Source organism: Solanum dulcamara, chromosome 11 (genome assembly GCF_947179165.1).
Source record: "Solanum dulcamara chromosome 11, daSolDulc1.2, whole genome shotgun sequence".
Taxonomy (NCBI): Eukaryota; Viridiplantae; Streptophyta; class Magnoliopsida; order Solanales; family Solanaceae; genus Solanum; species Solanum dulcamara.
The window spans coordinates 45,456,872-45,528,121 of NC_077247.1; the positions used below are offsets into that span (position 1 = coordinate 45,456,872).

Here is a 71,250-nt window from a genome sequence, read left to right on the forward strand (position 1 = left end):
AGGAAGCACCACAACTAAAGTTTGATACTATAATAAATAATGAAAATAAATTAGACACAAAAATTTTACGTGAAAACCTCTCAAACAGATAGAGGAAAAAAACCACGGGGTAGAAAGATTGTACTATGATAATATGAGAGTACACTGCTCTCAAATATAAGGAGAAAACAACAATAAACATTTCTCTCTTATAAAAGGAATAATTACTAAAGAGGACATTCAAGACTATAATATTTATTTTGGTGTATAACTCTCTTTGTATTCTTACTCTCTCTTTTTTTGAATGAATCAAATAAGGGCAAGAGACTCTCTATTTATAGGAGAATGAAAACACGTAAAAGGAAGGAGTATACCCGTTTTCATCTTTTAAATATGCGTAGAATGGCAGCCGACAACAATTTCAAAAGATGTTGCCACCTACCCTACCTACCTTTTACTTTTCTCCTACTTTTCTTGCAAGTACACTATTGGATTAATTAATAATATAAGTAGGAAGTTAAATATAATTGAGGTTTTGGTATAAGAAATATAAGATCCAAAATGACACGAAGACAATTTATTTTTTTTGAATGAATTGTTATTTTTTTTTTTCTCTTTTGAATGAATCTTTTATTTTATTTTGTGTATGGTTAATAACCGACTTATCGAATCAAACCAAATCGAAATTGATAACAACCAAATCAATGAATATATATTTTATTTGGTTTACTTTAATTTTAATAATTTATAAATCAATTAATTTAATTTAATTTTAATTTTAATTAATAATCGATCCAAACCTGAACCACTAGAAATTCCTTGTTGAAGACCAACAATTGCAATGATCTATCCCGATGAAATTTGAAAGCCACCGATCTTACATTACCCAGTTGCAATAAGTGCCAAAAAGTACGTATGCATATCGCATAGTGAAGTTACAAAGCTACAGTGACAGTAGTCAAGTTTGACGTCTATTCTGAAAAGTAACTATCATAACTTCCAACATTAATTTAGACATGCCTTCTTATTTGCATACTTAATCAGATTATATTGCACTTTTACTTCTCAGACTAATACCATAATACGTTTTTGTTGAAGACCAACTGGCCAAATTATTTTTGATATAATTATAGACGAAAGTCCTTACTGCATAATCGTACATAGTAGAAAATTATCCAAATAAAACCTACCATTAATTAATCTTGAAAGTGTTTCTAGTTTTACTTGAACAACATTGGGACATGACATCCACCTAAGATAATAAATGGCAGTACAAGTTTCTGATAAAAACTTAAAAACTTTTTAATAAAAATGTTTTAAATGACAACTCATAATTGTTACTCTCCTCTGTCGATATTAACTTGTCCACTATATTAAAAATAAATATTCAATAATATTTTTTCAATTTATGAAATCAAGAGATAATTTTACACTTAGTTCCTAATTTATCTTCATCATTAATTATAATCAATTTTCTATTATATTTTTCAAGACATTATATTTATTATATTTAAAATGTAATATGATAAAATTATTTTTTTATTTATGATTTTTTAAAAAGTGTATAAAATTAAAAATGGATAAATATTGTTGGACGGTGGGAGTACATATTTTCATGGCATGTGATTTATCTCTGTATTGTGATTTGTTTGTGCCAAGGAGATTTGTTAGCACATGGCTTTGAATTTTGATTGAAAATAATATTACTTTCCGTTTTGGTCTATTCTAAAAAAAAAAAAAAGAATTTTAGACCCCTTTCCTTCTTTTTTTATGGCTACATTTTAATTTTAGTTTTTCACGTAATATTTTTAAGGGCACAAGATTAAAGAATATTTTGATCTATTTGACATAACTTTTATTTGAAATCACAAAATTAAAAGATATTTTTTATTTTTTTAAACTCTGTGTCAAGTCAATAGGTCTTTTTTTAGGAAAATTTACATAAATGTACTATATTAAGAAAATATTTACCATTTATAGCAATAATATTTTTTTCACTGAACACTTATAATATAATTATAATACAATTTTAATACATATTAGCGATAATAGTTTATAAAACTCATATATTATAAGTTTTATTCATGGATAATATATTTATCACATACTTTAATACACTTATAATACATTGTGTCAATTTCTTACCAAACAAGTATAATATATTTTAAAACACTTATAATACATTTATATTGCCTGCATAATTCAATTTTAATACATAGTAGATATATCGTAATATTATTATATATTACTATAAATGATAATAAATAAAAAGTATCGCTAAAATCAATAATTATTTATTAAAAATATTTTTCCTAGTAATGTTTCCTTATTTTTATACGGAGTGAGTATAACTGCATAACCAACCTCAAATAATGCAGATTTCAAGCAAGAGAAAGGCCCATCCTAGTCGTTCAAATAATCAAGGCCCACATATAAAAAGATGATTATAACCTTCGTTAAAAAGCTTTTTTCTTACAGTTTTAGACCATGTTTGGAATGATTTTTTTTCCACTCGATTTTCGATACCTCAATTGAAATCCGACTATATTTGAATTCACGCCGAGTAGGGCTTCAATATTAGATTTCTCATTAAGAATTTTTTCATACCCACGACTTAAACATGAGACCTATGATTAAGAAAGGAGCAACCCTATTCACTATTACCATAAATTAGCGCTAAATGCAGCAATCGATAGTCATAATTAAGTACTGAAAAGACGCTACACCATTGCTAAATTACAAGGAAATAGGGAAAATTGAATAAGTCCACTAGAAAGTGAAATAGTGAAGATTTTGAGCTTTTGCCAAATGCCAATCAGTTCAAACGTTGAAATCTCCTACTATGAAATCAAATTAAATTCAGTGAATCGAATTCAATTATTATATCAATCTTGCATATATTGTTTTTGGTTTACACTTTCTTGAAATTTACATGAAAGGGCATTTGTTTTAATTAAAATTTAAATGTCTGGCCAAAAAAAGAGAAAGATGACAATATCCCTGTTGGTTATGCCCCCTACATCAACTTACTAAAAACCAATTTTAATTAAGTTAGACTTGGATTATTAGTTCATTAGGTGGTCCACCATAATTTGGCATGCGCATCCTACATTTTTTAATTTGTGTTAAAAAGGAAATTATTTATCTCCTCTCTTAGTTTCCCATATATAGGTCCAATAGTTTTTTTTATTTTTATCATTCCTCTCCTTCAAACTTTAGCACTTTTTTTCCTTCTAATGGCAAGTGGGATGAAATTATGGTTTATGTTATTGACTACTATATTGGTAGTCTTGATGAACTTTATAAGTCCATTTTTAGTAATGGTAAAGAGTGAACCACAAGTGCCTTGTTTGTTCATTATGGGAGATTCTTTATTTGATAATGGAAATAACAATAATCTTTTAACTACTGAAAAGGCTAATTATCCACCTTATGGAATTGATTTTCCTCATGGTCCTACTGGTAGATTCACCAATGGAAAAAATTCAGCAGATTTCCTTTGTCCTAATCTTCTTCTTCTTCCTTTATTATTCTTTTTTTGGTATCTTAATTTTATATTTATTTCATGATCAAATTCGCGCTTAGTTTAGTTTATTACTATCTTATGATTTTAACAAAAAAAGTAGTTACGTTCTTACCAACGATAATAAATATGTGCATATTAATTAGTAATATAATGGGTGCTAACTATGAAAATATAATATGGTGAAAAATAGACAATTTTATATTATCCTTCAATTTGAATCAATCATTACATTGTTAACATTACCTATATAAAAACATTGCTCCTGTATGGTACGTAAGACATAGTTAATGAATATCTAAGTATATTGCACGATAACTACTGACATTATTTTCGTAGTAATAATTAATTAACCAAATTAAGCAACGATATTTTAGTAACGGTACAAATGTACCGTACTTTCATTAAATATTTATAAATTGTTTACAATGTGGTGGAGATATCCTACTGAATATATATTTCCTATATTTGCAGCTGAATTATTGGGTTTCGATAAGTATATTGAGCCATTTGCAACTGTGAAAGGTGTTTAATGAGTCAGGAATACATTTGGTAAAATACAAGTCTACAACATATATCCCTTGTCTATTTTTCACGCATATATATTATATATATAACCATTTGATATAACAATATTAAGAACTTACTGTCTCAATTCATTCAGATTCGCTCCATATAGGACCATTAAAGGGAAATGGTGCCACTTGCTACTATGAGTTTCTTTACAGGGCTCATCAGAGATCTCTGCTTAATTATGTAGGATAATAAGACTATACGCACATGTCAAGTCAAGATTTTTTTTTTGTCAAGCATGGTCTAACAATATTCTAAATTTTATTCTCGTTTAAGTTTTTGAAGCACGTTTGACGTTGAAGTTAGAAAAAAAAGAAGTCTAATTTCGAAGTAAAAGTTGGATTTGTTTTGTTGTTGTGCAAATAGTAGGGTTTCGACTTTCGACCACAATTTCAACTTACAAAAAAGGTACTAGTTTATTTAAATTTTGTCTCAATTTCATAAACAGATATCAACCTGAAAATCGAAATTTCTTTACTTTCACATCATGTCTGCAAACAAACACATCATCGGGGTCGTCTCGATCATAAGACCACTAAAGCAACTGTTTGGGACTCCAAGTTTTTTAGGGCCTCCAATTTTTTCTAAAGAATATATATATATAGTATTAGTTTACTTTATTTAATGTAGAGGTCATTGTAATAATTGAGAAATTGAATAGTATTTAATTAATTATAACATCTTTTTTTACATGGCTACCTATTTTGTTAACTTATTTATATTTTGGTGATTATCATGAATCCACATTACAATTCTTACATTTATCTTTTTTATTCCCCAATCAATTTTTATTATCTCATTATTGAATATCCTAACGTCTACCAAACGGTCAAACATTTTGCATTATGTAAAATCTATTGTTTTGTATTTATAAAAATATCAAATTTATTTTTTGATGTATTGTATAAATTTTAAGCACTGCAACAAATTCTTACTAGTATCATTAAATAAACTTTTAAAATTTTAGCCAAATTCTATTATTCTAACTTTATATTATATTTCTCCATTGAATACTTTCATTGTTAACATTCTTATTTCATGAGGTCTACATACATCCTTCCTTCTTGAGACTTCACTTGTAGGATTATATTAAGTATGTTATAGTAATTCAATTCACATATGACAACTAAAAAAAGAGGCGTCTTTATAAAATTTGGCTTTAAACCCCAAATTTATTGAGACAACACTGCACATCATAAAATATTAATTTTGATCTTTACGTCGCCAAACACCCTATATACACCTATAGGTAGTTTGGCAAAATAGTGACCAAAAATTAATTCTTTCTGATAGACTAGGCAAAGCTAAACAACTATCGTGTCTATTATGTGACCATTATTTAAGACATGAATGGAATATCTTTGAGTTGATTGATGTTGATTATTTCTAGTGGTGCATAATTTTAAGTCTTTGGCAATTTCGATACCACCAAAAACAATGTCGTAAATTGCTTAATTTTCCTACAACTATATGCATACACACAATAGTAAAGCTAGGATTTTCATTAAGGAAATTCAAAATATATAGAAGTAAACACACGAAAAAACTAACAAATTTCAACGTCTATTATAGATACGTTAATTAACTTTGACCTTATATATACCGTGTAACTTTCATACGAAGGGAGCTTTGAACCCCCTCGCGCCCCTAGCTTTGTCAATTCATACAAGTATCTAGATTGATGGACAAAATCAGTTAGACCTACCAACATCATACTGTTATTGGCAAAACATACATAACCAATTTAACCACCTCCTCTGTTTTACTACAATTTAGACACTCTCAACTTTAAAAATTACAATAACTTATACTTCCTCCGATTTCATTTTACGTGATGTTTGTATTAAAAAAAAATAGAATCAGATCTAACATTTTGCTACGTCCAGACTCCAAAATAGAATAAGTGTGTCACATAAACTAACACAGGAAATAGCAGCACTCTACTTGAAAAAAGGTGGTGGAGAAAGCGACGAGAAATGTAGCTGCAGCCCATAAAAATGCACCATAGGCAATAACATGAGCCCGGTTGTGGCGTGCAGCTAGATAAGTTGCGATAGGATAGAACGCGGACTGGACCATGGACCGGAAGAGGGTGAGCGAACCTAAACCGGTTGGGTCCGTGTGGAGTGCATCTCCAACTTCTTTATTCAAGCCTTGTAGGTTTGATTTTGTAATTTGTTACCAAAGATAAAATATATATGACATTTTTATATAAAGGATGAACCAAAATAATTAAAAAAAAATCCATAAATTATACATATGTTGGGAGGAAATAATCTCGTATACAAAAATAATTTTACAAGTGCATACTATTCACTACCTGAGGAGCAAATTCAAAGTTAGCGTTTGGCCCCAAATTTCTAAATATTCTTGACAAGTTATTTTTGGGTGAACTTTTGGTAAAGTTCCACCATGTGTTTGGCTACAAATTTTTCCAAGAATATTTGACTGTTTCAAAAAATATTATTTTGTACCATAAATTTTAAAAATTATTAAAAATATCCATAAGTTCAATTCATATTATCATTTTATAGTGAACATGTTATGTTAAAAAAAACTTATTACATAATTGATAACAATCAATAATACCAAATAATTATATGGGCAAGAGCAATACATTAATATCTCATTAAAAATAAATCGCCAATCTAATAACTCAAATTATTCTTTTTTGGAGGAGGTAGTAACAAACTATTCTTTTATAATAGATAGATATACTATTAAATGGTGTTGGTTGACCATGTTAATGGAGTAAGTTGGTAGATAAATATTAGTTGGAATTAATAAATGAGAGGTGTTTTTATAAATATAAAAGTTTGGGATAATTTTTAAATTTTTAAAAATTCTCAAATATTAGAACTTGGCCCAAATATTTAGTTTTTTGTAGAACTTGAGAACTTGGATATTTGTCAAGTAATGACAAGGTATATGACCAAATACTAGTTCTCAAATTTTTTTTAAAATTTTCCCAAAAATACTTGTGGCCAAACGACACCAAAGTTGGTTCTAAAGGCCCAAAAATTCGAGGATTGCTAATCCAAAAGCCCAATCCTTTCTAATTTCATTATCCAACCACACCTAGAGCTGTCAAAATGGGTTGGCCCAACCCAATCCTAAAGTACTAGCTAGTTATATGGGTTAGGACGGATTGACCCTTTTAACCAAATGGTCTATAAAATAGCAGCTCAATCCATTCCTAAGCGGGCTACTGGTTGGGATGAGTTTGCCCTTCAATCAAAGGATGGACAACATTGACCTCGTAGAAAGACTATCGAACATTGATGAATACAACATCAATACGTCAAAAATTCACATGTTTATGAGTTGCACAGACTTTAATGTAATACTTACAAAATAACAGAATAGGCAAAATACAACAGTCAACATTCATAGAATTCATCAGAACAATATACATTAAATGATCATTTTTTTCATAAACTTGAGAAGAAAGGAAAAACGGAAAATTAGGCATAAACACAAAAATAAAAGATGTCAAAGATTCATAGTTATATTACTTTCAATTGCCTAGTTGCTGAAGATTTGACAAAATAAAACACTACTTAAAATAATATAATATATATTTTTAAAATTCACGATCCACATGTTGGCCTCTAAGGCTCGTGGGTTGAACCATGAGGCTGACGGGCCAAATGAGGCTGGACTAAAAAGTCTCGTTCCTAAATGGACTAAAAAAATTTAGCCCAATCCAACTTAATTCAAGGGTTGGATTGGGTCGGCCTCATGGGTCAAACCCATTTTGACAGCTCTAATCACACTTATCAACACTCTTTATAAGTTTTAGTACACATAGCACTAAGGGGTCGCTTGGTTTGAATACAAGTTATGATGGGATAAGTTATGTTGATATTAGTTATGATGGGATAAATTATACTGAGGTGATTTTTTATTGGTTGATTGGTTTGTTGTATTCAAATAATATGCATGACATAATTTCTAAGAATAAGTTGTTTGTTTACAAAAATACCTTTCATTTCAATTAGTTTTTTACACTTTCTTTGCAAGCTTTAGTTATTCACTCTTAAAAATAATTTTTCATCTCATTAAACTTAATTAAATTTTTGTGTGCATTTTCATAATTATGCCGTATGTTTTTAAAGATAAAACATCCATATTATTTAGATTAAAAATAAATCATTCATTTTAAGTTTGTTAAAGTAAAAGAGATTTTATCGTTGATGTCACTTCATTTAAGCACATATCACTCATATATTATAACGTATTAAAATTATCTTTATTTTAATTGATATATAAGATACAAAATTTTCAAGTGATTACAAGACTATTTAATTAAAAATATGTAATTTAATAGTGGAGTGAATATTTTAAGAGAAATCAAAATATAAATAAACATAAGGATCAATTAAATAAATTCAATATATAATATATTCATAAATAAAAAATATATTTATATTGTGTAATTTTTTAATGAAAAATATATAATCATAAAATAACGAGTAGTGAAGATTGTGAATGTTGTTATAAATGGTATTAAATATTATTTTAATATAAATGTATATAAAAGTGATGTATAAAACAAGTTATTCAGGAATTAGTATTTCATCCACAAGTAGGAATAACTTATCCCAATAATAATTATTAATCCTGAGATAAGTTATCCTACACTTTATAACCAAATAAGCTATTGAGGGATGTTAAAAATTTATCCCAGAATTATGTTACCTTATCCACCACACCAAATGACCCCTAAGGGTTCATTTGATTGGGAAATAAGTTGTTTTGAAATTAATTATTTTAGAATTATTATTCCGCTCTCAATATAGAATAAAAATAACATTATAATTTTAAAATAACTAATAACGATATAAATTATTCTACAATTTTATCTCAATCAAACATAAAAATAACCTCATTTGAAAATTAATTTCAAAATTATTTATTCCTTATTCCTTATTCCTTATTCCTAATACTAAACTAACCTAAAAGTTATTTTGGGATTGGGTGATGGAAATTTGATATATGCTTTATTAGTTTGATAAATGATACAAAGTACTTTATGTGTAACAAATGACAAAAAAAACTTTATTACGTGTCTTAGACTGATGATATTGATTGTCTGGAATCTTTTTTTTATGTCATAAGTTAGGTGACCCAATTCTTATATTTTCGAGTCCACAAATTTACGTCCATTAACTTATGAGATAAAAAAAGAAATTTCATTCAAAATAAAATAAAATTCGGTAAATGACTTTAAAATACAAGTAGAATCACAATTCCCTATCATTTTCTCCACCTTTGACTCTTTTGGGAGCGTTGAGTTAAAAATTTTCCAAAGGCGTTTGGCGAAAATTATGAACATTTGAAAAGAAGTAAATTTTGTTTTTATGCTGAAAAATGATATTTAAAAATTAAAATTGTGCTTTATCATGAATACAACTTATAGTTATTTTTAAATTTTTTATGAGTAATTTAGAGTGAAAAAAAGGTAAAAATAGTTGTTCATGTTTTTCAAATTGGTGATTAAATTCCCAAATTTTATGGTCAAAACTTATTTTTTGAAATTCAACTATTGAAAAAAATAAAAATAAAAATCATAGCAAAAAATGTTCCAATTTCCGAATGTTAGTTATGCCTGTCGCATCACCAACAACATATTCGGTGAAATCTCATGAAATGAGGTTTAGGAAAGTTAAAATATACGCAAATCTTACTACTGACTCATACAAATAGAAAAATTGTTTTCGAAATAATTTGATTAACTCAGACTTGATTGAAGTACAGTACTTGTTGTTTGTGGATCACAATTTGACATAGATCTTTCGCTCTCCCAAATATAGCCTCCCCATAGTCGTAATTTTATCTTTCCTACCCTTCTAACTTTGTTGACTTCAACAATTTGGATCATTACATTCTATTATTTTCTCTTTAATGGCTAGTACTGACATCATTGTATGGTTTGTGATGATGATGTCTACAATATTGCTAGTTTTTCTGAATTCAAAACCATTGTTGGTAAAAGGTGAACAAAAGGTGCCCTGTTTGTTCATATTGGGAGATTCTTTATTTGATAATGGAAATAACAATAATCTCCTCACTGCTGCGAAGGCTAATTATCCACCTTATGGAATTGATTTTCCTCATGGTCCTACTGGTAGATTCACCAATGGCCGGAATGTAGCAGACTTTATCGGTCCTAACTTCTTCTTCTTTATTCTCTCCTTTTCTAATGTGGTCCTTTAATTTGATGTTTCTTTCCTTCAGGGTTTGTTTGGTACCAAGTTTCATGTCTTTTTTAAGGAAAATAAGCGAGTTGTGTTTACTTATTTTCTTATGTTCAGCATAGAAATTATTCTAAATGTGTTTGAATATAATCTAGACAAATACTATGACAGGTAAAAATATCTCATGGTGAATATGGGGGCTATGGGGTGGGTGAAGATGATGTGTGTTGAAAAGGTGGGGCGACACAATTAATATGAAATGTCAGAACTTGTTCTCCCTACTTTTATTAGACAAATCATGTTTTTTAGAACTATTTTTGACCAATCGAGAGAATACTGGGTTCCAAACACTCTTTGCTAAAAAATTATATTTTTTATATATGGTTAAAATATTTTTTACGTATATATATATTTAGTAGATGTCGAACTCCCTTCGACGTGTTCGTGTGTCTACTTCTTCAAATTTTGAATACCTTAGTCAAAATCCTGACTCCACCACTGCTTCTAGCTACAACTTTTATTGAATATCTAAGCATATCCCATGAAAAATTGGGGATTTTCTTAGTAATACTTTAACTAAAACAACTCTTTAGTGATGTACAAGTAGCATAGATTTCTAAACTACTAGTTATAATTTGGTGGATCCTAACAGAATGTTTATCCTATATTTACAGCTGAACTATTGGGTTTCGATAAGTATATTGAGCCATTTGCTACTGTGAAGGGTGTGGATATGTTTAAGGGGGTGAACTATGCATCTGGTGCAGCTGGAATTCTTGACGAAACAGGAATTCATGTGGTAATTGTACAATTCATCATGTCCCTTGTCTAGGAAGAACAATTTTTTATTTTGTATTAAGATTAACGACAATAAAAAGACTTGTACCGTTCTTATCGTTCAGGGAGACAGAATCAGCTTGAATACGCAATTGCTAAATCACAACGTGACAATTTCCCACATGTCTACTCTGCTTGGAAATAACATCTTAGCTATGGAGTACCTAAGCAAATGTATATACATTGTTCAAATGGGCAACAATGATTATATCAATAACTATTTGCTGCCTCAGTTGTACCCATCAAGCCATTTGTACAAACCAGAACAGTTTGCTACAATCCTAATTCAGCAATACTCAGAACAATTAAAGGTACAAATGGAGTTTCCATTAATCGATACCTCAAATTTAGTTTCCTTGTTTACAGATTACTAACTTACTCCACAGACTTTGTACCTTTACGGAGCAAGAAAAGTTGTTGTATTCGGTCTAGGAGATATAGGCTGTGTTCCAACAGAATTGGATTCGTATGGGACAGATGACTCTGTGTGTGTCAACTCTATAGATAGTGCAGTCCAAAAATTCTCGGACAAGATTAAACCAATGATCGATGATCTCAACAGTAATTTGCCCAACGCAAATTTCATATACATAAATTCAACAAGCATTGCAGTACCATATCCTTCATCTATCGGTATGTTAAAACATGTAACGTTAGTGGTGTCATTTATGGTGAATCATCATCGTGTTTGTTTCCCCCCCTTATATTTTGCTAAATTTTGATTGCAGGTATAACAAATCTACGTGAACCATGCTGCGAAATTTCGGCCATTATAGGTGAAGGGCAGTGCAAACATGGAGGAGGTGCATGCAGTGATAGATCAGCACATTATTTTTGGGATGGTTTTCACCCCTCAGAAGCTCCAAATAAGGTCACTGCTGAAAGAGCTTACACTGCTCTTCTATCCACTGATGCCTATCCTTTTGACATTAGTCAGTTGGCTCAGCTCTAAATAATATAGACTTTAGAGTTGCAGGCCATTATAACTTATGCCAGTCTTTAAATAAACGCTATTCTGCTACCTCATTTTGTATAATGTAATTGATCTATGTCAAATATGAGTCAAATTCTTGAATTAGAGCTAAAACTTGAATGCTTTGAACATAACTTGTGAATTCTATATATTGTTAGCAGTAAAAATTGTCTTGGATGAAAGATACCTCATACCATTATATAATTATTGATGAAGGGCACTAGTTCCAAGATTTCGCAACCTTACGCCAGTTCTTCATGTTTATGGCATATTTGTCTGTTTTTTAAGATGACTAGTTTTTGGACGAAAAAATCTTGAGCTAAAACACGGACAACAACAACAGGCTGCTGGAGATCGAAGGTTTACAAGTGGAAGTCCAGTACAATGTGCTGAAGTTTCAAAAAATTCCTGGAGTTTCAAATATAGTTCAAACACTGGTTAAATATCTGGAGTTTTTGGCCGTTTAATACTTCTTCGAACTTAGCACACTTTCGTTGAGTTTCAACTCTAATTTACAAATGAAATTCTACGACTGTGTCCTGGGGCTTAAATAATCGTTGCTATAAAAATCAATCTTACAAAAGTAAAACATGGAACAAATTAAACAACATGAAGTTTTCAAATGTGCAGTTCAAACTCAGGATCATAAATGTTCAAGTTCCATGTAGCTGATTCTCAAGAAGAGCATGAATTCATCATGAAAGATGAAAGAATTTATCAAACAATTTGGATCCTTTAATGGATTTTATTGACGTGGATGATATTAAAGAAGATACGTTCACCACAAATATATGAAATTAACAATCAACTCATATGAATTTTTTGCTATAAGAATGTCAATTGGTGAATTTTCAACTTAATAGATTTCCTAATACACATACATGTCTATGGTCGGAACTCATACCTAATAATGTATTATGTCTGTTGTAAAATACTATGTACTATATGAAGCTGAATGCGAATAATGCAATAATTTGAAGAAGGTGAAGAGATCAAAATTAGCACAAAAAAAGAGCAACATAATTGAGCAGAAAAGCAGTTATGAACTTAATATAACAAGTTTAATTCTTCATAGTTCACTGCCAGAGAAGGAAGTACACCAAGCAAAAAAATACATGTCCACTTAATTAACATACAATATTCAAGAGTCTTAGCTCATGCAACAAGTAATTAATAATATGGTATACATACTTAAGTTGATCTTCAGTAACAATAATCTTCAAGCTTAACAGTAGTCTTCTCTTGTGGATTATATGAAGATCACATCAGAAAGAAGACCCTCTCTCAAGCATATTAGCTGTTCAAAGGAAGAGAAAAAAAAAGATACCTAATTAGTACTGTTTCATTTTATGTCTTAGTTGGATTGAGCACGATGTTTATGAAAAAAACAAAGATGGATCAGAATTAACTCACACTAGTTGAAGAGGGGGTTGGTCTTGTCTAGTGTAATGGTTGTTGGTTTGCAAGCCATTAACTTGTAGATAGTCTCGAGTATCGAATTGCTGAGGTGGAGGCACAAGCTCATGATAGCTTGATGAACTCCCTGGCATCAAGTTCATTTGCTGATGCTGATGCTGATGCTGAACTCTCTCAGTTTCAGCAATCTGTTTCAGTTTACTTGCAAAGAAAAACCAATGAGTTTCTGCAGAATAAGTTAGTATTTAAACAAATTGATTGACTATTGAGTACAAGTCCGTAAATAAATGACTATGAGTAGTTCAGGTGCGATTTAAGCTAACTACAGTAGTATTAAATAGAGAAAGAAATAGACCTTTGCTCTCAGGTACTGATTGTTGTTGTGTAAATCAACTTCCTGCTGGTGTTCGTTATGTTACAGTTTTGGCATGAAAATAGCAAGCATTATGACCGAAAATGGATCGAGTAACTTGAAATGGAAAGAACCTAACTAGATAAAAGATTGTACTATGACTTACCCTCTTCTGCATATACTCAATTTCAGCAAACAACAGCTCATTCTGTAATTTGAGAGTCAAATGATTTTTTTGTCAGAACAACGATGTGATTAAACAATAACAACAACAATAACAATGCCTCAGTCCCAAACAAGTGGGGTTTCACTATATGAATCTCATTTGTTTATTTAATCTCGTTTCATATCATCATCAACAACAACAACAACAACAACCCAGTGAAATCCCACAACATGGGGTCTGGGGAGGGTAGAATGTACGCAGACCTTACTCCTACCAAGGTAGGACGGCTGTTTCCTGGAGACCCTCGGCTCAGTAAAAGCATAAATGCATAAAAAATGTTAGATAAGAATAGAAAATTAAAAGCTTTATGAGAAAAACAACAAATAAATAACAAATAGATAACAAATAAATACAAATAAATAAAGACTAATAACAAATAACGATTAAATAAATAATGAAAGCGTCACAGGTAAAATTGAGTAATCAAAGCATAGAAAGTAATAAATAATAACAGAAATAACAGAAATCAGAAGTCAAAGCGCAAGAGATCGTAATGCACTACTACACCTATGAATAGAGAAGAATAACGAGACTATGAACTAGACTTCTACCCTAATGTGGGTCCTCCACACCCTCCTATCTAAGGTCATGTCCTCCGTAAGCTGTAACTGCGCCATGTCCTGTCTAATCACCTCTCCCCAATACTTCTTCGGCCTACCCCTACCTCTTCTGTAACCATCCATGGCCAGCCTCTCACACCTCCGCACTGGCGCATCTGTGTCTCTCCTCTTCACATGTCCATACCATCTCAGTCGTATTTCCCGCATCTTGTCTTCCACCGAGGCCACTCCTACCTTGTCCCGAATAGCCTCATTTCTAATCCTGTCGCTCCTGGTGTGCCCACACATCCATCTCAGCATTCTCATCTCAGCAACTTTCATCTTTTGAATGTGAGAAGTCTTAACTGGCCAACACTCCGCCCCATACAGCATAGCCGGTCTAACCACCACTTTGTAGAACTTGCCCTTAAGTTTTGGTGGCACATTCTTGTCACATAGCACTCCGGAAGCGAGCCTCCATTTCATCCACCCTACCCCAATACGATGTGTGACATCATCGTCAATCTCCCCGCTGCCTTGCATGATAGACCCAAGATACTTGCAACTACTTCTCTTTTGGATGGCCTGAGCACCAAGCCTAACTTCAACGTCAACCTCCTGAGGTGTCTCACTGAACTTGCACTCTAAGTACTCTGTCTTTGTCCTACTCAACTTAAACCCTTTAGACTCCAAGGTATGTCTCCAATCCTCCAGCTTAGCGTTAACTCCGCGGCGAGTCTCATCGATCAGGACTATGTCATCCGCGAAAAGCATACACCATGGTACCGCACCTTGAATTTGTCGCGTCAATCCATCTATCACCAAGGCAAATAAAAAAGGACTAAGAGCTGATCCTTGATGCAACCCCATCACCACTGGGAAGTGCTCTGAGTCCCCTCCTACTGTCCTTACCCTGGTTTTGGCTCCCTCGTACATGTCCTTGATCACCCTAATGTATGCCATAGGTACACCTTTAGCCTTCAAACATGTCCATAGTATTTCTCTTGGGACTTTATCATAAGCCTTTTCTAGGTCGATGAATACCATATGCAAGTCCCTCTTCCTCTCCCTATGCTGCTCCACCAGTCTCCTCATAAGATGGATGGCTTCTGTAGTTGAGCGTCCCGGCATAAATCCAAACTGGTTCTCTGAAATAGACACGTCTCTCCTCACCCTCATCTCTACCACTCTTTCCCACAGTTTCATAGTATGGCTTAGTAGCTTAATACCTCTATAGTTGTTGCAACTCTGGATATCCCCTTTGTTTTTGTATAGAGGGATCATTATGCTCGACCTCCATTCTTCGGGCATCGTTGCCGTTTTAAAGATGACATTAAATAACCTAGTCAACCACTCCAAACCTACCGAACTCGTGCTCTTCCAAAATTCCCCAGGAATCTCGTCAGGTCCGGTTGCTCTTCCCCAGCGCATCCTACGAACGACACTCTTAACCTCCTCGACCTTAATACTCCTACAATACCCAAAATCGCAACGCCTCTCTGTATGTTCTAAATCTCCTAACACAAAGTCTCTGTCCCCTTCCTCATTCAAGAGTTTATGGAAATAGGACTGCCATCTCTGTTTAATGAGGGTCTCGTCTACCAATACTTTTCCATGCTCGTCCTTAATGCACTTCACTTGGTCCACATCGCGTGCCCTTCTCTCCCGCGCCCTGGCTAGCCTGAACAATTTTCTATCCCCACCTTTCTCTTCTAGTTCAGCATAAAGGCGTTCAAAAGCTGTTGTTTTTGCCGTCGAAACCGCCGACTTCGCCTCCTTTCTCGCTATTTTATAAAGTTCCCTATTCGTCCACTTCTCCACCTCGTTTCATATCATCATCGTACTAAATAGATGTTAGGATATTGAAAATTTCATAAGAAAATTAAACAGTGTTGTAACTAATTAAGTACCTTTTTGGATCGGATTTTGCTAATCCCTTTTTCAATTCTTGTTTCCAGATTCTTCAGTTCTTTGAGGTTCAGTGCAGCAAGAGATTGACCCAGCATGTGCCTGAACCAATGCAGTTAAGGTTAAACTGAAAACAATATATATAGTACTAATAAAACACATGGAATTGGAATAGGAAAAGATAAAGAACACGAAAAGCTTCACCTGTTCTGGTTCTGCAGATTTCCAATTTGTGCGCGCAGTTTGGAGGCTTCTTGCTGGTAATACTGAGATTGATTGAACAACATTTTTACAGTAACCATAAGAGCCAACTTGTAACTTGTAATGTATGTAACATATAATTGTTACAAAAAAACCTATGTATGTGCAATGACGAAAATACGATTTTTCATTACTCCCTCCATTCCACTTTGCTTGACATTAATTTCTTATTAGTTACTTCTTAAAAAAAGGGCACATTTCATTATTTCTTTACCAAGAAGCTTCTATAGTCACATAAAAATGCTATTTAATGTGTAAAATCACAAGTTTCAAAAAAATTATAATTATACAAATCTTATTAAATATTTAAGATCATATATTCCAAAAGTCTTCACATCTTTTTCTTTATGTCAAATTAAACTACGACAAACAAAGTGAAACGGAGAAAAGCGTTTTACATTATCTTCTACATTATTTTCCAAATATCAGAATGTAACATTGAACTTTCATAATAATGCAAGAATATTGCCAAATGATCCATATTCAAGGTGGCACATCTTTAAGCTAAGGAGTAATCAAGCAGGCAGCTCATGATGTAATGATTCTTTCAATAACTTTGGCAATTTTAGCAGAAAAATTAGGAATAAGTTTCGTGGAAATTATTTTCAACTAGTGTTTGTAATAATTGGGCAAGAATTGTAAATCTATGCATCCCTAATTTCATTTCTTCTACTCCCCTGGTCCTTATTAACGTGACACGGTTGGAATTTCAAGAGTGGATCAAGTTTGTTGTTTTTATTGAAATTTCTTTATATGCCTTTTAAGTATTGTAATTTTATGGTACTTCTTACATAGTTTTCAAACATATAAATTTCATTTCAAAGAATCTGAAGCTTTTATGTCCAAATTCACGATCAAAGTTTATAAGTTTGAATCTTGAAACACCAATTCTGTCACATAAATTGAGACAGAAAGAGTACTATTTAATGACTTTTCATGTTTCATAGTAGTATAATAATATTAGTCCTTTATTACAAAAGAAGAAGAAGAATATTTCCAACAATATATCCAGAGTAATTCCACGATGAAAAAGAAGAAAATAAAATTATACCTGAGCATTGGCCTCGGATACTGAACCAGTGTTTGAGGAATCTGAGCATGCTTTCTTGTACCTCTCGATTGTTTCTTTCACACTGGACCATGTATTATATATAAATATATGTTAGATTGATAGCTTTCTTTTCAATCATAAAAAAACTAGACTATTGACAGACATAATCACATACTATTTCCAATATCGTTACATGCAAATATATAAATACAAGTTACTACGTACTACTCTATATGACTATAAAATTAGATGGTCATAATTAAGACGTCCATAAGATCACTAAATCCTTCATGTCTATCAAATCAAAATCAAGATTTAAGAGAGCACAGAGAAAAGGCCCTAAAATGAAAGACAGGAAAATCTGGATTTTTCAGTACTACTAAGAAATAAGGATAAAACAACAACATATTCAGTGAAATTCCATTCAGTGGGATCTGAGGAAGGTAGAGCGTATGCAAATCTTACCACTACCTCGAGGAGGTAGAGAGGTTGTTTCTGATGACTCTCGACTCAAGTGCCTCGAACCCAAGTAATAGAAGAAGAAGAAACAATGAATAAAGAATAGCAATTAATAATAAAGACAAATGTAAAGTCAACAAGAAAGAGACAATAATAACAACAAAATAGTGTGATAATAGAAACATAATAAACAACAAAGTATGCTAATCCTCTACTAACCTTCTACCCTAATACGCGTCCTCCACTTAAGAAATAAGGATACATCTTTAAGTAATTCCTTTTTATATTGTTGAGATTAAGGAAGACTTCTTACAAATATTATCACAAGAAGTGCATTTTCGGGGCTCAAATTCAAGACTTTTAAAGTTAATGAAAGAGGAATTCCAAGCATCTCATCATACCTTTTTGGTAGTTGAATCCGACTATAAACAAACAAAAAAAAAATATGTCAAGAATACACAAACTATGTGTTCTTAACGCCTACTAAATTTGAATTCTAAACTCAAAATTCGAAGGGCAAAAAACTACCCAAAGAGAAAAAATATATATAGAACTTGGCACATTTTTGCACAAAGCAATTGAAAATGTTTCAAAATTGAAAAATTACTCTTTGTTTGGACTTTAAGGGAGGAAAGTAATTTTTCTCTTCATTTAGGGAAGATAGAGAATGAGATAAGTATGTGTAACACAATCTTGCCATCTTATAATTTCATTTTGAAACATTACAATATAATTACTCCATTTTCTTTCTTCGTAACTTCTAGTACTGCTTTTGTTATCCTTGAAATGTTAACAAAGAGTAAATCTTATATCTTTTTCCCATTCACTTGTTTTTGTATAAATATCAATTATTTTGTTAACACATGAGTCATGACCAACCAAGGAACTGTACGTTGCTAATGAAATTTCAATTTCCAACTTATTCTTCACTTTGCTTAAGTTTGTTCCGTTTTTCCACTAAAAAGATTGTAGTGGGATGGTAAACACTTATTCGTTCTAAATCTGAGATTTCAATTTTGACCAGTCCTATGAATATACTTGTCTTTGGTAAGAGAGTGTTTTTCTTGCTAAAGTGGAATTTCCCACACAAATTTGAATATATTGACCTCAAAATAGATACTGAACACCAGGTTATAACCCTCCTAAAAAATTAGAAAAAATGTCCTATTTACTTCTCTTTGGCGAATGATGGTAAGTCTAGATAGTTAACTATTTGAATATTCACCTTGTTATTATACTCCCTTTTCCATTGAAAATAAATTTTAAAATAGAAAACAAACAATTCTCTTTTGTTCAAAAGGTAATGAAAATCCAAATACTTTCTTATTTATTTCTTGCTAATTTAGGCCAACACGCAAAGCTGAAGAAAAAAAAAAGTGTTGGTTTGAGTCAGAAACTCAATGTGTCCACTCAAACATGACATTTGATATAATATTTTCTAGTATGTATTATTATTAGACCTAAGACTGAAACAAAATAAATAAAACCAAACACTGAGGAATGACTCACATTTCCTAGTCTGTTACTACCTTAATTTCGTCGAGCTACTGATTGGCTGCTCTCTGCCAAACTGGCACAATTTCCTACAACATGATTGGTCCAATCTTTTAACGGCTCAGATTAATGCCACGTCATAAATACAATTTATTCCTTGGGTAATACCCATCCACTCTAGTAATTTTACCCACCTAGGGTTTTGTTTCAATCTTTTTTCCCACACTGTTGTAAGGTAAAGTGAATAGTATGATAGAGTCTTGTCTGCCTCATATCTTATTTGATCACATCACAACCGTCCATTTTTTTCAGCAGCCAATGTCATGCAACAAAGAAAACCCAGAGACTTCAGAATTCTCTCATTGGCTCACAATAAAAACTTGTACGGACCCTATCTCTCATCCCTATGATAAATAAATACTCTCTTCGTATTAATTTATTTGTCTGATTTAACTTGACATGAAATTTAAAAATTTACAACAAAACATTTGAATTTAGTGGTCTAAAGACATGCTATTTAATCTTGTGATTTTAAATATATCAGGTGGAAAAGTCGATTGCCAAAAAAGGAAGAAGAATTTTTTTTTGAAACGGACTAAAAACAAGACAAACAAATGGTAACTCCTTTTGTTTTGAAAAAAAGATGTTATGTAAATATATCTATGCACAAGATCCTCTTGGAGTATTTGATAACATAGCTAATAAGTATACCCTAGTTTTGAGTAAAAAAAAATTTGATTGGTTTAGAACTTCTCTTTTCTTACAACTTCTGTTTCTTTGCTGTTTAAGTTCAAACATCTTCAGAAGCTTTGTGAAAGCATTAAACTGAGATATCTCAAAGAAAAAATAAATAAGGGTAGTCTTTTTTTTTATATATATATAAAAAAAATTGTGTGTGTGTTTTCACCATTAGAGTTGGAAATTAAGAGAGAGTTCAAAGAAGGGGAAAAAAACCTTTCTTTTAATTTGCTATAATGTGTCTTTTCTCAGCAGATTTGTCAACAAGTGTAAAATCTTGTATGACGTGACCAAAGATTCTTGTAACTGAGACAAAACTTATACCAACCACCCTCACACTTAACAAATTTTTGGTTCTTTAAAAAAAATTACTAAAAGGTAGAGTGTTGATGACCCCATTGCCTAAATGGTGTAAAACATTTCAACAAATAGCAAGTGAAGAAGAATGTCAACTTTTGTCTATAATTGAAATCTTTTGAACTCTGATTGGTTAATTTTTTCTACCATATCTGATATTTTGATTATCAGAAAGGCAAATATAAATTAGAGATTTTGAAGAGAGGAAAAAAATAGCCATAATATTTCTAGGAAAAAAAATAAACCCTAATTAGGGCAAGTTTGACTCAAGACTAAAAAGAGTACATCCATCACTGGTATTAGTAGTGAATGAAGTACAAAACCCTAATCTTGGTTTTGATTGGTTGTTAAAGAATACATGTCATATTAGTCTTATCACAAAACAAGAATTAAGGAATTTTAAAGATATGGCCAATTAGAATTTGACACCTTTCTTGCTTCATCTTTGATGAGAGAGAGAAAGTGGAGAGAGAGAGAGAGAGAGAGAGAGAGAGAGAGAGCAATGGAGGAAGAAAGTATATGCTGATCTAAGAGTTCTGATGAGAGTACTTTCTCAAATTTCCACTTATTTTCTTACAACAAACAGATCTATACATCTTACATGTCTATCAACAAAAATGGGATCATATAAAGAGAAACTACCACAAAATAGAGCAAAATTGTAACAAAAACAAACAAAACCATTAACACAAAAAAGAAAGGAAAGTCAATCTTTACTCAAAAGTCTAAAGAAACTTAACAACTATATATATTATGAAGTTGAGTTCAGATCTCCCTCTCAAGCATTATGTATCATCATAAGATGTATAAAGATTCAAACTTTCCTAAAATAAATAAAATTCCCTTTTAAGAAAGACCAAAAAAAATTGAAAAACATGAGGACCCTTCTTCAGCTTCAAAGATAATTAAAAACGTGACAAAATCAAAAAAAAATGTACTATACTACTACTCAATTATAAAGATTAGAACTTTATGAAATTTAATTACAATATTTAATTTGTTTTATTATTTGTAATAAATAATAAAATATATATGTACCTGTTGTTGGCATACTCATAGAGTTTGCCTCTGCTTGAGAAGACAATCAAAGCAACCTCAGCATCACAGAGCACAGACAATTCATATGCCTTTTTCAGCAAACCACTTCTCCTCTTGCAGAAAGTAACTTGTCGATTCGTCGTGTTTTCGATCCGTTTGATCTCAATCTTTCCCCTTCCTAGTTTCCTTTGTGGTGAGATCTCTCTTGTTAGATCACTTTGGAAGTCCATTCCTTCACCTACATCACACACATAAAAAATATGGTCACAAAAAGACACAAACTTGATCAAGATTTGAACTTTTTACTCTTCAATACAAAGAAATGAACTAATCATAGACAAAAAGGTGAAGAATTTTGATTTAAATCCCAAACCCCATATGATTTTTAGTTACATTAATTCAAGAAGTGGTTTTAAATTGATAGATAAAACAAAGGGAATTAAGTCTTGAGGTAATTTTTAGACATGGGGTATATTTATTTTGAGCTTATGACTAACCTGGAAAGGAAAAAGTTGGAAGATGAAAATAGAGAGTAGACAAAAGATTTTAGTTCTTCCTTGCAAATTAATAATATGCAGAGGATATAGAGATGCAGAAAATGGAAGAGACTTTGCACTAAGGGATAGGTATTTATAAAGTAAAGGAGTGTTTACTTTTATTTATTAAGTATGTTACTACTATTACTTATCTAACTAGGATTTTTCATTGTCTGTTTATTCCTATGCTAATTTTATATTAGATACTGAAAAATTTATTTTATTTTTTCTATTTGTTGGTTTGTGTTGAACAAGTACTATATAGCAGGATAGGGAATTATCTAATGAGAGATGATCACTCTTTTCTTGGCCATTCATTTTTCTTGATCTCTGGTTTAAGTTTCTAATTTAGGTCATTAGTTTGTAAACATTTCTATTTGATTCATAAGACAATTTTGGGAGAAGGAGGGTGAGGGGTTGGGGGGTGGGTAGGTTGGGTTGGGTTGGGTTGGGTGGGGGAAGAAGTGGACAGAGTAGAAAATGACCCTTGAAAGTGACAGTGATGTTTGATGTGTGATGAGAACATTAGACTAGGTTACACTCAAGCTTAAATGCTTGCCAAAATTTGGATTAGACCTTTTTAAAAACCTCAATAAGCAAGATTTGGACCAAAAGAGGCCAAAATGTTTTCCAAATCTTTTAATTCTTGATTTCTATATGTGAACTCCTCCTTTCCTTGCTTTTACCATCCAACTCTCATTTTCGAAGACGGATCCCAAATTTAAAGTTGATAAGTTCAATATGAGTCTTAGCAGTAAACTCGTAATACCTCTAAAAATATGAGTTCAGAATCTAATATTTGTTGAAGTTTTATAATTTCACATTTATATTTGTATTTCGCGTTAGAAATATTGGGTTTGATTGAACTTGTAGCTCAAAAGCTACATCCGGCCCTCTCCCCCACCATCACCACTTTCCTTCTACATGATGACTTTCCTACCCCCTAAATGTACATATTATTACTTTGTGATCTTTTTTTTTTCCTTCTCTCCCATATAAACTCAGACTCTAACTAGATCATTGAGAGGGGATAAAGAAAAGAAAATGACTAGATCAGTGAAACAAGCTATGACAAAAGAGAAGGTGACTGCCATGTGACATCCAGTGCTCCAGTTTCTTTTCCATTGAAACTCTTCTATGAAACAACCACTTATACCAAGTTACCATCATGTCAAAAAGTTACTTGTTTCTTTGGTAACAAGGCCAATAAATTTGTCTATATGGCCTGTTGTGTGCTCAATGACAAATACAAACAAATTTACTTTCATCCTTTTCTACCTTTCCATTTTCTTGTCTATTTTACTTCCTTTTTTTTAGGCTGATCATGATTTCTTCATCTAATTTAATTTTTCCACTACTTAGCCTTTGACCTTATACCCTTAGGATATGATTCAACATTAAAATGAGCTAAGTCCTTTTGCTCTAGACATTGGCCTAAATTCTTGTTCTTGTGCTATTATTTATGCTTTTTTCACATAGGAATTGTCATTCTTCTATGCCAATCATGAGACATGTCTACCATTGCAATGACAATACATTGTTTGGCAAGAAAATACATGAGTTTACAAGATCCAAAGATATACATATGTATATTGAAAGAGAAAAAGACTAGGAATTATATGTACTATATTTTAAAAATCATGTCTATTCCATTAGTGTTTTTGTGCTAACTAATTAAAGTGAAGAAAATACATTGGTGGAACCCTAGAAATAATTAACTACATGACACAGAGAGGATATTAATATGGTTGGAAATGAATGATATTTACAAAGGTGCCGTAACTTTTTTGATGTGTCATGTCCACTTGTTGTAGCATGTGTACAACTTCCACTTAGAAATAAAGGAAGGCAGAGTGGGGGTCGTCATTGAATAAAAACACTTCAATACTTACAAACAGATTAGATCCATCCACAATTAAATTTAAGAGGTTATAAATTTTGCTTCTATGCTACATTAACATGATGAAGTGCTTCTGATAGGGACGTGCAACAATCTTGTCAATTTTCTCCAAGTCTTGAGGGGGCTATAAGGCCCATTTTGTTTTTAGCAAGATAAGATGTCGAATTATTAAGATATTGTCTCTATATTTGATTATTGTATTATTAAAATTATTTGTTTTAATATCTGGATATACATTATTTACTTTTATTTTAAAAAAATAAAGTTGTTGGCCGATGTTCCTAGTGATCAAATACATTGATCATAAGAATGTCCAAAGCATCATACATTCGAGAAATATGCTATAAATTCACAATTCAAATCACGGAGAATACTCAAAGAGCAAATCAAGGGAGGAACATAATTGTACTCACAAACATTCATCAATAAAATCTCTATTTCATCATATTTTATGTGTAAGGGTGGTTTATTTTCCATCACTTTAAAATTTATTACAAACAAATTGGCACGCCTAGTGGGATCAAATTTGTTCTTCATCTCTTCTCTCACAAATCAGATCCACAAATTTGGAGCCACAAAACAACAAAATGTAAGTTCCATTTTTATGGATACTTCAAGTCTCTTCTTTGAGTTTTATCAAGCTTACACTCCGACAAGCCTTGAATTAAGTGGCAGACTTTGAAATTTTGTGGAACAATACAAGGAGAAAATCTCTATTAAGAGGCTACCCTACCCTAAACCATAGCCGCTACTAAAAATTGGGTCAAAAACTACGGACAAGTCATTTTTTAAAAGAAAATCAATGGACTTTGCATCGTTAATTTTGCAGTCATCGGTGACCTTGTCCATCAATTTTAGTCAATTTTTCAAAAATATATATACAAAAATGTAGCTTCTTGGAATCAAACCTCGGTATTTTTTTATGAGTATGGACAAATCTACGAATCGAACACACATGGTTTTTGATAAAATATTTCATCATTTTTATTCATACTCTTCAACTGCATTTTTGCACTTCAAAAACCGACTTTGTCCGTCACTTTTTGTAAAAAAAAAAAAAACAAGGGTCTGCGTCAGTTTTTTTTCAAAAAAATAATTTTAGAAAATAACCGAGGCTCTATCCATTGGTTTTCTATTAACTGTTTTTTTTAAAAGAAAAACCCAAAGCGACGGACATAGTCGGTTTTCCCTCGATTTTTTAGACCGACCCTGTCCACCGATTTTTTCATTAATTTTAGTAATGAGCTAGTGCCAATATAAAGGGCTTAACATATTTCCTTGAAAACTCATCTTTAATTAATATCTCGTAAATTTTTGGGTATTCATATAGAGATCAAGATCTTGAAATTTCAGAAACTCCTGGGATATTCATAAATAGATCAAGTCATCAAATACTATTTGTTAGAATATATGGTAATATATTCTGACAGATTTGTAACAAATTGTATATATTTAGTTTTCATATATAGATAGTTAGTTTCCTTGTATTAGACGTTTGTATTAGGTGTATATATACTTACAAATCTGTCAGAATATATTACCATATATTCTAACACTATCTTTCTCAAAGTTGGTGCCTAACGTTTCTTGCAATCAAATACATCACAAGAAGGTCCAAATCATACTACATTTAAGAAATACTTTAATAACAACACTCGGAAAAAAAATCAAAGAGAAAAATCAAGAAAGGAACATTAGTGTACTCATAAATATTCATCAATAAAATTCTTGTTTTATCATATTTTATTTGTGATTGCAATTTATTTTCCATCAATTTAAAATTTATTGCAAACAATATCATTTTTTAAAGCATACTAAAAAAGGAATGAGTAACGTCACATAAAAGAATTAATAAATAAAGATTTTTTTAAAAAAATAATTAAATAGTATACCAATTAAACATTAGAATTTTTTTTAGAACTTTGTACTAGATTTGAATGATTCAAACTTTTTAAAAGCAAATAAACGGACCAAGATATGTATAATTGAGAGTTAGATTCTTATTAAGTTGAAACAAATGGGGTTAAATTTCTTATTAAGTTGAAATAAATCGGGTTAAGTGTCAAATTGAAAAAGTTAAGGAGTCGACTTGACTATATACTGCCCGTAAAAATTAATTAGTTAGTAAAAATAGTTGAGATAACTGATTGTCTCATGAGGTGAAATCTATTATAGGATCATTTTATTAAAGAAATAACTTTTAAAAATGTTGAATCTTATTATTCAAAAAATAAGAACAATAGAACTTATTATTAATGAATTGCAGGACTAAAAGATAAAATGAAAAGAAGAAACGAGTCAATCATGGCTATAGAATTAGATACAAATATTAATACTTTCTTTTCTATTATTTCTGAGTTTTCAATTTATCACCAAACATTTCAAAAAAATAAGTACTCTAACGCGTTCAATTTTTGTATAACTCCTCTTTTAATCAATCATTAACAATTTGGAAATTGTGCCCATGAAAACATGACCACCGCAACTTGTTCATGTCTCGAGTTAATAATCCGTCTATTTATTTACTTAGTCTATTTGACTGACATAATTCAGTCTCACCCAAGTATTGGGCTGAATATGTAGCCCAATTGACCAATAAGAACTTAAGAATATATTTTTAATTATTGTATTTAAAATATATTGTACATTTCCAAAAGAAAAAAAAGTTGAGAGTATTATTATTTTTTTGTTAATTTAACAAATTTAAAAATAAAAAATATCAAAATTAAAATTTGGTAAGAGTTAGGCTGGTCGATTGAACCATAACTGATTATTTTGTCCATTTTACCAGCCTAAGTAGCTTTTATACTAATCAATAACCCGCTCAAATGTAGCTTTAACACGCCTATTTGATACCCTTAATCGTGATTTATAAAATATCACGGTAACAATGGAAAATTGAAACATGCATAAAAAATAGCAATTACTAGCTGAATCAATGTCCTATATATGTTCATTTCTTTAGTTAGGCCTCGTTTACGCACAATGTTTTAGATGTTATTCCTCGTATATTAAGATTAATAAATTCAAAATTATAAAGATAAAAATAATATTAAAAAAAATTTGAGTCCACAGAATTCACTGTGTATCCTTAAGGAATTTAATCCCCTCACTGTACCCGAGGTTATGGATTATTTCCTCCCAAGATAAAACGGATAAACTATTAAAGAAGTAGCGGTACCTCAAACTTCAATAATTTCAGCGAACTCAAAAGCCTGCAACAAAATCACACAAAGACTCAACTTTGTTTGTAAGAAAATATATGCAGAAGAGGAAGAAATTCAGTGTTTAAAAATGAGAGGAAAATCCTCTATTTATAGACAACAAAGGGTAGTGTGAACAGATGCTTATTGTGGCTTATCACAAAAGTCACAACCCTTCACAAAAGTCAAAACCTTTCAGAAAAGTCGCAGCTCTTCAAAAAAGTCACAACTTTTTTTTTTTGGAAAAAGGCACAATCTTTCGGAACGGTCACAACCCTTTGGAAAAGTCACAACCTTTCGAAAAGGTCACAACCTTTCATTTCTCATTCACACCTTTAAAACCCAACATTAGCAAATTCAAATTGTAACTTTTTCTACATCAATGATTAAGGGAGCTCAGTTTAATAATAAAAACAAATGTTCTAGCAATTATCGTACAAATAACATGTTGAGCTTGGCATGCCACTTACAAATAGTTCACAGAAGAAGTTCACACTCTGTGAGCCATTTTCACGAATCATGATGTTACCCATTTTTTTTGTCCTTAAAAAAATCTTAAGACTGTTGGATCTGATAGTCAAAGAAGTATGAATGTGTTTTATAATCTTCTTTTACGCAAACATTTTGGTCATGAAGTATTTTTAAAAAGTAAATAATGAAGGTACTTACATAAACCTTATGATGTCATTTTTCTTTTTTATATTCAAGGCATCAAAAACTGATTAGTTTGTAGGGAATTTCTTTCTTTTCTAGGTATATATAACCTTATGCTTTCAAGGGATTTTGATTCATTTTTCCTAGAGATGGAATCAAAGTTTTATAGAGATGAAATCTAATATTCCTTCGGTTCACTTTTACTTATCCATTATTTCAAAAATATATTTTTATTTTTATTAGTCACTTTTCATATATCAAAAATAAACAATTATTTTTTTTCCTGTTTTATCCTTAACATTAATTACTTAATAAGGGATAGTGTGGTAAAATAGTCATGTCAATCATTGTTTTTTTTAATGAATGTGTCAAGTTCATATATAACAAGTAAAAGTGAACGAAGAGAGTAATAGAAAATAAATGAGGAGGTTAGGGCTTGTGGAAGTTAAACAGAATCCTTAAATGTCAAAACTTCTAAAGGGAAATGCAAACAAATCTTCACCATATCTTAGGATGAGGACCACATTGATGCATGCAATCAAGTGGGGACAAACTTTAATTTGAAAGTAACTTTCAAATTCTACATGCTACATTAGCAGCATATTTGGTTCTTGTTCTTTCTCCAAGTGCCAAAAGGAAAAAGAAAAAAAAAATGTGCTCAAATTATATATTATAGTCCATGGTTATTGAAATACAACTTTAATTCTATTGGGACTGTGTGTAATATGCCAAATCCCATGTGGAATACATGTGAATTTACGAATATTATTTGTGTTGCTTGGAAAGTGTATTCTTTGTTATATTGGAGTTATTTCCTTCTTCGTAAAGAAAAAGTCTTGATTAGGATGGTTACTTGTTGCCTAAATTCTTATGCTCAAGTTCATATTGCCACTATATATGAGAGGTCATCTAATTTCCTAGTTTTAGTGATGTATTCTTCTAAAATCTCGAATAGAGGTGTTGACAATTAACATCTAAAGGGATGGTTTGTACTAAATTTAGGTAAAGCTAGATTGAATTAATAAATGAGTCGATATCCAATTTCGTTGAAATCAGGAAATTACATTCACATGTTCTGCAGTACCCCCGTGAATACTCCTCCGGTATGAAAAGTTTGATCTCCCACCATTCACGACATTTCTTGCTTCTCGCAAGAACGGCTTTTATAAATCTCTTCACTAATTACCTAGTAACTTTTCAAAATGAATTTTCAGTGACCTTAATTAAAATGACTAGTCTTGAACTTTTGATCCCATTTATCTCATAAACAACACTTTTAAGTAACTTTTTTTGACTCTGAAGAGCATGTGGGGCAAAACTAGTTAAACTTGAAGTTTTACTCATAAGGCAGACGAGGTAAAAAAATTCAAGATATCTTACTTTTAAGGCCATTTTTGTAGATCACCACTCAAAAGTTAGTTGGTCTGGATCAAAATTAGCTAGCAAATAACGAGTCATATCCCCACTCATCAATTTATCAAGTTTTTATTTCTTTATTTAATCTGATTTATTTAATTACCCAATAACATTAATTTTATTTTTTTTAATAATATATATATATATATATATATATCAAACAAAAAAGCTCTTTTATTTAGATTAAAAAAAATAATGAATCAATTTAGACTGCATATATAGGTCATCATCTCAAATTTAAGAAGAAAAATAAATTTTAGCGAATCATAATGGACTGAGCTTATGAATAAGCCGATCATTAAATTGTTCAAGTTTAGGCATATTCGACGGGTCATAATTTTACTATCGTACTATAGGTTTAGGGTAGCTACTCACTCATGGAATACATGAGAGGATGCTGCTACTCTCTCATGGATAATGTGTATCAACTCCAGCTTCATCCCAACATTTTGCCTATTTTATTTAGCTAGCGTCTAGTCAAAATTTGAAATAAAAAAAAAAGAGTTTTTGAAGTTTGTTGAAATATTTTTAATTGGAATTCAAATTTGTTTTAGGACATGAATTTTAATTGAAAAATTATAAGTTGAAGTGAAATTTCACTCAAAATTAGCTTGGAACTTTGAAAGTTTTTTGAAGACAAATTTGCATAAATAGACCAAATTTCATGGACAAATAATGTATGGCCAAACGGGAGCATTGTTTAAGAAAGGGAAACACTCAATTGCACATATATCAAAATCACTTATATATGTGGCCTGTGGGAATGATTAATGGTTAGACAAATCTTATCTTAAACGTTCTTATATAAAGAAAAAGAAAAATCATATACTTCACCAGATAACTTTAAGTTCATACTAGTACGTAATTCATTTTATATACTCAAAAATTGGTAGAGCGTTATTAATGATATAGCAAGCTCAGGCACTTTATTCATATTTAATAAAAATTCTGACTTCATCACTGAATGATATATCCAGTATGTTGGTGAAATCAAAGCTTATATATTTTTATTTTGCCTTGTGTGTTGAAAGTATGAATAATTATGTTCAATTATGTCTGGATTATCAGATTGATTGCTTGAACTTTCTCATTAATTATTATGATAGGTAAAAATACACTTGCTCTCTTCTCCAAACTCTTGTACAAACAGCCAATATTGTTCATTATGACGAATGGGACCACAAAACAACATGAGTTTTTTAGGGAAATTTCAGTTCATTTTTTTGCAAAAGAGTATAGTCCTCGTCCAATTATTGCTTCACAGGTCTATCAAATTATAACTTACACCAACTTTTGGCCGTGAACTTCATTTCTGTCCCTTTCCTAATTCTTTAATGTGTTTAAAAAAATGAACGTTGTGCCTAACTAAATGAGAAAAATTACTTAAATATATAATTTATTTATTATATTTTATAAAATTTTCTATCATTTAAAAAAATTATAAAAAATCCCCTTATTCTCAGATACATCACTTTACGCGATATATCGATATATCAAGACGTCGAATACATCACTTTCACTTTATGCGATGTATCGATCGGATACATCACTTTACGCGATGTATCGATCGGATACATCACTTTACGCGATGTATCAGGGCGTTTTGGAATGTATCCGAATTCCACCAAATTTAAGGAATTTTTGTAATTTGAAAAAATTAGCTCTTAACACTGTGGATTTATGTAATCCCTCCAAAAATTAACTAAATAATGCTTAGACCATATAAAAATAAAATAGCTTATTCATTTAATCAATGTGTGACACGCCTGGGGTTCAGAATCTGGAATGTAAATAATCTTAACATGAAAGGGCATTGATAAGCTAAAGAACATAGATAAGTAAAAAAAAAATGAACTTTGAGCCTAACTTATCCGTAAAAGTTACCCGTGAGAGGAGCATTTCTCAATTCTATCAACTAGTGTGGGATAATATAACACTCTCTTACAATTTGGACCCCAAAAAAATTCCTCTTTGGAAGAGCCATATTCAACAGATTGAACCAGCAAAAACTTTAGGTCATGTTAATCTAAGTACCTTATTGAGTAACATATCAATTTTCTACTTACGAAACGAAGAACTAAATACATCAAATACTTATCATGAAAGTAACTCCAAACCAAACCCATGAAATACTTTTCTATTTTATTGCTTCTCAGCTATATGAGAAATTTGACTAAAATGGTATCTTGTACAAAGCCTTACTTAAAAGTTACACTATATGGATGTGTGTATTTATATCAAATGTTTCTTAATTAAGGTTGTGCTCGGTACGGTGGAAAATATTTTTATTTCAATTTTCACATGTTTGATTGATCAAAATTCTTAGAGAACATTTTAAAAAAAGATAAATTAGAAAAATGATGCTACTAGAAATAAAGTTTTTTCTCACCGCGAGATGCGAATCAGTGAGAAATTTATGCTATAGAATATGATTTTCTCACTCATTTCTGATCAAACTAGTTCACTAAAAAAATGCGGAAATAGATTCTCACTGAAATAGTGAGAAGCTTCCTAATTTTTCCATCTAATATATTTATTATTTTTTTCTTTTCACACCGATTCAATCAAAATATCAGCGAAAATTGTCACTAAACATTTTTCAATTGGAAATTCAGCAGGAAAATAGTGATTTTTTTAGTAGTGTGACTTCCTTAGTGGAAGTACGGAGAACAAGCTCCACCATTCAACGTACCTCATCTTCACCACCAACATCATAGCCCCATCCCTACCTCTCATAGTTTTTGTCTAACTATATACAAAAGGATTTAGAGAGTAATATATTTTGCTTATGTACCGAACACAAGAAAATAAATATAATATACCTAATAATTTTTCTGAAAAATATTTTTGTCCGTACAAAACACACCCTAAGCAACTCCTTACACTAGTTGAGATAATACTTAAGGCTAAGATAAAATACTAGAGAGGCAAAATACCATAAAATTAGAGTAAATTTGGGAGCATATAGTAAGAATATGTAGATATTCATTGTGTTTCTATATTGGGAAAGCATTTGTAATGGGAATGTGGTCCTACAAGATAAAAACTTAACTAATTTAGCTAACAATATGTATGGTGTTTTCAATAGAGTTTTTGTAGTCAATATTATGTGCTGGCTTTGCTCAGTGTCCCCACATAGGCTGTGTAGAGTCTGGATTTCATAAAGATACCTTGACCTAAATCTTTGGGAAGTAAGAGAGATGCTTTAACCTAAATCTTTGGGAAAGTTTTGAGGGACATTACCTTTTTTTCCCCTTTCTTTGTGAAGAATCGCAATGGCGGAGGTACGATTTTTACAAAGGGATTCACCATTTGCGGTATATATATAAAAATAAAAATTGAATTTATATATACAATATAATTTTCCATTAAAGGGTTCTTTTGCCCCTCAAGTACGTAGAACCTCTCTCCAACACATGTTACGTGCACCTGAACTATTTCATCAAGTACCTAGCACCTCCCCTCCAGCACATTTCGATTAATTCTATCCACTAAGGCTTAGGTAGATGAAAATAATTAATCTCCTATTATTTCTCTTTTTGTCTCTGTTGAATTTTGACCATGGTCTCTATGTTTTATACCAACAACAACAACAACAACAACAACCCAGTAAAATTTCACATCGTGGGGTCTGGGGAGGGTAGAGTGTACGCAGACCTTACTCCTACCAAGATAGGACGGTTGTTTCCGGGAGACCCTCAGCTCAATAAAAACATAATAAAAGGTCAGATACGGTTTAGAAATTCAAAGATCTATGAGATAATAGATAACGAAAGCGTCATAAATAAAATAGAGTATAAAAGTATTATATAATAACATAAATAACAAAAATAGTAGAAATCAGAGCGTAAGTGATCGTAACGCACTACTACGCCTACGAATAGGGAAGAATAACGGGACTATGAACTAGCCTTCTACCCTAATGTGGGTCATCCACGCCCTCCTATCTAAGGTCATGTCCTCTGTAAGTTGTAACTGCGTCATGTCCTGTCTAATCACCTCTCCCCAATACTTCTTCGGTCTACCCCTACCTCTTCTATAATCATCCATGATCAGCCTCTCACATCTCCGCACTGAGGCACTTGTGTCTCTCCTCTTCACATGCCCAAACCATTTCAATCGCATTTTCCGCATCTTGTCTTCCATCGAGGTCACTCCCACCTTGTCCCGAATAACCTCATTTCTAATCCTATCGCTCCTGGTATACCAAAGAGAGGAAAATATAATCTTATGGGATTCCTTCAATTTTCAAGTCAATATGCTATTTAGATGCTTCCACAAAACAAAGAGAGAAGAAAACATAGCATTTGCACCATGAATATTGATCTAATATAATGTTCATAGACAATATAGATCTCAATAGAAAGAGGCAAAGGAAAAAAGGATGACCATTTTGTTTTGGACATGTAGAGATTTAAAGCTAAAAAAAGTGATACAACTTCCTACAAACTGAAATCTTTGGCAGAAATCTGTGAAGGAAACATATGCACGCTTGAACAAAGGAAATATCCACAATTTGCTAGATGCTGATGTTTGACCTAGATGATCCATTCCTACTTAAACTTGAACTTTCTTTCTTCCACATGGCCTCGAAATTCTGGAAACATTTCAATGGTCTAACCTGCATAGGGAAACATATACAAGATGAAAAGAGAGATCTATGCTTAACTCAGAATGATCATATATATAGGAGCATTGAAGTAGCAACAAAACTATATTTCCCAAAACACAATACAGGCCATCGCTGAGACTCAGGCACCTTTAAGCCTAGCCAAAATTGTATACCATCTCTGACTATGTGGATGAGACAAGTACTAAGGAAAGAAAGAAGAAAAAAGAAAGGGAAAATTTTTGAAAACACTGGCTTGTCCTCTAGTACTAGGTATGAAAATCAGCAGAAAACCAGAAAGAGACTCTATCAATCTGAACATCCGCACATTTTTTTTCCTGTCAATTTTATGCAATTATTATTTACTACCTTGTTGAAGCATGGAAAGGTGAACGGAATGTATAAGAACTACTTATGCAATCACAGATGCTCAGGTGATTTAGGTAACACATCTCTACTTCACTAGGCTTGGAAAATAGTTTTAACTCATTGACCTCCAATATGAGAAGTCCAGAATACATATCACCAAGCACTATTTATAAGTGCATAGAGATGGTGGAAAGGAGCTCAATGACTGAAATGTTTACCTTCCAACGCCTTTTGTGGCCAAATTTGTTGTAAATGGCCTCGAGCCTTGGAATAATTTTCTTAAAAGTTGGACGCATGGCCGGCTTCTCATTCCAACATTCTTCAATCAGCCTGGCAAACCAAAATCAACTCTTATTAAATCAGCAGTAATATCAACAATACAGTGATGATTTTGTAACCATAAAAAGTTAAAAACTGTACTGTGGAAAATAAAGTAATTGATTCACAGTAAACCAGTTCATTATTGAATATCTGAAGAAGTATCAAATATAGACCCACAGTTGTAAACCTAGAAAACTGTAGAATAAGTAGAATCAAAGAGAGTTACAAATTGACTTCTGGATCCACTTCCTTTTCTTTAGTTTTACACCTAAACTGTTCTGTTCATAAATTGCAGGGGAATGTCTATTGTCATTTATATATCCTCCATAAAGTTGCACACAAGGAAAGGATGGTTATTGAACTGTAGAACATCGATATACGGAACTTCGCTGCAATAAATATTCTAATTATCACATAAAAAGCTGCCATGGGCACTTAAAAAGAAATTTTAACAAATGAAGGGTTATAACTTATTTGTCAGAACACAGGGAACTAGATGTGATTTAACATACACTTTCCTTAATGGTCCTTATAAACTAATCGTTCCACACTTCTTACTTGGCGTAGCTTGTTAAATGGGTCATGAGTGGGAGCTTAGTTTCCATCTGGGTATGCGACCAAGTAGAACACAAGGCAAACTCATAGGTGAAAGCTTCGTTTTCTATAAGCAGCCTTTGAGGCACTTAGAATAGGAACTAGATTGATTTGAAATGAAATCACGTTCGAGAAAGGATCTTAGAGTGTCTAGGGATGAGCCAGGAAGGTCTTTTGATGCCGTATTGGTGGGATAAGTGACATGCGACTATAACATCTGCCGACAAAGAGAAGACAATATACCAAACTTGTAGCAGTCAAGCTTGGTCCTCCGAGCAGCAACTCTGCCGGTATACACCCCACACATATCCATCTCTTTCTCCCATTTTACTTTTTGTCTCTACCTATCTCCGTTTAATTTCTTATTCTTTCTTCTGTAAGCATATTTATGGTTAAATGAAGAAGCATGTCCACAAAGTGTACTTTTCTTGTTATTCTTACTCTTTTCACACATGTAAATTGTGATAGTTATTGTAGACAGTACTTAGAGCTAGACCAGTCATAAATAAAATGTTCTCGAATTTTACTTGATATCTTAATCGTCATAATTTTCTTAAATAACAATGAGAACAGAGAATTTCCAGTGCATTTGCAAGTATTAGACTATGGAATTTCACAAAGAAACTGATAGAGAACTTACTCCCTCAGGCCATGGGCATAAAACTTTGCTGGAGCTTTAAAAGGAGGGCGCTCCTTAGCAGCATAGTATTTAGGTACTTCATTTTCTCTCTTTGCTTCGAAAGGGGAGCAGCCTTCAATCATCTAAAGTACACGACAGCACAATTATCAAATCCCAACTCATTTGTGGAAACAAAAATAGAAAATATGCACATCCTTGGCTTATGGAAGTTCATAAAGCACAATTTAGAAGTTTTTGCGGTTTCTAGCATCATAGAGCAGATCAACACAAGTATAGAACAATCAATTTATGTTGCAGTACTGATTTATCTAGATGGTAGAAAATAAAACTTGCAGTCACCACTGCATAAGGTAATCGTTCTGCTGTCAGTTTCCTCATCAGATAGTTAACACTGTCTACAAATAACAACCAATTGCATAATGACAATCAATTTACAATTCTCCTTTAGGATAGCAAGAGTTCTATTAAAGACATTGTTTTATAAAAGGAAAACTAAAGATAGTGCCCGACATTTCATCACAACAAATCTTCTCTTGATTGTATTGCATGAAAAGCATGTTATAAAGAAACTATATTAAGGATTATACAAGATCAGAGTCATGTAGCTAGATCAATCATCTCAGTGCCACAACTTTCAAGTAGATAGATACACACATATTCATGGCTATGAAGAAATTAAAAGGCAATCAAGTTCAAAGTCAGAAAAAGGATCTTCATTGATTTATAGTACATGCAAAACCTACGGTTTTATGCACATTTATATTTTTATACATATAATCCACAATGAGTGAACTAAAAAGCTGTCATTACTTAAGTTCAAAAAATTCAAACGGACAAAGAAAATGTTACCTCTTGCAAAATTAAAGCAAAGGAAAAGACATCAACTTTGGTATCATATTCCTCATTTTTGAAAACCTCTGGAGCTACATATCGGCCTATTTATTTCCAACAAAACAAAAAGCAAAAAGGAAACATGTTAAGAGATTTCCAAATATTAATCAGCAACATCAATCAACAGAAATGGATCAGTAGAAGCAATTGTGCCACCATGCAATGCTGAACAATTTTTTAAAAAATTAGACCGGCAGGAATTTTACATCCAAATAAGCAGCAACAACAGTGTCACAAATTCTGTCGAGGCTGTGTCAAATGTCAGCATGGTTCTTCATTGGAAAAGAATCGTTGTGATACCTAAAAGAAAGGAGTACTCACAAGATGTGTTATCACATGTCAGAGGCTTATCTTCTTTGACCCTGTTGGTAACTTTCAATAGCTTGCTAACTCCAAAATCAGCAACTTTCAGGTGTCCCGTATCATCCCGCAAAATATTTCTGTTATGTCATGTGAAAATATTAAAACATTAAGATAAAGGAACTCAATTTTGAAAGAGGGGAACTTCGAAGATTGAGGCTTGTCAACAAAACTTGGATGGGAATTGGCATACATAAACGGAATCAAAGAAAACCTAAGAAAAGAGGAGAACTTACGAAGGCTCTAGGTCACGATGAATAATCGCTTCCGGTCTAATTTCATGTAGATAGTTCATTCCCCTGCAACAATATAAAACACAACAGTGGTTAAAATTCTACTTATGCACATTATGATTCAGGGATAACATGAATCATTCAAAGCTTCTACTCCATACGATAGGAACAGTATATTTGATGATTATTTTAGTAAATAACAAGGACGAGCTGATACAAAGAAAATAAACATAATCAAATGTTTCACATGCCAAGCAGCTGTGGAAATTGAAGTGAAATTTGGAAATATAAATTTTAATAGAATTAGAAATTAACTTTTGGAGAGATCCTTAATGCTCCAATCCAATTTGTTTGAGCTGTATTGACTATCTCAGAGCTCAAGAGAATGATTCCAATGATTTATGATATATTAAATAGTACGACGACTTGAAATGGGTATAAAGATATCACATTATATTTGAAATAATATAGAATACTACAGGGCATAATTTTTGGCTTGGAAGCAGGTCAAACAAAGTGGGAAGTAGAGAGCAATATCAGATTATGTTTATTAACTTACAATATTGACTGATGGAAAAAGCAACCAGTGTTGCATCTTCTCGATATGCTTTTCTCCTTTTCATTTACTAAATATATCCTATTTGATATTCCTAGGGTCAGCTTAAAGTGATATGCAGGACATTACAATACTAGGTCAGCAGATAACCTCGCGATTGAAGAAAAAGTGGCATGTCCATTAACAAGTATGATCTTCTATTTTCGTTTCTTCTTTTTATTAATATTACCAGTGGATATGCAAACACCAGATGGGATCTTTAAGAAATACAATAGATGTTAATCAAAAGATTCATAACAAACTACTAGATGAATTAAGCAATAAATTTTCTCAGAAGTATAATCAACAGCAGACTGATTACTTGCTCTGCCTCCCAAAGAGGGTAATTTTTAGAATTTAACACCAAGAGATATGCAAGTTGCTATGGATTTAAATGTTACTCCACAAAGTTCCCCAGGTTGCAGACATTTTTACAAGTGTCGGTCATGTGATTTTTTTTTTGTTCATGTTATTACGTAGTGAGTTTATAGCATTAGCTAATAGCGTAGAGTGGCTTGTGAACCTTGCGATGTCCATTGCAAATCTGATAGCTTTTGTTGGTCTAAGAGGTCCTTCACTCTTCAAATATGCATGGAGATCACCCTGAAAATATATAGCCATGAAAAAGACATTGAGTATCATAGGTGTTGCTTTTGCTAGAAAAGAACAAAATAGAGAAAGGAATCAACTAAGACACATGTGTTGAATAACTAAAATGTTCATGGTCTAGTGAAATGTTGTGAAACATAACCATACACACCACAATAATTATAGATAAACCAAAAACAAGAGAGTAAATTTGGGACTACCTTTGGTAAGTATTCTGTCACTATCATCATCGGGCTACTTTGTGTTACAGCACCAAGAAATTGGACAACATTTGGATGTCTAATCTTCTGGAGCAGTGCAAGCTCGTCTCTGAATGCCGTCCTACAAATATCCGAATATGTAATAAATAAGTGAGATATGACAAGAGCTAAACAATGTGAAGAAGAAGCTGTTATGGCTTTTCTGTTCTCATTAGAAGATTCCACAGCAGTATTGGTATCTTATACTCACACTTTATCCTCATCAGCAATCTCATCATCTCCAAACCTTTTCACAGCAACTTGTATTCCACGCCATGAGGCAATATGAAAGGTTCCCTACAATATTTCAGGAATCATCAGAAAGATACAGAAGCAAAAGCTTGTAGATCGGAGCAATATACTAGAGGAATAGGAAAAGCACTTTGTGGATATTCCCAGCTTTTTCCAAACGTACCACCCTAATATTAGGATTTCTTATGACAGAAACACCAAAGAAGATGACTTATCCTTACCATCTGAACAGCTTTCATTAGATCAAGAAAAGATGTGATTAATTAGGCTACATGTGGTATCCTTTAGTGATCCCTTAATTTTTTAAAAACTTTTTCTCTATTTTAATTTATTTTTGAGTGCTGATGTCCAGACCAGCACCTCAACTAGTCCACTGGGGTCTCCTACAACAACAAAGCAAATGGGCTCGCACTGAGCATTTATAGTGGAAATTTGAACGTTAGGATATCTAAGTTTTTCTCCTATGCCTCAACTATAAGCCATCTCCTTGGGATCTTACCTCTAAACATTTATATTTATTCTCATTCCATTAACCAGCTCTTCAAAAGATCTACCAAACCTTGGAGGTACATGGGACCTGAGTTGCTCGGTGAAAGAAACTAATACCTCCTTTCTTGAACTAAATGAGTATGACACTATGACATGTGGTGATACCATGACATGTCAATGCAAAACTCTAACAACTAACAAGTATCCATACTTGTTACTGCCAAAATCATACCAGATTAGCTTCTTTTTTGTGTGTGGATAAAGTACCATACCAGATTAAGTAAAAGCAAAGATATCACTTTTTTTAAAAATAGTTCAACAGAATAAAATTAAAACAAAAATAAGAGACAGGAAAAAGAAAAGTATTTAGATGTTTAGACTCTGTGGGAAAGAGGCATGAACCCCCTAAGTAACATACACGAGATTCTGTAGTCACCAAAAAATCAAAACAATTACCTTGGCCAATTCAATGCTGTTCGTGAAATCAAGTTCTTTAGCATCAATCTCATATTCTGGAACTTCACGTGAATTATTGACATGCATGGGAGCCATCTGGATGAGAATTTTATTTTTCCAAAACAAAATTTAGACAGCAATAAAGCCAAGCAATCTTTTGTACAACGGAAACAAAAGTTTTCTTTCTTACAGTTTTTTAATCACTTAATGAGTAAATAGAACGGAAAGTAAAACTTACAGGAGGCTTGGCACCATATTGCTCCAGTAGCTTGATCACATGATGATTTTTATAATGTATTGCATCTCCAAGAGGCTGCTCAACAAAGATCAGATTGCTCAGAACATGTTGATCAATAGGAAAAGCAGGATACTTGATAGTTTTAGATGGAAACATTGTGTCAATAATGGTTGGTAATTCATGACAATGCTATTGTCATTTCTTACTCTTCCCTCAATGCAAATAGGGGTTGGAAGTAAAACAACTGGGAGCTGCATTGCTCAGGTCTCCTTGATATTACAGAGATATTATGACCTGATAGATTTTCTGCTAACAAGTAAAACAACCTTGATACTAGAAGAAGAACAATGGACTCATAGACTAAGAAAACTGAAGTAGCTCTAGAAAATTTAGAAGTTCACACAGTGGTGGCGAGAGAAATTCAGACAAAGAAAAGAAACTATTAGAAGCTCAGGTTTTCCAAACCAGCTGAAGCCCCAAACATAATTCTTATTTTTGGCTGAAATCATTAGAAAACAAACATCACAATTTATACTACTGAGTTCTTCTTATCAAGAAGTAGATAATATTTTCAAGGCATCTTTTGATTTTTGACTCATTCTGCAAATAATTGTAATTTATATATTAATGAAGTAGAAGACCAGAAGTTGTCAAATAAACATTGGATACCAGATGCCAACCAATCGATTTGAACTCCCCTATTTACAAACATATCATGCATATAAACTAAACTCTTTAGTTTCACTGCCTATATTTGTGAAAGGACATATCTTCTTAAAGAAGCCGAAAGGCTGTCATCTCTTCATATGCCAAACCTTATGGTGGTTTCGGAGATCAAAAGCCTAAAAATAACTTTAGGACGCTTGACATTTATCATATAGACGAAGAGACTATGATAGCTCGTCATACAATTGCTTTATCCTCTCACAAGGAACAGATATTATATGAGCTTTAGAACCCTTGAAATATCTTACAGCCGATAAAGTTCTCATTTGACAATATTTACATGACGTATAAGGGTACAAACATCCACCAAGGCTTTATTACATGTTTTTCACCTTAGTATGCCATTTAACCAAGCAAACTACCATAAGGCAGGATGAGGCAAATGTTATTCATTAAACAAAATCCCTACAGCAAAAGTACCATATTTATAACCATTCATATAATTCCATTTAGAATTTTGTCCCACAGAACTCTCTTAGGACACTTTTTAACAAATGAATTCATCAACCCAACTGAATCAAGTTTGGATTTGATTAACATATATATAAATAAAAACAGAATGCAAAGGTCTAGACCTTTTTCTCCAATACCAGCTAACTACCCAAAAGTGAAGATGTTAACAATATAAAATCATAATCACAATCACACATTATCTCACTATGAGCCCGTGGGCTTAAAAAATAACTTTTATGTATAAAGTGCTTTTAGAACTTTGAAGTGCTGAAAGTTATTTTTATAAATAAGCAGTTGAATGTTTGGATAAAAATGCTTAAATGAGGAAAATGACGTGAATTTTAGGGTTAAAAGAATAAAAAGGGTAGTTTGGGAATTTAGTTAAAATAAGGATCAAAGAAACTTTTCATTTTTGACTGATTTAAGAACTTTATGCTTAAAGTTAGCATTAGTCAAATAAGTACAAATTGTTTTTGTCCATCCAAAAGGGCTAACACAAAAGTTATATGATAATAAAACTAGTTTAATGAGATATACCGTGCTTCCCCAGCGATCTTTGGAATCAATTTCAGCCCCATTCTCAAGCAACAGCTGCACAACATCACTGTAACCTTGACAAGCAGCAACATGTAGGGCAGTCCTCTCATCATCGTCTCGAAAGTTTACATCAGTTCCTGAATCCAAAAGCTCCTTGATCCCTTCGATATCACCCTCATTAGCTGAATACATCAGCCTGATCCTTGGATCAATATCTATAACATCCCCTTCTTCCCCATCTTCACTCTCAATTTCCACTGCCGCAACCACCCTTTCTGGTGCAAGGGACGATTGCTTACCCAATAAAAATCTTACTGGTTCCATTTCAAGATCAAGATTCCAATAACTAATTTGCTTGAACCCCTTTTATAAGATCTGCAACCACTTACCTAACAAGCCTACTGAAACATTAATTTGACTTAAAAAGCAGTAATAAAGAATACGACAGCTTCAGAAGCACAAAACAAGGAAAAAAATCAAAGCTTTTCAAGAATCCAAAATCTGCAAAAAGGGTGTCAGAAAAACTTATTGCTTCAAACTAAAGCTTTTCAAGAATCCAAAGATAGCAAAAAGGGTAGTCTTGAAACTTCTTGTATCGACCAAATTTTGGATCAGAGGTGAAGAAACTTGAAAAAGAAAAGAAAAAAGAGGTTTTTTATTGGAAATTATTGAAAAATTAACAGTTGAACAAGACAGTTTAAAGATAATAATAGATAGGGCCTACTTCAAAAAATGAATCTTTGCTTTCAATGGGGGCTATTTAAAGGATAAGAGTTTGATGTTTTTAAGAGTTTCAAAGGGTTTTAGGAAAGTGAAAAAAAAAAGGAAAAAAGTGAGGATTGGTAGACGTTGACAATGTTCATAAGGAAGAAGGCACGTGGTTATCACGCGTCGACGGATGCGCCTGGTGGAGAATCTGATTTTACGCGAAATGACGCGCAAGTTGGTCGGAATGGAAGTTAAACCAACTATAACGAACGGGGTCAGTTTGTAATTTCATCTAAATATTGGGGTTATTTCAACATTGTTTATTCTTAGGGGTGTTCAAGTGTATGTAGTTATATTTTCCAACTTGGTGGCTAAGAATTAATTTATAAGTTGCAGATCGATACGAGTAAATTAAAAATATAAAATTCATTTTGGAAAGCTATAAAAGTGCATACGTAAAAATGAATTATGAATATTGTATTGATTCGCTCTAAATGATTGAGAAAATATCAATACATTAAAAAGAAAATTGAAAGACGCATATATTAAAAATATAAAATTCATTTTGGAAAGCTATAAAAGTGCATACGTAAAAATGAATTATGAATTTTGTATTGATTCGCTCTAAATGATTGAGAAAATATCAATACATTAAAAAGAAAATTGAAAGACGCATATACATAGATATTGAATTATTAAGTTATTTATAGTTATATATATTTTTATGACTAAATTCTATTAAGTGAAGATTGAAAAAATAAGTTTATGCACATTTTGACTATTTTATTACCAAAAAGGAATAGCAATTAACATTTATATATACTTTTTTAAGTACTTAACTATATATATTTCTTAAAAGAAATATTTAAAGACTATTTCATTTTCACCTTTTCTTATTTTATTCTCCTATCACATGACTGAAACTTGATTAACATGGAATAAAATTATATGAACAATATGTCTCTTTACATTTTATAATTAAGTAGTCAATTTATTTTTTAAAATAATAATTAAGTAATCAAGCAACTTGGTTCTTGATTATTTAAACTTGAAAGTTTTTATTTCCTTGAATTACATTGCGGTAATATATTAAAAAATGTGACAATTGACTATTTCTTTGGTTGCTTTCAAAACAAATTAAAGGAATGCTTTGACCTTAACTCAACATGATCTTAAGTTGAAACCCACAAATTTAATGGGAGAATACTTTGAATTTCAAGTTAAGTCATATCTTCTTTTATGGATTTACTTAAATACTAAGTCAAGCCATGCCTTATGTTATGGATTTGTATTGCTCTCTTTTAATTAATTTTCTCTAGTTATTCGAATGGGAAATGAAAGCCTATCCATTAAGAGTGCTTTAAAAGTTCATTTATTAGAGTAAATCAATCAATCAATATATAATAATAAAAGAGGAACATATACAAGATGACGTAGCACCTTTCTATGACCTTCATTTTTATTTATTTATTTTTAATATTTTTTTTCATTTCAATTATTTTATTTGGTAAAATCATCTACTTAACTCATAGTTCTTTAATAAATAAATTTTACTCTTAATTAATATTAATAATAACTTTCAAACTTTTCATATTCATAACTTTCAATAATTTAATGTATAAATTTGTAACACTTAAAATCATATTAGTAGAGATTTATTTTGAGGTATATTCACCTCTCATTATAATTGCCTTCTTTATAAGAGTTTTAATGTATATTCATGTATTCTTCCACCTTTAATTTTTATAATTCTTAATTAACTTTATTAATGTGGAAATAATGTGTTAAAAATGGAAGACAAATTTATTTGTTTATTTTTTTTATAATTAAAAAATATTTATTCAATTCATCAATCTTTCACCTTCCATTATAACTGCCTTCTTTATTAGAGATTTTAATATACATATGCATGCATTCTTCCACCTTCAATCTTTATAATTCTTAATTAATTTTATTAATGTGGAGTAATAATATGTTAAGAGATGGGAGATAAAAAGACAAAAATTAATCTATATAAGATTTTTCACGACCAAACTATTGCATACATCAATCACCATTTTAGTTTTAGTTGTGCTCAGGAAATGCTCCAACATAATTTTCAATGTATTTTCTTTAATAGTAACAATTTATCTAATGAGATCATGTATCGATGAATATTTATCTTGATTACACTTACTTATATTATATGTATTCTATTCTTAGTAAAATTTCTTTATAGGCTTAGATTTCTCTTCTTATTGGTTGAAAATTTTATATATTTGCATAGGATCCGCCGGGACTGATGGGGCTTGAACCCACAGCTTCCACCTTGAAAGGGCGGTGCTCTGACCAATTGAACTACAATTTCAGAAAAATACAGGATCTAGCAGAAAATATTATTCTCTGAGGAGTACCCGTCCAACCCCTTTTCATTATATTTATTGCTCAACATTTACTAAATTTTAATGATGCATAATATGCCATCTATATAATTTCTTTATAGGCTAAGATTTTTCATCTTATTGGTTGAAGACTTTATATTTTTGCATTTCATTATTATTTCTTGCTCAACATTTGCCAAATTTTAATGATTCATGATATGCCATCTATATCGAGAATACATACAACGGATTTCTTCTAAGGTGATTTTATGCACTCAATTTTTAAATTCATAAAAACAAATTCTGCTCCTATTTTATTTTAATTTCTTTTATAATATATAGTTTTCTTAAATTAAATTTGTTCAAGAATATAATTAGTGATTGATACCGTGTAACTTTAAAAACTATTTTAAAATTTATGACTCAAAAATATAGGTGGAAGTTAATTTCATAACAATAAATTAAAAAGAAAATAAAACATAAAAAGTATACTATTACAAAAAAAAAAAACAATCTTTTCTATTGGCTCATAAAACTAATAACATACATTATACATTATATATATTAGTGCATTTGAAATAATTGTTATGAGTAGTGCAAGTGTCACATTATTCACTAAATAAGTGTGATCTTTCGATTTTTTATTAGTAAAGCTATCATTCAAGTAAATTAGAAATTTCTTTCTTTATTAATGGTAGTCAGAAGTTGGATAATCCAATTTTTTCCTCATAAATATAGATAATACCCTTTGTATGAAAAAAAAAAGAAAAAAGAAGAAAAAAATGCATTATCCATAAAAGTAGAAATGTTCTATTTTATATTTATTTTATTTAATAGATGACTCAATATTATTCATTGACTGTCCATCAATTATTTTTTTATTTTCCTATATATATTTTTTTGTCGTCTATAATGTATAATACACATAAAATTAAGCATATACAAGGTAATATGATACTTTTCTATAATAAACATTCGCAATTTATTTTTTATTTTCTAATGACATTTTCACTATTGTTTTCATTTAATTACTTGAAAGAATCTAATATTCATTATTCATAAGAAAAATATCAGCTAAAGACACTACTAAAATTTATTACCATCTCTCTCACTCTCTCTCTTTATATAAAGTTGAAGTTGGACAAGGTAGACAATCTAATATGGCACCTCTCTGTGACCAATATTTTTTATTTATGTTCATTCTTATTTTATGTTTTTTGTCTTTTCTTCTTATTTCTTCCATTTACTTATTTTGTTAAAAAGAATTATGCCATTTTTGCTACCTATAACTAACACATAAATATTAGAATTAAAAAAGAAATAAATAATTGTTTAAGAGGAAAAACAAGTCTCAACTTTAAGCCTCTAATTAAAATAGAATTTGTCTATTTATTTATAAAAAATTCATTCAAAATTATTGTTAGACCGCACTATTTTATGTTGTGATGTATATAGAAGATTTGTCCGCCATTTATGACTGTCGATCCCCAATTCAATCTCCCGCTACATGACTAAGAGCATGTAAATTCGTAATTTACTTTCCCTATAGATTTAGGTATTAATTCTTAGAGTTACATTAATAAGTTTTATCTCCACATAAATAATACTTGAAATGGTAAGTGCAGCCGGCAGGATCCACTTGGATAGTATATATTATACAATTTAAGAAGAAAAAAGAAACTTAAAACTTAACCTAAATGAAACTTGTGGACTTGAATTGTAAAATGAACCTAATTTAGTGCTTTTGGTAAATGGGCACGGGAATCCGTGTCAAAAGGTGCATTTTCTTTTTGTTACTTTATCTCATGTACGCATTTATTTACTTAAAATAATATAGACAATAATATAATATTCCCTTCGCCCCGTTTTTAATTATCATGAAAAAATTTGATATAATTTTTAAGAAAAAAGTAATTAGAAGTATTGTTTGACTAAGATATTTTTTATTAATTATTTAATTTTTATTTATATAATATGTATTTTATAATTTTAAAATAATTAATACTAAAAATAAAATTAAAAATAATAATTAATTCTCTTTTAATTATTTAAATTGATTATTATTTTAGAACAGATATTTTTAATATACTAAAAAGGAACGAGAGTATAAGAAAGTTCGTGTTATTATCACTTTTTATTTCGTGCACTTTATATGTTTTTTATTAGATAATAATTTAGTGCTCCAATAATTTCCTCACTTTCACAAGTTAGGATCTTGTTCATAAGCGATCCTCGGAACCGTAATTTAGAAACAATCAATGACGAAATTAAAATTTTCCCTAAAAAAATTTAAAGTAATAAAAAAAAGTAAATATGTAATGAATTAAGGAAAATTTTCTTAAATTGAGCAACAAGTTAGGATCTTGTTCATAAGCGATCCTCGGAACCGTAATTTAGAAACAATCAATGACGAAATTAAAATTTTCCCTAAAAAAATTTAAAGTAATAAAAAAAAGTAAATATGTAATGAATTAAGGAAAATTTTCTTAAATTGAGCAACAAGTTAGGATCTTGTTCATAAGCGATCCTCGGAACCGTAATTTAGAAACAATCAATGACGAAATTAAAATTTTTCCTAAAAAAGTTTAAAGTAATAAAAAAAAAAGTAAATATGTAATAAATTAAGGAAAATTTTCTTAAATTGAGCAAATGAAACATAAAAAATAATTTTGATGCTAGCGTTCTTATTTGGGACTCAACATCGTGTGAGATGGATCCGCTATGATATTATATAATATTAAGTCTTGTGTCTACATCATACTTCAAAAATTAATTCAAAAATAAAATAAATTATTCAAATCTTATAAAAAAAACCATCCATATATGAGATTTTTTAATATGAGATTTTTTAATTGTTTAACGGCAACCAAACAGAATGTAAACCTTGAACTCATCAATTTGGAGGTTACTGATGCAATTCCAAAGTCAATATATATATATATATATATATATATATATCGACCATAAAGGCACGTTATTTTGATGTTTGAGTTGGCACAACATACAAATAACAAAGTCTGCCATTTGTGCAACTTTATTTTCCAACTCATTGGCAGCCCAATTAATGAATGTGACATTTTATGATTTATTACATACCCTACGCGCTCTAGTGACTTTGCAAATTCTAACTACCAATTTTGAATTTTGGACCATGACTTTCTTACTGTTTGGATAAGTGAAAATTAAATGACCTCTCATAATCAATTGCAATCTGAATAGAAAAAATTGTCCTTCAAATAAATACTGCGTGTATTTAATATATCGATCTTCAATTTAAAAAGTACTACATAGAAAATTAAAAATAACACAATATTTACCTTCAAATGAAACTCATATCAACTGTAATATCAACTATTATTATTATCTATTCTCATTCCATAATATTTTTTTAACTAGAGATAGACATATTAATTTATAATTTCTAACGACAAATTATATAGGAGTGGGATTTGGATGATTGATGATGCTTAATAGCTAGTACACATATCTCTTTTATATTTCGTCTAGTTACCGGACAATGTCTATTTTACTCTTATCATATATGTTACTACGTACGTATGGGTGTTCACGATTTGGATAAAAATTGATTTAAATCGAAAAATTGAAATAAATTAATTTTTTAATTTTATTTTATGTGGTTTGGTTTTACATTTTTAAAAAACAATAAGATTTGGTTTGATTTTGGTAAAAAAATCAACGAAATAATCGAACCGAACAGACAAATTTATACATGTTTTTTTATAATTATATATACATAATATATTGTTTTTTTGAATATTTTTATGCAAAAAATGCAGTACACTAATTTAAAATAGTAAGGTATGATGCTTCTTTTATTTGTACAACAATAACATTAACTTATACATTATTCAATAAGTTTATGTTGTTTAGTACATTAAATTAACCAACAATATAAGCAGAAAGTTAAACATAACTATAGTTCTAATATAAGAATTATAAGATCAAAAATGACACGAATACAATTTATTTATTTTTGAATGAATTATTGTCTTTTTTTTCTCTTTTAAATGAATCGTTTCTTTTATTTTTATGTATAGTTTATAATCGAATAACCGAACCAAATCAAATCAAAATCGATAACAACCAAACCGATGTATGCATAGTTTATTTGATTTGGTTTGATTCTAATAATTTTAAAATCGATTAAATTAGTTTGATTTTAATTTTGACCAATAACCGATTCAAATAGATCCGGAAACTACTCCATTTGTTAAGCACTAGGACTCTAGGAGTATTTTTTTTATTTCTAATTTAAAAACTGTACGATAGCCTTTGGTATATTCGTATATGCACTAACATAATTCTGAATATTTCAACAAAAAGATTATTGTAAGGTATATACTGACTTGTTCTAGCTGTCTTGCAGGTTGAATAAAGGTAAAGTTGACATTAAAGAAAAAGTCAATGACTATCTAGATAATATTCATCCATATATCATAAATAAATCTTTACTAAGCTGAAAAGCCCTCTTATCCACATGACTTTAATTAGTAACGAACATTACTATATCTGCACTTGTACAAGTTGAACTTGAACAACTATTCTTTTCTTTATACATATATATCTATTGTTGCCAATTACCCTGGAATCGACGTCCATCACTTATCTACATAGGTCTCTAAGGAAAACATTATTATTTTGTTTTTTCATGATTTTTTTTTAAAGTCTTGTCTCTGTTACATATTTCTTTTTCACTTTTGTAAAAAGAATGGTATGCTAAAAATGTTTTAGAATCTAAATTGACCCCAAAAAATAATAATCCAAGAAACAATATTACATTTCGATTTCCTAAAAGTTATAGTTAAGATTTTCCTTTCAATATAAAAATTAGGTAAAAGATACATATGTAAATGGCCTAATAAGAATTCTATGTTGGCTGTTGTTTGTTAGGTGCTGTAACCATGTGGAACATAGGCTGGAATGAGGCCACATATATAATTTCTTCCTAAGCCCACAAATGAAACACAATTTTCAAACCTTCTTTTTACCTCTTTTTTCTATTTATTAAAAGACAAAGGAACTTAATGTATTTTATGTAAGGCGGTGAAGAAAAAAAATACAACTACGTGTGTTGTAAGTTGTAACTTATTCCCGATGTTCAATGTATCACTAGTAAGTGGGAATTGTTTGACACTTCAAAAATACTCCTTGAATAAAAATTCAGATGTTAAATGTTGGAGTCTTAAAAATGTTATTTTAGTATTTAGGTCAGTAGATTGCCGATTAGATTAGAAGATTGGTAGGTAGTTGGGCATTGTATTATTTTCTTGTGGCATAGGCTTGGTGGTAGTTTAGTACCCCGTACTTGTTTTGCCTTTAGCAGTACTTGCATAGTTTCTTGTCTTGCAATTTCTTTTATTACTCATTGTTTATAATTGTGGTTTGATGATTGCATTATTATGTTGTTACTGTTCCTCTTTCATAAATGTTATGTAATGCTTTCTCTGTCTTGTTTTCTTTTATGTATATACGTTATCTGAGTCGGAGGTCTTTTGAAAATAATCCTTCTACCTCCATAAGGTAGAGGTAAAGTCTGTGTACAACTCTATCTTCCCTAAACTCCACCGATGGAATTACATTGGGTATGTTATGTTGTTGCCTCTCTGTTTTATCTGTTATCTGTTATATATATAAAACACATACAGGAAAGGGAATTCCAAAGTAAGATCATTCTTATTTATGGCACATTAAAAGAGTGTGTATTACAAGTCTGGCAAAGTTCAACCATACAGCTGCAGTTCAAGACGTAAGATAAAAGTAAACAAAATGAGATTTGGCTCATGGCCAACAAGTTACTAGCTTTTAGCATGCTAGTTAGGGCTGAAGAGAGCACTCCTCCACTGTCTCCCATGATTTGCAGCTTTTGTCTTCAGTGTCTGTTTTACACAATGCAAGATGAGATATCGGGAAGCTCAAGCTGGAAATGCCCTCGTCAAGGATATAAGCCTTTTCTTGAGCTTTCTTCTTTTCTTCATCAGTTAAATCTCCGTAAAGAAGGCTCAAATGTGGCATATATGCTGCATGATCACGAAAGTAAGACATCAGCCACAGAAAATATAGGCCACATTACGCTGTTAGGCAAAAAGAAATGATGAGGCAAGGCGGGAGTGAGTAACTTTTCCTGAAATTAGAAAACTCAAAAACCGATGTGCTAGAACCCTGAAGATTCGTCTTTAAGAACTAGCATCAGTGCTTTTGAATTGCTGTTTTAGTATTTTACGTGTTCTTTCTGTTCCATACCCAATGAGCTTCCTTTGCTATCTTAAAGCTAAAGATGTTCATCCATGGGGTGGGGATATGATGGTGAGTGGGACAAGGAGGCAGGCCAATAGATGGGAAGGAGAGCTTGAAGGGGTTTGCTACAGAAGTGCAAATTGAGGAGGAAATAGAAAACAAGGGGACCCTTTTTTATTATTTAGGAAGTTCAAAATCTGTTTGTCTAAGATTACTGAGTAGTACAGTGCAATCTTTGGTGAAATTAAAGGGATGAGTGTTATCTCCATGTCCTAAGTTCTATAATCCAAGAAGGTATCCAGAAAAAGATAACCCACAACTTGTTAGGGACTTAGGCATTGTTGTTGTTGTTGTACTCAAAAAAAGATAACACGTAGCCTTCTCAAAAAGGGAAATACACGTTTTGTGACAACAACTATAGAAACTGAATGGGACATAAAATCTAAAAAGAGAAAGTTTATCTTACATCCAGATCTGTTGTAATTAAAGTGACTGCAGCAAAGAGCACTTGCTTCCACAACCTGGAAGAGAAGAACAAATTTCAAGTCACTGATGTCAGCAAATGCACCAAAATTTGTACACAAACGAAGCATGTAAAGCATTAGACTGCTTCTGAACTTATTTTTGGAACTCAACAGAAGATGGTGAACTCACTGAGTCTCAAAGCATATTTGACCGCTTTCTCAGGCATTGCTCCCAATTTAGAAACTCTACACGGATATTTTTAGTCGACTTGATCTTCATTGCCTATGGAAGGTAACAAAAATGTAAACCTTTGGCATCTCCAAAGGAGAAGTTACATTAGACTTCCATGTTTCAGTCTCCTTATTCTTTGCTATCATTTCTAACACACAAATTTATGCTTTCCTAGGAAATAAGCAAATGGAACAGACACAAGAGGGAAAATATGAGGAGGCAAGATAGAGGTGAAAGTGAAAGAAAATTATGTTATTTCCTTTGTTTGGTCTCAGTTGGAAAATAAGGATAGGACCAAAACTTTTTCAGCTTATCTTTCTCATGGAAGTAGATATGTAGGCTCAAGGGAAACATGAATTGGTTGTTTCATCCCCCTCCTTTCCTATGCAGAACAAACCAGAGAAGGCAAGTTTTTGCAACTTTCCAGTTCTCTTCATTTGTCTATTTCCCAAGCTTAAGCCTAGTGCCAATGACAATTGAATCTCATATCGCTAATGCGTTATATTTTTAATGAAGAGAAATCTAATCTCCATTATTATATCGTGTATTCTTCCTCACTTTCCTCTCTCTTTATTCTTTGTCCTTTAAGCAAAAGCTTTCACTACGTAATCAGGGTGTTTTCACTACAAAAGGTGAAGAGATTAGAAAAGAAAGCTACCAATATAGCAATGTATTCTATTTTGGCCTTTGCAATTCATAGTATTATCATACTATCTCAAAATAAATGCTTTCAGTTACATTAATGTATTTGACCTCTATTGCTCCAAGCCTGTGCACTACCCTGTGTCTACAATTGATTTCTGTCCAGGCAACAGCAAGTATAGACTATGAACACTTGATCCAACTAGCAATTTTGATATATTAGATTAAGCACATAAAAATACCATATATGACTCCTTTACTATTACGAGACCAGAAGGTAGAAAATTACTTAATGACCATACGAGTGATGTTATAAGTACATTTTAATAGGACTAGCACCAGGTCATACGTTCAACTGCAAATTCTGATCTTTCTTCTCAAAAGAACGGTCCGGAGTTCACTCATCCAATGCAATAACTTTTCATTCCTTATGCACTAACTTCCGTCATTCTAGAGACTCTAGGCAACCCTATTGACATTCCAAATGTCTATGCAATTATAAACATTATTACTATCACATACATTTCGGTACATATGACTACATGGAAGTACAACAAACCAGACTAATCTTATCGCACGTTATCTCACTAAATATTCCACATTGTTGATTGTAAAATTACCCATTAGCTGTACTCTTTGTTTAAGCACCCATTACCCAGAAAATCAACATTTGCAGGATGAACCATTTTCGACATCAAGTATTTGCTCATGAAATAAAGAACAAAATATACAAGCCATTGAACATTTTCTTTTTGAGCTTAGGGACTATCAGGAACAACCTCTCTCCTCCTCACAAAGGTAGGACTAAGGTCTGCCTACATCCTAATCTCCCCAAACCAGGATTACAATGGGTATGTAACTGTTATTATCGAACAAATTACCAACACATAAGCTGGAAGAACAGCACATTGTTCATCAAACCAGCTCAAAATACCTAAAAACCTAATAAACTAGGTATTTTGAAATTACCAAGCATAGTATAAAATTGACCAATAAAAACCTAAAACCAATCAAGAAGCTGTAAAATTTTACCTCAGTGGTTGGGTGAAGCAAAAGGTAAACACACTGATAATAGAAAGTGCCAGTATCAATTTTGTCCACTGTAGCACTATAAGGCTTCACTGTCTCACAAGCTTTTTTGAACCTATCACGTGCCTCAGCCTCCGTCAACCGAATAGCTCCGATGACGGTCACGTGAGGTTCAAACTGGGGTCCACAAAACTCCGATCGGAGACCTTCTATCAACTTCTTGACCCTAACTCTCACATCCTCCCTCGGCAGAGCCCAAACAGAGTAAACATGCTTTTCCAACACTGCTTCACTGATTTGTACCTGCTGCATAATAGTTATACCAGCGTCCATTAGAATTTATTGAAATAATAGAAATTGATAACGAAAACCAAGGGATCTGATGTAAAAATTAGATGAAATAATTTTGGATGTCAAGAATTGTTTTTTATTCATTTGCCTTTCACTTATTTTTCGTTGATCATTTCACAAATGGATATATATGATCACCAAGTGCGATCGTGTTAAAGATTTAAACTTGAAACTTTAACATTAATTTTGAATTCCTCAATCACAAAGTCAACCTCTAATTTTTATAATCAAGAGATTTAAAATTAATATATAAAGATAAACATTCTTAAAAATACCAAATATACAATATAATTTTTTTGGAGGGTATCTTCGATAATCTGTATATTTGCTCCAAAGTGTGGTGGTATTTTACTATTTTCAATTTTCGAGTATCTATTTTCTTTTTTTTGGCGAATATTTTTATTGCAGAAGCAAAGTCACAATTATCACTAAAAAGAATTTATTTATTTTTTAGAAAAAAACAAACATACATAATATAAAAATTTATTTAAAAATCTTGTATATACATAAATAAATTTTTGACAAACGATTTGGATAAACCCATAGCATCTCTCCTCGATCTAATCTCAAATTCGAATTTCTCGAATACGAAATGAAATTACTTTTATTAAAAAGCGCTGAATACTTTTATTAAGAAGGCGCAGAATACCTTTGTTAAAAAAGGCACCTATCCAGCGTGAATCCAAAATATAAACTTTCCAACATGAATTTAAATTCAAATTTAATCGAATTATGTCGAATCTAGGTGAAAAAGAAAGTAAAAAGAATTTATCAACTCATCAAAATAGGTTTCTCGAAACCTATTGTCGCCTAGGCCATGCCAATGCAAAGCCTCAAGTTCTCTCTAAATTTGGTAAAATAGAAACATATTAATTCATATATAAGCTCGCTCTAAAGAAAACATTGAAGAACACGAAAAAACAACAAGAAGGAAACTTCATGCATCACTTCAAAGTATATACATTGTTATTTTACAACAGCAAAAAAGGAAACAAGAGACTAATATATATATAATGTCTGCACTCTTGATCTATGGGAAAGGAGCTATCTTCTTCATCTCCACATCCTCAATGTGAATCTCAAAGCACTTGCCATGCTGTTTCCAGTAATCTGCCTCGGGATTAATCCACTCCGGCTCCGGTATCTCCAGCCTCGTCCTCTTTATGGCATCAGTCGACATATTGTACTTGTTATCTCTCTTCTGGATTAGCTCTGGCTTCACCATCCCCAAATTCACCGCTTGTGGGGACATCATCAGTGATGGTGGCCCAACTGGTAGCTTATCGCCTTTTTCATCGCATATATTAAATATAAAATAAAATCAGGAATATGCTTTTGATTTATGTTTGGACACTTTTATAGAAGAGTACTCTAGTTACCTCTATCTGTTTGCCATGTGCACCAGAATTTGCCATAGGTTTTTGCAAAATTCTCGAGATCTTTTTTCACTACCATCTCTGGAACTCTAGGATTCACCCACAGTCCTGATTTTACCTGCCCCATTCGAATTTTTGTCATCCACAAATATCGAATAACATATAAGTTTCTCAATATATTGGGAATTTTTTTTTTAAAAGGGCAGAGTACTATTGCTTCTGAAGTTATGGTTAGGATTTCATATTAAAGTATCGTCTTTTTACAATTTCTTATTTTTGCATCAAACTAACCAAATTGGACACAGCTGATGTGGAGCACAAACACTTTTTTTAAAAAAATAAAAAATGAAAGGAACAAACCTCGTAAGCATGAGAGTGCCAAAGTTTCTGCTCTTCTTTAGGCAAGGTTTCAAAGATACGATCAGATACTATATATTCCACTCCTTCACACAAAAAAATTCATCAGTTATTAGCAAAAAAATGGAAATTGAAAAAGGAAAAAGGTAAGTCTGAATAAAAGGATACCGATAAGGCGTGCGGTGGAATGATCAGAGTCGTAAACAGCAGATTGTAGAAAATCCTGATTGACACGCGTGACATAATGATGAGTTTCAATTTGTCGATTCATATCATGGTTGTAGAGTGCAAAAGTGCAAACATGTTGATTCATTTGCTTAATGGGTTTCAAAGACTGCAACATCTGAGCACCTTTATCCAGTATGTGTTGCTCCGTTGTCATGGCCTTTCCCGGCGGTATCTGCTCCCCATGGCCCCCTCTCCCTGACGTAGTTTCAGCCATAAAACAAAATTTAAGTTTTAAAATAGTTTCTTAAAAGATAGGATTGATGACTTTGGGAAGATCTTGATGATCTGATGATGTTCTATTTTCAGGGGATTTTGAAGAGGATTTGGGGTTACATTGCCAGGTGGGCATGCAAAGATGGTATGAGCAGTTGGATGCCACGTAGTAGCTCGACGGTCAACGTGTTGTTAAGCATTTGGTGACACGTTTTCAGAATTTTAGAGTTCAAACAGATGGCTTTATATTTATTATGAGATAGAAGATGGATAGTGTTGAAAATACAAACAGAGTGCGAGAGCAAAGGAAGGATAAAGATAAGAAAATATATTTTGATGCAATAGCAAGCGTAGTAAATATCTAAAACCTATTTTTTGAAGTACAAAGTTTCACTTTTTTTATTCTCTTAAATTTCTCATAATTATCAGACGATATCACATCATCATCAATTATATATATTGCAACGGACGAAGTAATATATAATATTTAATCATGACATTATACATGGGCGTTTCATTAATCGGTTATCATGACATCTAAACTCGATGGCCTAAGGTGTGGTGTACTAGGTGGACGTGAATAAAGACAATGTTTTATTGTGAAATTTGAGAAGAAAAAAATTTTACTTTCAAAGTGGAAAAATAATTTAAATATTAAAATTGTCTTTGATTATAAAAATATAAATTAAAGTTATTTTTATTTTTTTATTAATTAATTTAAAGTGAAAATATCGTTTTGTTATTTTCAAATTCTTAATTTAAAATTTTTAATTTTATAATCACACGTGTTTTCGGAATTCAATGTAAGAACTTTTTATAATCAAACGCCTCTTTAATATATTTTTCAAAATCATACACTCAACATATTATTGAGGTATAAGTTAATCTAGCCAAATTCTTCAGAAGGGCGCTTCTTGTTCCGATCCGCGAGCTGCCTTTCAAACAAATGAACAATTAATTTACTTGTACATAATTTTGTATACTTGCCGATTCTCAAATCTTTGAAGCATTATACTCAAAATAGGAAATAGATTATTATTAATCTATCAACTCCATAAAATTCAAATAGATTATTATTAATCTATCAACTCCATAAAATTCAACAATATAGATGGTGGTGGTGCAGTAAGATTTCGAATTTAAATTCGCAATATAAATTGTGGTGAAACTATTCCACATTCAATCAAAGATTTCGAATTTGAATTCAAATATGAAAAAAACATGTTAAGAGCGTTTAATCCCACTTCTTATGTCTGTCAACAAGAGTTCAGCCCATGATTCAATCGATAGATAGGCCGAAAACATATTTCTGGACAAATGAACAGACCTTTCCTTTTGGCATCTCCAAATGACGCTACAATATAATATGGATCCAAACTTAATTGGGAATCTCTTCCCATGAGAGTTCCGGGAAAAAAATAACTCCATAAAATTCTGTCGGATGAGTCGACTCAGAAGATGAAAGAAGGGAAAAAAGTTATGCTAGTACTATTTAGAGAAGTTCAATAAATTACATTATTAAACACATGAAAGCATGGGATTTAGTATACTCGTACTAATAATCGATGCATATATATAGAAAGAGAGAGACTACTAATTGATTACATTTCTGATTTCTCATGGAAAAGGTGCAGTCTTTTTCATTTCAGTGAGCTCCACATCAATAGCAAAGCCTTTGCCAGTTTGCATCCAGTAGTTTGCATAAGGATTCATGGTCGTCTCTGGCCCTGCAATATCCACCCTTGTCTTTTCCAAATCCTTTGAAGAAATACCATATCTTTCGTCCCTCTTCTTCACTACCTCTGGTGCCACCATGCCCAAATTTACCCCTTGTGGAGACATCATCAAAGCAGGTGCTCCAAGTGGGAGCCTATCACCTGAACCACCACACAAAATGATCATGCAACAACTACTAAGTACGTCTTATAAAAAGTATGATTTCTTAGTAGAACTTAAAAGAAAATAAAGGACGTTGTACGACTTGCCTCGATCAACTTGCCAGGTGCACCAAAACTTGCCATAAGTTGGAGCAAGATTCTTAAGTTCTTGCTTTTGGACCATCTCTGGAACTCTTGGGTTCACCCAAAGTCCTGCTATAATCTGTACATTTAAAATATTTCGAAGTTTGCAAATAGGCATTTTAGCCCCATAGTATTTTAATTGAATAATTTAGAATGTCAAAAATTTAAGAAAGAGTTAAATGACAAAATGGAAAGCAATTACCTCGTACTCATGACTGTGCCAGAGCCTCTGTTCCTCTGCTGGAAGAGTTTCAAAGACTCGATCTGATATTATATATTCTATTCCTGCACTATCACAAATATTCACTACATAAACCGATATCCGATATTGGCTAACTCAAACTTAAAAAGCAAGCTAGCTCACAAATATTCACTACATAAACCGATATCCGATATTGGCTAACTCAAACTTAAAAAGCAAGCTAGCTCGTGAAGGGAGAATTGTTCAAGATTATATATAATCCATCGCCCACCGAGATGGAAACTAAACACCATTTGCATGTCCAGTACTAGACACATAATGTGGAGTATGAATAATATAAGATCGACTCAACATCAAACAAATCAAGAATTAAAATGAACCTGACTATAGTAGCATAATAAATATTGGATCTTGACCCATAACTAAATCTATGAGTAATGTGTTATACGGTCAATTAATTTGTTATTATTTGAAGAAGAAGAATTGAATTACCAATAAGGCGTCCTTTAGAATCATCAGAATCATAAACAGGACACTGGAGGAAATCCTGATTGAGTCGAGTGACATAGTGGTGCGTCTCGATCTGTCGAGTGATGTCATGACTGTACATAGCGAAAGTGCAGACATGTTGGCTCATTTGCTTGATGGGTTTCAAGGACTGCATCAATTGAGCGCTTTTGTCTATAACATGTTGCCCAATTGACATTGATTTTCCAGGAGGAACAGAGCCGTCGCCTGGGGGCATTGCCCCTGCTGCTTGATCGCTAGAAGACATATTATGGTTTATGATGAAATTGACAAGTACTGAATTTTTCTCTGATTTTAGTTTGGTGGCTATGTATTTGAGGGTGAAGAGAAACAGATGGTGAAAAACTGAGAATATAGAGGTGGAAGAAAGGAGGTGGATGCTTGTTTCAGATCCCACGTAGCATTAGGACGATTTGATTAGCTAAGCATTGTGATAGATTAGGCTAGGCTGCTGCTCCCATTTTAATTTGTTTCATTTTAACTTAAAATGTAAAAAAAATAAAAACATCCTGACACACGATAAATGTTTTAAAAAAGAAGGAAAAACTAGACTAATTATGAAATTATTTATCTCCAAATTATTTACTCTTAATAGGTTCATGATTCAAATTATTTACCCTCTTACCCCACTTTCTCTCTTTTAATTTCAAGCATGACGTTAGCAGCACTACTCTTCTTTGATACCATCAGGATATATTATATTCTGATAGCATCAAGCAATTTCACTGAAGCACTGTCTCTTTTTTCTTGATACCGTCAAAGTATATATTCTCATGGTATCAAACGTGTATTTACGCCAGTGCCCCTTCCCTTATTCCTCTTTGATACTATCAGAGTATATTATACTTTGATGGTATCAACCAATTTATCAAGCAATTGCTTGATATCATCACAGTATAATATACTCTGATAGTATTAAGAAGGAAGAGACAATGCTTCAGCGAAACTGTTTGATACCATCAAAGTATATTATATACTTTTATGGTATTAAATGTGCGAGATAGTTAAAAACAAGGGATATGATGAAGTAATGGGATATCCAATGGTACATAGTTTTCTCTTTTGGGGTATAACAATAATTATCCCAAAAAAAAATTTCATTTTGTTTATGTTACTTTCTTTTTTTATCTCTTTATATAAGAAAAAGAAGATATATTTTTTAAAAATAATTTATTTATTTTTTAAAAAATAAGACCAACAAATTAAAAAGAAGATTTTAATACATTCTACTTATTGAAAACTACAAAATTCAAATTAACTTTCATTTTTTAAAACTCCATGTCAATCAAAATAGATAGTAATATTAATACATACTACTAGATTAGAGGTCGGGTAGTTAAATTTCTACATACTGATTGTGTTTATATATATATATATAAAAAGTCTAAAACAGTTAAATTATTGAATCATTAAAATCAAGGTTATTGAATTAAGGAAAAAAATTTGAACAAGTCTGTAGATCGTGGAAATTTTACATATTATACACCCAAAAGTACACTGATGTGGTGGCTAGAAAATAGCCTAACAAAAATGAATGATCAATGCTAACATAATTTACAGAAGAATAACATGATATCTAGACTATCCAAAGAATACTTTGATCTCACATACAACAGAATTCATTTAATAATTCAACAGGGAATACTTCACTCTAAGCACAATTTTTCCTTTATCAACCCCAAGTTTAGCTCCTGTTACCAACCAGTGCCCTGGTGCATCCTGTGGTCCCTTTGACATTTCTGTCATGTCTACAATTTTTACCAATTTCCCCATTTGGCTGGAAGTATCCCCTTTCTTGTTTTCGTTCTGAAGTGACGTTGAAGAACCATCAATCCTTTGTACTGCTGATAGGTTTGATGGACTGTGATCCCATACTGATCTTCTTATTGTGCAGCCAGGTACCTTGGAAAAAAGGAGTTTCAGATGCAAGACACTCTTGGCACCAAAATCCCAAACACCAAGCTGAGCCCCCGTCACAATGTGAACACCAGAGAGATCTCCAATGGAAGTCTCAGTATGTTCAATTGGTGTTGTGCTGACATGGGAGAAATTTTTCCACTTGATTGGTTCAAACCATCTGCTATCCTGCTCCTCGGGACCTTTCCATTTTGGGGCACCTATAGCCATGTGTGCATCCCAATGGGGTTGAAGGATCTTAGGAAGAGAAACCAGGTGCTGCAAATTGACTGAAAGACGGTTCTGCTTGTTACCTTCTAGACTGAGCCTGAGCCCTGTCACTGGTTTACGACCCACTGTCACCTGAAAAAGTGATGCTATGATTTAGCGAAAGGAAGATATTGAACTTGCAACAAGCTGATATCGATCAACATTTATCTAGACAACATTCCATTCAGTAATCCCCCAACCTAGTAGATCAGCTAGCTATTCAATTGCATTTATATTTCCAAGACCTAACAGAGTGTACAATATTCATGGTTGGAAGAGCAATGTTTTTTGTAGTTTCTTATTTGTTGAACTCATAAGCTCCATGTTATGCTTAGATCAAGCTTATATTGTGACATAAAAAATCTGATTATTACTACTATGTTGCTCTCTTATAAAGACAATGTCTGGGATCATCAGAATAGTACTCTTCTGATTAATCCATTATTTATGAATTGGTAAGAAAGGATTTCAGTAATATTACAAGGTAAATGAAGTGTGGGAGCCATTGCAGGCAAGGTATCTTTTATGTGAAGCTTGAGCACGAGTTGCTTTGACCATGTTGGAGGGTTTCACTTTGCTCAAAATGCTTTAAATATTGCCCATGAATAAACAGGGAAAGTTACAAAACATGCATGTATGTGCATGAGTATATTTAAATTTTGTTTCCATTTAAGTAACTTTTGTTTTCAGAGAGCTCCTTGATATTCAATGCTGTGGGAATTGATTATGCTGATTAATTTATCAAATTTTAGGGTAAACGGCAAATGATATCTAATTTGTTCTTCTTTCCATATTGTTTCCGGTTCATCTATGGCATTGCATAGCATTCCCTATGATGATAGTCAAATTGTCATAATACAAGTAGCAGTGCTGGTGAATAGAAACTGGTTCCATTAATTGGGGCAGTTGCCTATACAAGTCTTCATAACTACTCCCGTTTACCGTACTTGAGCCGATGGTCCTTCAGAAAACAGCCTCTCTACCTACACGAGGTAGGGGTAAGACCCACTTGTGGGATTTCACTAGGTATGTTATTGTTGTTGTTGACTATACAAGTCACCCAATGGTAAGGACTATTAACTTGATTTTTTTAACAAAGGAATGTTCAAGAGAAATTTTTGAGGTTGGGATTGCAAACAAATGCATAAGTCAAGTCCAAGACTACATTAGAAGGTAGTTCCAAATGCATGTGAAGGACCGTTACTAGACAGTTGTTCCTAAATCCACATTCCAAAGTGACCATATATGAACAGTCAGCAGTCAGATAGCCGGGACCATTTTAATCCTTCACCATTCCAGAACAAAATTATGCTATAGCACATAGACTTCATAGTAAATTTAGCATTAAACAAGGGAAATCAACATTTTCTGAGCTGGTCCACTATTAAACCCTTTTGATATTGTACTCTGCCCGTATTCTATAAGCTTACTACATAAGAATTCATCATGTAGTTACCATTGCACATCTTTTGGTTTCACTCTTCTTAATTAATAAGATTGTAAAATAAAACAAACAACAATATACCCGGTGTAATCCCATAAGTTTTCTAGAACTAGTCCAGTTCATACTTTTTCATATTGGTCCTCCATATGAAAGAAATTTTTTTACAAGCATTAGGCAAGTGCATGCAATCTTGGAAAAACAAGATCCTTCGGCAATTCAATGTCAAATATTTCAGCTGTAGCTAGTGATGTGTTTGTAAATCTGGAGAAAAGTATGAAGAATACCTGATCTGGGCTAATATAGAGCTTAGGACCCATCAAACTGAACTGTAGGGATAAACATACAGGCTCCTTTCTTTGAAGGTTATTTTGCTCTGGAGCCCACACACGAGCTATTTGGAAATCTAAGAAATACTGTAAATCTTCTATTGGTGGCTTGTCTGAAAAAATTATAATGCAATACATCAGACAGCGAAAAGCATATTTTGAGAAGTTCAACTCATATTTAGAACACAAACAGGGAATTCTCTAAGCCCATACACACATGGAAATTATTCGCATGTCAGTTATTTAGTCTCCAACGCCCATCCCCCCAAATACAGGTTTTTCCTAAGGATGACGGACCCTGAAGTCCCGTCAACGCAGAGAGCTATGAAATCTTTTGTTCTTAAGAACATAAAAAAACTTGGAATATGGCTTTTCTGCTAATCCCTTTGCCCATTTTATAGAACAATATTAGTTTTTGGGATTCAAACAGTTTTTTCTCAAACATCTTCAAGTACTTTTAACTATAAAAAACTGTGAGTACTATGTGTAGTTTCTAAATACATAACATCTATTTCATACAAAATAAATAGATGTTTTGACCCAAGTGTTTCAGACCTGTCATGCTCTCTGGGTGGGTGGGAGGACTATTTAAGATGCATCTGAAGATGAAAGAGTAACTCTCAAGAACTACAGTACAATCATTCTGGATTACCACTATTAGCTATTTTCTTAGAGTTCTTGCTCATTTAATTTAGAAAAGTAAACCAATAGAGAATGAATCAAAATCTGCATGCAACCGAAGAGGAGTGAATAGTAATGGGATACAATACTCACATTCTAAGTATAACTCAATCGCGCGGCTCAGGTACTTTATTCCAGGCACCTCTTCGAGAAATGACACAATGGGAGTAAATGTCATATTGATCACATCTGGTGATGTTTCTACAGTGCTTGCCCACTTGTCGTGACTCTGCTCCAGGTCATCACCTCCTCTTCTGCGAAAAATAACTGTAACATCCTGCAGTAGGATAATTCCAATAATTTTGAATGTTTGATTTACGGAATAAGGGAGCATGTTGAAGAAACAGATTTCAAGAAGTCAGTTAGCACTACTGTATCCAAAAGCCTACATATAAGATGTGCTAACCTTGTCCTTATATCTTAAAGGTCCGGCACTTGAGAGATTCTTCGAATCAGAGAACCTCTGATCTCCAATGTCATTCACATAGTTTTCAATGTCTGAAACTAACAAAGGAGATGACTGGTGTTGTTTAATATAAACTACATCCCTACCACCGATCGTCGCGGAGGTGACAATATGGGTGCCATAGTTTTCAATAAAGCTGAAAGAAGAACATCAATATCAGAAACAACAAAGAATTGGCCAAAGAAATTGAATGAATGCCCTAATATATTCTTGGATCAGTGAGGCTGTTTCTCATACAGATATCCATAAGCAGGCATACTTCAAAAAGCAGAAAAATCAGAGTTCAGCACATTTTGGGCCATATTATACATCCGCAATTTCTCATACATAAGTTCAGGGCATAAGAAGCTTGAATTCACAAAGAAATTTTTTTCTAGTTGCTCATAGCTATTAAGGCTAACAACAGTAAGAATCTAAAGGGATTACAATTTGGAGCACAAGAATATCGATGGTAATGGAGCATGAGCACCTATAAATTGTTATAGAGAAATGGCAACTGCTCATTTTCTTCCCTGACTATTACAAATAAATCTAAATGCAATAATACCTTGCTATCAAAAGAAATGATGCAGTACCATTAAAAACCAAAATGTTGAAATGTAGGCTGATGTTAGATACTTCACCTTGCCAGTGATGCAGGATCCCAGGAGTATGGAACAGCACGCTTGATTTCATCCCGCAGAAGTAAATCTAACTTTACTAATCTCACTGTAAAGAGTGGGATAACATGTCCAATCATGGCAAGGGATTTAGTAGCTGCCGCATCATATTGCCAAGAACCAGTGAAGTTAAACATGGAGTTAAAGCTTCCAAGTGGGACATCTCCAGATATATTGGAGATTTTGTTGAAGTATTTTGCCATCTGGAAATTCAAGCACAAGACAATTTAAATACATAATTATAGAGACAGGAGTGAACTATAAACATCTCCTGCAAGTACTCAATTGTGAAGGAGCATAGATAATGATAAGGATAATGCTTAAGAAGAAATCAGAAGCTAGGTTGGTATCCTGGAAAGAAAGCAAAAAAGACCTGCCTACTTTGGAGAGGAGAGTCATCACTATTGTGTTTTTAAACTCTTTCAGTTTTCATAGTTGGTGAGTCCCTCCCGTGTGCACTTTGATTACACCTACCCTTCTATCAGTATATAAATTTTGAGAAGAATTTTATCAGTATATGAATTTGGCAACAGGAAAACGTAACCTCAGAAAATGATCATGCAAGAAGAACCAAGACAGAATCTTTGATGAAAGATAAGTGTCTACGGTTTACGAAGAATACATACTGATCCTGAGACAGACATGTTTTCGTACTGAAGTACCAAAAATGCCACTGGGTAACCAAAAACAATTCTCTTAGCTATATGTCGTGCATTTTCAAACAATTTCTACATAAGGTGGCAAGATGATATTTTGTGCAGTTACATATTGATGACGCTTGGCCTTTACACAAATAAATGCGTCAGAAGTTCCACATAGGTTACTTCTCAAATTCTTTCAAGTTCATTAAAGTTTTATGCAAAGCTCCTTGAATGCCCATTGGATATTACTGTAGAAACCATTTAATCATCTATATTTATCAGTATAAGCAAGTAGAGACCCCTGCAAGTTGTGCTTGAGGACAACCCAAAAACCAGCAGTTTGACTAATACAGACAATCCCACTTAACCAAGCCAGGTAAATAGACACCAAAAAGGGGCTGTCAAATAAGTGGCAGACTTCCAGAACCACCATTTAATAAGGCATAATACATAAATATGCCACAATTGGCATATATGTCCTCCAACTTTGGGTGTGAATAGGTAGGCACTTAAACTTGTATAAAGTTGAACAAGAAAAGACACGTGTCCTACATGACATGATACACGTAAGACACCACATGGGATGATGCATAGGAAGCGAATTGCTACGTAGGACGTGTGTGTCTACTTGTTAAACTCTATCCAAATGCATCTTAAGGTAGCTGGTGACAACCCTTAATTCATCTCTCATGAATAGTTCATGTTTTTACTAATGATATCTCTAAAATGTTTAGGACATCCGATTCAGTGATTCTCTGATGAGTTCAAGATTTGAACCAAATGCTGTAGATCTTTCTACATTATGTGCATGTGCAACTAGGTAAAGTTCCACTATCCAAATAGCAGAGGAACTATCCAATTGAATATAGCTTAGAGGAAGCATAATACATAAATGTGCCCTTTAATTTGGTTTTTAACTGACATTATGCCCTCCAACTTTGGGTGTGCACAAGTACGCACTTAAACTTGTATAAAGTTGAACAACCACGTACACATGTCCTACGTGATCAAATAATAAATAAACTCTCCATTAAGCCTAAACTCAAATTGTTTATCTTGCCTTGACCATCATTAGTTCATTACCATACTACACAAAAACAAGAAATTAATACCAACCCTTATCAGTACAGCTATTTATTTAAGAAATACAGAAACAATTACCTACTAAACAAAATTAAGAAATTGGAAAACCAAATATAAATAGCCAATTTAGCCCATCATTTAATAAACTTAAAAGATTAGGACCATACACTTAATCTAAAACTCCCAAATTGATCAATCAAAAGAAGCAATGATAAACATGTAGTAAGGGAAACTGAAACCTGACCTCATGGAAGGTATAGACAGGTGTGGCCTCAATGATTCTCAATTCTTCTGAACATTCAATGTCCACAGTAACATTAGGAAGCAAAATACCCCCATCTGGATGCAAAAGATCCATACGGTTTTCCTCATCAAGATGAACTAAACGAGACCCTGGAGCCCCTTTACAGTACAGAAGCCTAATATCAGAAGTGACATCAAATCCCCTACCCAGAGCTTGGATTGAGTTGCTGAGGGTAGTAATCAAAGCATCTGAGGCTAAACTCTTCTTGGGGTTTGAATCCTCCATACAAAGATTGTTTATTGGCAAGAAACACAGCAAAGTACTGATGGTGACTTGTTCTTCATTCCAATTCCAAAAATTATCAACAACTACTAATAAAGATTGAAACTTTCTGCTTTCTTTTGTTCAATGGAAAGTAATTTCTAATTTCCTTTGGTGTTTTTGTTGAAATTGGTTTTTTAGGGGCTTGTTTTGAATGTTGTTGTTTGGTGAGTCAGAGGTTGGACTTTGTTAATTAGTTGGTGTTTGTTCATTTGACTGCAATAATGGCAAAAGAAAACGCGTTGGTTTGTGTTGCTTGAAGATTCCCCAGTTGACCAGTCTTCCATTTTTTTTTATTTGATTTAAGTTTGATTAATTTAAATTTGTATTACATAATTCATTTTTTAAAATAATTTTTCAAAGAAAACTTTTTTCATGTTATCAAAATCTCTATTTAAGAATAAATAAATATCAACCATATCTCATGACAATTCATGTTAATCAGCGTTCTATTTTCTTTCTTCATCCTTGCTTCCTTTTTTTTAAAATCGTAAAAGAAGGGTAAGATGTTGCTTTATCTTTTTTGTTTTAGCACTTTATTATAAGAGAAAAAAAAACCATTGACTTCTTTTATGTTTTAGTGAAAAAGAAGGATAAATATTCTTTTGTTTTTTTATTGTTCTTTTCCATCTAAAGGACCCGCCCCCCTGCCCCCCACTTTTTTTTGAAGTCAAAAAACGAAAAAGTTATTCCTCTTACTTTTATGAATTTATTTGTCTTATTTTAATTTATTATAAAATTCAAAAAAGTAAATAAAAGTTTTAAACTTTGTGATTATAAATTAATACTATGTCCTATGTATCATAATATTTTTAATCTTATAATCTTAAAATATAAAAATTAAATTATAAAATTGCTAAAAAAGAAAGATATATTTTTTTCTATAACTAAAAAGAAAAATATAATAAATAAATTGAAACGAAGAAAATATTAATTTTCTCTCACGTCTACGCCAAAAGCAAATCAATTAAGCATGGTTCAATGTTTAAATTCTAATAGTTTGATTTTCACCTATAAGATGGACCACACTTCCTTCTTAATTGAAAGTCCAAGTAAATCAAAATCAAAATCAAATATTATGTTGAAATTTTTAAAACTCACACCATATTTATAATCACATACCCTTGATAATTAAGAGTCAAAAGGAATAACTTGAAGATATTAGTTAGTTACACAGCTAGCAGGTTGTTAGTAATTAGTTACATAGTTGTACTTGTAGTTAGTGAGCTGAAATTGATAGTTAGTAATAGATGAGGAAGGCATTAGTTCTTAGGAATATTGAAGTGTATATATAGAGGACATTGTAACAAGTTCCTCCTTCTTCAAACTTTCTGAAAATCAATACAATCTCTTCTCTATCTGAATTCTTTTCTTCTTCTGTTAAGCTGCTAAGAGCAGCATTTTTTATAGCATAAATTTTATCAAAAACTTTCCGACACATGGAACTTTTTATACGAAAGAAAATGATCAAATTTACTTTTAAACTTTTGCAAAATGGTTCAAAACATAAGAACATTTAGGTTGACAGCTAAACATGAATCAATATCATGGAAAAATATTTTTTTAAAAAAATAGAAAGAAAGAAATGAATTTAGAGTTATTAAGAGGGTAAGAAAATAAGAAAGTTATGAAAGATTAAGGATTAATGTGCACGTTATTTATTTTTGTTGTCCTTTTCTTATATAGTAAAAAATCAAAGGACATTTGATTAAAATCATTACGTTGATAATTCCTAATGTAAATTATACGTTATAGACTCTTTTTTTTTCTTCTAATAGTTTTGTCAAAGGCGTGTCGATTTTAAAAGTCAAGTTGGCTATATAAATTTTTGTCATGATTGTAAATTGAATAGTGAAGACTTATTCAAAATTCTTTTTTGAAAGTGCATATTCATGCCTCTAAGAAATTGGTTAACTCATAAAAGGAAAGTGTGTGTGTTTTTTTTTTGGGGGGGGGGGGGAGAGGGGGGGGGGATTTTGAATCACGCCTATGGACCATAAAAATTGAAAGCTTACGTACTAATTGAAAAATTAAATAATATTGAAAGTCAACTACGTATAAAGTTTGCATTTGGATTTGTTAAACCCAAATCATTGCTCAAGATATTTATAGCAAATCAAAATCACTGCATATATGTTCTAATATGACATGCAATATATTCTTAAAAAAAATAATCAGAAAGTTTAGGAAGCCCAAACAATCATTTTAATATTAAGTTCAATATAGAATTAAGCCTTATATGTGAACCCCAGAGGCCCAGAATGTGAAACAAAAGGTAAAATAATCTTGCTGTGACTAGCTGACAGAAAATGTATAATAAAATTTTGGAGACTAGTAGTTTCTTGTAATTTGGTTCAACATTTGGTTATTCTATATTCTTATATGGATAAATTTTTACTTGAGCTCTAGTGGTCAAGGGTGCGATGTAATAATAATGAATGAAGTGTCTTGAGTATTTTTAAGTTCAACACTAGTAATATTCCTTTTAAAATTATTTTTGTCCAAGTCTTATTGTACAAAATTACTCAATATCTCTATTGACAAAAGATAATGAGCCCGTTTGGATTGGCTTTAAGTTGGTCAAAACCAACTTAAAGCCCCTTTTCAACTTTTGGACGTTTTTTTCTAATGCTAACTTTAAGCCAGAAAGTTCTTAAAGTCAGTCAAAAATGAAAAGTTAGGATTTCTAACTTTTTTTTTTCTAAGTGCTTAAAGTCATTTTCTTTGACCATGGAAATTACTTTTATATCCCTTATATTTTAACTAAATTCCCAAACTACCTTTTTTATTCTTTTAACCCTAAAATTCACATAATTTTCCTCATTTAAGCACTTTTATCCAAACACTCAACTGCTTATTTATAAAAATAACTTTCAACACTTTAAAGTTCTAAAAGCACTTCATACATAAAAGTTATTTTTTTTAAGCCCATCCAAACGGGCTCAATAAATAGAGATGATTAAGCAAAATGTAGTTCAATTATTATTATTTTTTAATCAAAAATGGTCATTCGGCAATTTTCAATTACACGTGAAATATAATTCATGCTTTCTTCTCTCTTTTCATCCACCCATTAATGGCTTCTTTGTTCTCTTCCTCCTCCTCCTCCTAGTTGCTTCCATGTTCAAATTTCAAATTTTAAAATTAACGTGATGCAAACGTGAATTACTTTAAGTGAATAATATATTAAAAGATTCAAAACATTGAGAGAAGTTCATAAATAAATTTTGGAATTGTTTAGAGGAGATTTGAGTTGGTTGGAACTGATACCAGGGGCGGACCCAAGGCAAGTTCAGAGGGTTCATCCGAACCCCCTTCGTTAAAAAATTACACTGTATATATAAGATAAAATTTTAATTTATGTGTATATATTTAACATTGAACTCCCTGAGCATAAGCCAAAGGACTAGCTCAGTGGCAAATGGGGTTCAATATTTCGCCTTAGCTTGTCTCAGCTCCCGAGTTTGAATCCGAATAAGTACCCTTTTTTTCTGATTAGCGTGTTTAATTTTTTTTGAACCCCCTTCATAAAATTTCTGGGTCCGCCACTGACTGATACTATATTGTATCAAATGTATATAGATGTGTATACTTTCTCTGATTATAGTTATACATCATCTATATACAAGTATACACTATTTATACAATATTAATACATTATATATACATATCGATACATTACATATACATATGACCATTTTATTATTAATTTTGAGCAATTTTTTTCATGCAAATAAAAATGTGGCTACATATAATGTAAATAAAATCACTTTATTGTATATTCATGTAATTTACCGTAATAAATATTTCATAAAATTAATCGAGATGCGCACAAATTGGTAGAACACCACGATTATGAAAAAAAATACTTAGAGCTCTTATCCTAGTAATTCTTTTCTCCATCTCCATATATTTATTAACCTAGCTATTAATATTCTTTTTCAAATGGTAAAGAATAATTCTTAATTTGTTGCGGAAAATCGAAAAGCATATTCCTAATGGGAAAAAA

At 31.9% G+C, this 71,250-nt stretch overlaps 7 protein-coding genes across 9 annotated transcripts; 1 reads left to right on the forward strand and 6 right to left on the reverse strand.

Annotated features, from left to right (window-relative positions):
* Positions 1-9,868: 9,868 nt before the first annotated feature.
* On the forward strand, positions 9,869-12,314 carry LOC129873574 (GDSL esterase/lipase At1g29670-like). 2 transcript variants are annotated; one of them, XM_055948694.1, is made up of 5 exons: positions 9,869-10,244; positions 10,950-11,074; positions 11,154-11,423; positions 11,499-11,745; positions 11,841-12,314. In XM_055948694.1, exons 1-5 carry the CDS (start codon positions 9,983-9,985, stop codon positions 12,062-12,064), a joined length of 1,128 nt encoding a protein of 375 aa, XP_055804669.1. In that variant the 5' UTR covers positions 9,869-9,982; the 3' UTR covers positions 12,065-12,314. The 2 variants fall into 2 exon arrangements, with proteins under 2 accessions (XP_055804669.1, XP_055804670.1); XM_055948695.1 differs by having other exon boundaries at positions 9,871-10,244; positions 11,178-11,423; positions 11,841-12,313.
* Positions 12,315-13,108: 794 nt separating this feature from the next.
* On the reverse strand, positions 13,109-22,529 carry LOC129874930 (floral homeotic protein AGAMOUS). 2 transcript variants are annotated; one of them, XM_055950323.1, is made up of 9 exons: positions 22,422-22,529; positions 21,925-22,162; positions 17,839-17,920; positions 16,731-16,792; positions 16,529-16,628; positions 14,020-14,061; positions 13,857-13,898; positions 13,499-13,689; positions 13,109-13,382 (listed from the first exon to the last, which is right to left on the reverse strand). In XM_055950323.1, the coding sequence occupies exons 2-9, from the start codon at positions 22,152-22,154 to the stop codon at positions 13,379-13,381; spliced, it is 753 nt and encodes a 250-aa protein (XP_055806298.1). In that variant the 5' UTR covers positions 22,155-22,162; positions 22,422-22,529; the 3' UTR covers positions 13,109-13,378. The 2 variants fall into 2 exon arrangements, with proteins under 2 accessions (XP_055806298.1, XP_055806297.1); XM_055950322.1 differs by having other exon boundaries at positions 13,857-13,901.
* An 11,410-nt stretch (positions 22,530-33,939) lies between these two features.
* On the reverse strand, positions 33,940-43,116 carry LOC129873088 (integrin-linked protein kinase 1-like). Its single transcript, XM_055948092.1, has 12 exons — positions 42,245-43,116; positions 40,529-40,603; positions 40,291-40,386; positions 39,305-39,390; positions 39,055-39,175; positions 38,769-38,848; positions 37,654-37,716; positions 37,379-37,497; positions 37,016-37,101; positions 36,167-36,288; positions 34,830-34,941; positions 33,940-34,254 (listed from the first exon to the last, which is right to left on the reverse strand). The coding sequence occupies exons 1-12, from the start codon at positions 42,566-42,568 to the stop codon at positions 34,153-34,155; spliced, it is 1,386 nt and encodes a 461-aa protein (XP_055804067.1). The 5' UTR covers positions 42,569-43,116; the 3' UTR covers positions 33,940-34,152.
* A 7,871-nt stretch (positions 43,117-50,987) lies between these two features.
* Positions 50,988-54,435, reverse strand: LOC129874927 (cyclic phosphodiesterase-like). Its single transcript, XM_055950318.1, has 3 exons — positions 53,938-54,435; positions 52,034-52,088; positions 50,988-51,350 (listed from the first exon to the last, which is right to left on the reverse strand). The coding sequence occupies exons 1-3, from the start codon at positions 54,265-54,267 to the stop codon at positions 51,148-51,150; spliced, it is 588 nt and encodes a 195-aa protein (XP_055806293.1). The 5' UTR covers positions 54,268-54,435; the 3' UTR covers positions 50,988-51,147.
* A 768-nt stretch (positions 54,436-55,203) lies between these two features.
* Positions 55,204-56,802, reverse strand: LOC129874088 (oil body-associated protein 2C-like). The gene is made up of 4 exons (XM_055949313.1): positions 56,187-56,802; positions 56,022-56,104; positions 55,665-55,779; positions 55,204-55,572 (listed from the first exon to the last, which is right to left on the reverse strand). Exons 1-4 carry the CDS (start codon positions 56,458-56,460, stop codon positions 55,316-55,318), a joined length of 729 nt encoding a protein of 242 aa, XP_055805288.1. The 5' UTR covers positions 56,461-56,802; the 3' UTR covers positions 55,204-55,315.
* Positions 56,803-58,001: 1,199 nt separating this feature from the next.
* On the reverse strand, positions 58,002-59,713 carry LOC129874257 (oil body-associated protein 2A-like). The gene is made up of 4 exons (XM_055949520.1): positions 59,175-59,713; positions 58,683-58,786; positions 58,445-58,559; positions 58,002-58,336 (listed from the first exon to the last, which is right to left on the reverse strand). The coding sequence occupies exons 1-4, from the start codon at positions 59,455-59,457 to the stop codon at positions 58,077-58,079; spliced, it is 762 nt and encodes a 253-aa protein (XP_055805495.1). The 5' UTR covers positions 59,458-59,713; the 3' UTR covers positions 58,002-58,076.
* Positions 59,714-60,608: 895 nt separating this feature from the next.
* Positions 60,609-67,430, reverse strand: LOC129873648 (MACPF domain-containing protein CAD1). The gene is made up of 6 exons (XM_055948777.1): positions 66,921-67,430; positions 64,917-65,155; positions 64,234-64,429; positions 63,921-64,104; positions 63,105-63,259; positions 60,609-61,469 (listed from the first exon to the last, which is right to left on the reverse strand). The coding sequence occupies exons 1-6, from the start codon at positions 67,203-67,205 to the stop codon at positions 60,834-60,836; spliced, it is 1,695 nt and encodes a 564-aa protein (XP_055804752.1). The 5' UTR covers positions 67,206-67,430; the 3' UTR covers positions 60,609-60,833.
* Positions 67,431-71,250: the final 3,820 nt, after the last annotated feature.

What these genes read in the sequence shown, in the direction of transcription:
- LOC129873574 (XM_055948694.1), top strand. Translation starts at nt 9,983, where the DNA reads ATGGCTAGTACTGACATCATTGTATGGTTTGTGATGATGATGTCTACA. An exon ending in GAATGTAGCAGACTTTATCG is followed by an intron (nt 10,245 to 10,949) that starts GTCCTAACTTCT and finishes CTATATTTACAG; the next exon opens with CTGAACTATTGGGTTTCGAT. An exon ending in ACGAAACAGGAATTCATGTG is followed by an intron (nt 11,075 to 11,153) that starts GTAATTGTACAA and finishes GACAATAAAAAG; the next exon opens with ACTTGTACCGTTCTTATCGT.
- LOC129874930 (XM_055950322.1), bottom strand. Translation starts at nt 22,154, where the DNA reads ATGGACTTCCAAAGTGATCTAACAAGAGAGATCTCACCACAAAGGAAA. An exon ending in TATGAGTATGCCAACAACAG is followed by an intron (nt 17,921 to 21,924) that starts GTACATATATAT and finishes TACATGGTCCAG; the next exon opens with TGTGAAAGAAACAATCGAGA. An exon ending in TTGAGTATATGCAGAAGAGG is followed by an intron (nt 13,902 to 14,019) that starts GTAAGTCATAGT and finishes AACGAACACCAG; the next exon opens with CAGGAAGTTGATTTACACAA.
- LOC129873088 (XM_055948092.1), bottom strand. Translation starts at nt 42,568, where the DNA reads ATGGAACCAGTAAGATTTTTATTGGGTAAGCAATCGTCCCTTGCACCA. An exon ending in ATTGCTGATGAGGATAAAGT is followed by an intron (nt 39,176 to 39,304) that starts GTGAGTATAAGA and finishes GGATATTTGTAG; the next exon opens with GACGGCATTCAGAGACGAGC. An exon ending in GCCACAAAAGGCGTTGGAAG is followed by an intron (nt 34,255 to 34,829) that starts GTAAACATTTCA and finishes TTCCCTATGCAG; the next exon opens with GTTAGACCATTGAAATGTTT.
- LOC129874927 (XM_055950318.1), bottom strand. Translation starts at nt 54,267, where the DNA reads ATGGACGCTGGTATAACTATTATGCAGCAGGTACAAATCAGTGAAGCA. An exon ending in TGCTTCACCCAACCACTGAG is followed by an intron (nt 52,089 to 53,937) that starts GTAAAATTTTAC and finishes CTTCTCTTCCAG; the next exon opens with GTTGTGGAAGCAAGTGCTCT. An exon ending in TAATTACAACAGATCTGGAT is followed by an intron (nt 51,351 to 52,033) that starts GTAAGATAAACT and finishes GTGATCATGCAG; the next exon opens with CATATATGCCACATTTGAGC.
- LOC129874088 (XM_055949313.1), bottom strand. Translation starts at nt 56,460, where the DNA reads ATGGCTGAAACTACGTCAGGGAGAGGGGGCCATGGGGAGCAGATACCG. An exon ending in TTCCACCGCACGCCTTATCG is followed by an intron (nt 56,105 to 56,186) that starts GTATCCTTTTAT and finishes TTTTGTGTGAAG; the next exon opens with GAGTGGAATATATAGTATCT. An exon ending in GGCACTCTCATGCTTACGAG is followed by an intron (nt 55,780 to 56,021) that starts GTTTGTTCCTTT and finishes CGAATGGGGCAG; the next exon opens with GTAAAATCAGGACTGTGGGT.
- LOC129874257 (XM_055949520.1), bottom strand. Translation starts at nt 59,457, where the DNA reads ATGTCTTCTAGCGATCAAGCAGCAGGGGCAATGCCCCCAGGCGACGGC. An exon ending in TTCTAAAGGACGCCTTATTG is followed by an intron (nt 58,787 to 59,174) that starts GTAATTCAATTC and finishes CGGTTTATGTAG; the next exon opens with TGAATATTTGTGATAGTGCA. An exon ending in CACCTGGCAAGTTGATCGAG is followed by an intron (nt 58,337 to 58,444) that starts GCAAGTCGTACA and finishes GTGGTGGTTCAG; the next exon opens with GTGATAGGCTCCCACTTGGA.
- LOC129873648 (XM_055948777.1), bottom strand. Translation starts at nt 67,205, where the DNA reads ATGGAGGATTCAAACCCCAAGAAGAGTTTAGCCTCAGATGCTTTGATT. An exon ending in GATCCTGCATCACTGGCAAG is followed by an intron (nt 64,430 to 64,916) that starts GTGAAGTATCTA and finishes TTCTTCTTTCAG; the next exon opens with CTTTATTGAAAACTATGGCA. An exon ending in TCTATATTAGCCCAGATCAG is followed by an intron (nt 61,470 to 63,104) that starts GTATTCTTCATA and finishes TCACTTTTTCAG; the next exon opens with GTGACAGTGGGTCGTAAACC.